At 37.4% G+C, this 72,089-nt stretch overlaps 1 non-coding gene across 1 annotated transcript; it reads right to left on the bottom strand.

The window, feature by feature from the left end:
- Positions 1 to 40,842: 40,842 nt before the first annotated feature.
- On the bottom strand, positions 40,843 to 40,950 carry LOC112616683. Its single transcript, XR_003117720.1, has one exon. It is a non-coding gene; the product is annotated as a U6 spliceosomal RNA (small nuclear RNA).
- Positions 40,951 to 72,089: the final 31,139 nt, after the last annotated feature.

Below are 72,089 nucleotides of genomic sequence, written 5' to 3'. Positions count from 1 at the left end.
GTTGTATTTATCTTTGTTTTCCCAGGATATAGCACATTATCTAGCACATAGTAGACCACACTTGTTGGTCAATGTTATTTATACTTTGTTTTATCAATTCATGACTGTAACATAATCATAATCTAAGAGGAAAGATGTTGAGAGACTAAAAGATGATATGAGGGTGGGTTGTGATAGGTTGCCTGTACTAAAGCAAAACAAAAACCAGTAACAACAATGAAATACATGCAAAAGGGGGAACAGCTAGCAACAGTAAGAATATGTAATGTTCTGCATGGAATCTAAGGATATTTGGGGAATGGTTAGCATACTATATAAAATTATTATTTTTAAATACAACACTATATCCCAGAGATAGCTTTATAAGAGTATATAGAGATCTACTTCACTGCTTTATACAGCTTCCTTATACTCCATTGTGTTGACTTACCACACCCTGTCTTTAACCTCCATCCTGCTGACAAATATTTGAGTCAGTGTTTCACTGGTACAAATTATGATTTAATGAATACCCTTCACATGGAAATTCAATTTTAGGTGTTTCTAAAAACAAACCTACTAACTGAGAAACAAATAATAACAAGATATATTGTATCTACATTTGACCAAATTAAATACTCTCATTTTGGAAAATATTTAACAATTGTTTAAGGCTATCTAAAGTACTTCTTTCAGTTGTTAACTCCATCATCCTATGCCTAGACTGAGAGATAAAGCTGGAGGATTTTTCCAAACCTGAATTAATGTGGAATATTTACATCAAATATAATTTGAAATATTTACATCAAAACAAGTTTTCAAAATACATAAATACAGGTAATTTAACGTTAGAGCCCAGTATCTTCTTTCAAAACATCTTGAATGAGAAAAATCTAAAACAAGCTAAAACAGGCTCTAACTATAATAGAACAGAAAAAAAGAACAATTTCATTACTTAAAACTCTGAAAATATGTCTATCTTACAGAAATATAGCAGTTCCATCAGGAAAATGGGACAATAGGTAGGTTCCCAACTTCATTGTAAAATCATTTTTCTTAAGAATAGATCATGAAAGACCTCAAAAATGCAAATAATTGGTCCAGGTAGCTTTAGAGACTCTCCATACTAATTGGCCCATGCATTTGGCTGGAGATTCTCTTCTGAGGATCTTGCCTTCATATTGGATCCTCTACTAAGGATCTTGCCTTAGTATTGGAAATGTCCTTCTGAGTGTTGTAAAATCTGGATGAAGGAGGTTATGCCAAGAAGGGAGCAGTAATAAATACATTTATGAAAACTAAAAATAGAACTCTCATTCTATCCAACAATCTCACTACTGGATATCTACCTCAAGGAAATCAATATGTCAAAGAAATACCAGAATTCAGGTATTTATTGCAGCACAATCTACAATAGCAAATATATGGAATTAATTTAAGTGCCTATCAGTGGATGAATAAAGAAAATGTGGCATATATACACAGTGGAATACTATTCAGCCATGAAAAAGAGTGAAACCATGTAATTTGCTACAATATGGATAGAATTGAAGGTCAATATCTTAAGTAAAATAAGCCAGGCACAAAAAGACAAATATCACATATTCTCACTGGAGATAGAGGGTGAAAAGATAGTGAACAGAGACTGGAAAGAATCAGTGGGCAGATAGTGAGAGAATGAATAGAAATGAGTTAAAGGGCAAAAACGTACAGTTAGATAGAAAAAGCAAATTCAATATTTGATAGCAGTGTAGGATGACTATAGTTAAAAAGGTATCGTACTCAGAAGATGGACACCTTAAATGTCCTGATTTGATCACGATGCATTACGTACATGTAACAAAATTTCACATGCACCACATAAATGTGAATAAATTTTTAAAAGTTGGGCTGGGTGGGGTGGGCCATGCTTACAATCCCCAGGCTTTGGGAGGCTGAGTTGGGAGGGTTGTTCAAGGCCAAAAGTTTGATAACAGCCTGGGCAAAATAGTAAGACTCCATTTCAACAAAAAATAATAAAAATACATTTAAAAATTAGCTGGATGTGGTGGGGTGCACCTGCAGGTAGTCCTAGCTACTTGGGAGGCTGAGGCTGGAGAATTACATGAGACCAGTTCAAGGCTGTGGTGAGCTTTGATCAGGACAGATCCTGTCTGTAAAAAAATAAAAAATTAAAAAATAAAGAAAAGAAAAGAAATAGATTTGTGAGCTGAGGCATTAAAAAGAAAAGCCTCATGTGTAGGTGCTAGAAAAGAATAAGTATAAGTTAATCTAGTATTTTTATACTTATTTCAGAAATCTTGGTAAATCACTACACTTATAGTTAACTATTTGCCTTAGGAATAATTGTGTGATTCTAATATTCTCTAGTTTACTAATGTTTCTGAATTCCTGAATACTTCATTGCTTATGAGCCCTTTCACTAAAAAACATAGTTTGCTGTTTGTTTCCCCCTTAACCCACATATATATAAAACCATATATATAACCCAAATATATATATATATATGTGTATATATATATATATGTGTGTGTGTGTGTGTGTGTATATATATATATATATATATATATATAGCTTTACAATGTTTCTTGGGGAAGGAAGGAAAACAATTTGCGAAAGAATACTTTCAGTATTGCCAGCATTGTCAGAGAATTTTACCTTTTGATAAGACCCAGGAAAGGAAGAGAAAGCCTAGAAGAGTGAAGGAGTGACAGAGAGAATAGAAGAAAAAAGAGGAAAAACAGGGCGTTTAAAGTAATGATGACATAAAAATTGAATTAGACTGTGAGACCATAACAAAAGAAGCTACATAGACTTTTGCTATATTAAAATTTACAAAAGTGTTGACACCCTTCAATGCTTCTTTCCTTCCCCAATACACATGAATAGCTCTGGAGCTTTCATTTAAAATACGCTAGCTCAGCCCTGGTTACACATTAGAAAGGTTACTTCTTCTAAGTTAGGTGTTCAGTAAAAGAAATGTCATTTAAGGCCTCTTTGCATTTAAATGTGGCATAGCTTTAATGCTAGTTCCATAATGGAATGTTTAAACATTATCTGAATAATGTAAAGACTATCTCTGGGGGAAAAATGTACACCTAGTTGCAACTAAAAATCATAAAAAATGGTAAATATTCGACCATCCAGAAAACCCCTTTCCACCTAGTTTCCTCTACCCCAGCTATACTGACTTTGCTCTTTCTCCAACATGCCAAATTTCTTGTTTCCTGTAAACCCAAATTTGCACTTACTGTTCTTTCTAGGTGGCACACTCTGTCCCGAGGTCACCTATGACTTGCTGCTTCCTTTCATTCAGGTACTTGCTCAAATATCCACTACTACTAAGATTCCTTTTCTGACTACCCTTTCAAAAAATGGCATTTGTAATATTCTCTAATCCTATTTTGCTTGGTTTTCCTCATAGCACATAACACTGCCTGTCATATTAAATTTATTTAGATACAATCTTTCTTCACGATACTGTATAATCCACTGGAAAGGGATTATATCTTTTTTTCTTCACTCCTGTCTTATCATTTTTCCAAACAGTGTTTAGCACATATTAAAATAAAATGTATCACTTATTGAGTGCTTACTGTGTGTCAGGTACTTTGCTAAACAGTTTGCCTTGATTAACTCATTTAATCCCTAAAACAGCCATTATTATTTCCACTTTAGAGGAAAAAGAAAGTAAAGTTTATATCTAGTAAATAAGCCAAAATTCAAACACAGACCACAATATTATATGGTTTTTCACTGTAATAGATGTTCAATACTTGTTAAACGAAGAACCTTTGGCTTACATTGACATGTTGACATTAATATCTCAAATAGTATCTTAGCTTCCAGTGGACGTCAATGTAATTCATAATTTTGTATTTACATTTACAGCACCAAATGAAATATATGAAAAGAACTTTCAAGGCAACAAGTTATTTGCCATGTTAAAGTGAGCTCCTACTTGCTGGCAGGCATTTTCCTTGTATTATGTGATTTAATCTTCATGACAACCATAAAAGGTTAAGTACTACCTGCTCTATTTCACAAATGATGAAACTCAGGCCAAGTTCAACGACGCATAAGGCCACATAGCAAAAACTGTTTCCATTGGTTCAAAGGCCTTTTTAAAAAACACTTCTTAACATCTTTGCAACTGGGGTGCATCTTTAAAGTCTTTGGCTTCTAACAAGTATAATTGCCCATTTTATTTTTGTATCTCTTAGTAGTACATAAAGAAATGATGAATCTTAAAATTAATTGGCATCTTATAATCATGGCATATGATAAAGGACAATGATAGTATGCAAATGCATGCAGAAGTGACCAAACTTAACCATTTTTCTATGCTGCTGACAGTTGTCTTGCTTGATTTCTAATTTTGACATCAGTTACCCTTCTCTTGTGGCAGGCAATATAATTAACCACTGTAGAGCTTCAGTAGTAGACAAATGCAGAAATACTCAAACTCTGCCTACCTCTTAAGGCCTACTGTTGAGGATCTGTGGTCTTAGTAACCTAGGATTCTTATACTTTTGGGTTTGACATTTATGTCTTTAATCCATCATGAGTTAATTTTTGTGTAAGATGTGAAAAGGGGGTTCAGTTTTCATTTTCAGCATATGGCTAACCAGTTCTCCCAGCACCCTTTGTTAAATAGGGAATCCTTTCCCCATTACTTGTTTTTGTCAGGTTTGTTGAAGATCAGATGGGTGTATATGTGCAGTATTATTTCTGAATTATTTATTCTGTTTCATTGGTCTATGTGTCTATTTTTATATCAATACCATGCTGTTTTGGTTACTGTAGCCTTGTAGTATAGTTTGAAGCCTGATGCCTCCAGCTTTGTTCTTTTTGTATAGTTTTCTTTTCTTTTTTTCTTTCTTTTTTTTTTTTTTTGCTGTACAAAAAGAACAAAGCTGTTCTTTGATTTTGGCTATACAGGCTCTTTCTTGGATCCATATGAATTTTAAAATAGTTTCTTCTAATTCTGTGAAGAATGCCAATGGTAGTTTAATGGGAAGAGCATTGAATCAATAAATTACTTTGTGCAGTATGGCCATTTTCTTTTTTCTTTCTTTCTTTTTTTTTTTTTTTTTTTGAGACGGAGTTTCACTCTTGTTGCTCAGGCTGGAGTGCAATGGCACGACCTCGGCTCCCTAGTAGCTAGGATTACAGGCGCCTACACCACACCCAGCTAACTTTTTGTATTTTAAGTAGAGATGGGGTTTCATTATATTGGCCAGACTGATCTCGAACTCCTGACCTCAAGTAATTTGCCTGCCTTGTCCTCCCAAAGTGCTGGGATTACAGGCATGAGCCACCACACCTAAATATGGCCATTTTCCCAACATTGATTTTTTTTCTATCCATGAGCATAGAATGTCTTTCCATTTGTGTCCTCTCTTATTTCCTTGAGAAGTGATTTGTAGTTCTCCTTGAAGAGGTTCTTCACTTCCCTTGTTAGCTGTATTCCTACATATTTTATTCTCTTTGTAGCAATTGTGAATTGCTCATTAATGATTTGGCTCTCTACTTGCCTGTTGTTGGTGTATAGGAATGCTTCTGACTTCTCTACATTGATTTTGTATCCTGAGACTTTGCTGAAGTTGCTTATCAGCTTGAGAAGCTTTTGGGCTGAGACAATGGGGTTTTCTTGATACAGGATTATGTCATCTGCAAACAAAGACAATTTGACCTCCTCTCTTTCTATTTAAATACCTTTATTTCTATCTCTTGCCTAATTGCCCTGCCCAGAACTTCCAATACTACATTGAATGGGAGTGGTGAGAGAAGGTATCTTTGTCTTATGCCTGTTTTCAAGGAGAATGCCTCCAGCTTTGCCCATTCAGTATGATATTGGCTGTGATTTGTCATAAATGGCTCTTATTATTTTGAGATATGTTCCTTCAGTAGCTAGTTTATTGAGAGTTTTTAACAAGAAGGAATGTTGAATTTTATTGAAGACCTTTTCTGCGTCTATTGAGATAATCATGTGGTTTTTGTCTTCCGTTCTGTTTATGTGATGAATTATGTTTATTGATTTGTGTATGCTGAACCAGCCTTGCATTCCAAAAATGAAGCCAACTTGATGGTGATGAATAAGTATTTCGATGTGCTGCTGTATTTGGTTTGCCAGTACTTTATTGAGAATTTTTGCATTGATGCTTATCAGGGATATTGGCCTGAGGTTTCTTTTCATTTTATTTTTTTTCTTTACCAGGTTTTGATATCAGGATGATGCTAGACTCATATAATATGTTAGGGAAGAGTCCCTTCTTTGTAATTGTTTAGAATAATTTCAGAAGTAAGGGAGTCCTACTTCTGTTAGAATTCAGCTGTAAATCCATCTTGTCCTGGGCATTTATTACTGCATCAATTTCAGAACTTGTTATTGATCTATTCAGAGATTCAGTTGTTTTCTGGTTCAGTTTTGGGAGAGTGTGCATGTCCAGAAATTTATCCATTTCTTCTAGATTTTCTAGTTTATTTGCATAGAGGTGCTTATAGTATTCACTGATGGTTGTTTGTATTTCTGTGGGGTCAGTGGTAATATTCCCATTAACATTTTTATTGTGTCTATTTGATTATTGTCTCTTTTCTTCTCTATTAGTCTAACTAGTGATATATCTATTTCATTATTTTTTTCAGAAAACCATCTTCTGGCTTAGTTGATTTTTTTGAAGGGGGTTTCTTAGGTCTCTATTTCATTCAGTCTCACTCTGAGCTTGGTCATTTCTTGTCTTCTTCTAGCTCTGTGGTTTGTTTCCTCTTGTTTCTCTAGTTATTTTAGTTGTGGTATTAGTGTCAATTTGAGATCTTTCTAGCTTTTTGATGTGGGCATTTAGTGCTATAAATCTCCCTCAACACTGCTTCATCTGCATCCCAGAGATTCTGGTATGCTGTCTCTTTGTTCTCATTAGTTTCAGAGAACTTCTTGATTTTACTTAAATTTAATTATTTATCCAGGAGTCATTCAGGAGCAAGTTGTTCCATTTCCATGTAGTTGGGTGGTTTTGAGACAGTTTCTTAATCTTGAGTTCAAATTTGATTGCACTGTGGTCTGAGAGACCGTTTGTTATGATTTCAGTTATTTTGCATTTGCTGAAGAATGACTTACTTTCAATTATGTGATCAATTTTAGAGTAAGTCCCAGGTAGCACCAAGAAGAATGCATATTCTGTTGTTTTGGGGTGGAGAGTTCTGTAGATATCTATCAGGACCACATTATCCAGAACTGAGGAGTTCAAGTCCTGAATATGTTTGTTAATTTTCTGTATCAGTGATCTGTCTAATATTGACAGTGAGGTTTTTAAGTCTTTCACTATTATTGTGTGAAAGTCTAGGTCTCTTTGTAGGTCTCTATGAACTTGTTTTATGAATCTGGGTGTTCCTATATTGACTGCATATATACCTACAAAAGTTAGCTCCTCTTCTTGAATTGACATCTTTACCATTATATAATGTCCTTTTTTGTCTTACTGATCTTTGTTTGTTTAATGTCTGTTTTGTCAGAAATTAAGATTGAAACCCCTGCTTTTTTCTGTTTTCCATTTGCTTGCTAACTTTTTCTCTTTTTATTTTGACTCCATGTGTGTTTTTGCATGTGAGATGGGTCTCTTGAATACAGCATATCAATGGATATTGACTCTATTCAGCTTCCCATTCTGTGTCTTTTAACAGGGCATTTAGACCATTTACATTTAAGGTTAATATTGTTATGCATGAATTTAATCCTGTAATCATAATGTTAACTGGTTATTTAGCAGACTTGTTTATGAATTTGCTTCATAGAATCACTGGCCTGTGTACATCAGTGTGTTTTTATAGTTGCTGTAATGATTTTTCCTTTCCACATTTAGCTCTTCCTTCTGGAGCTCTTCCAAGGTAGGCCTGGTAATGACGAATTTCCTCAGCATTTCCTGTCTGAAATAGACTTAATGTTTCCTTCACTTATGAAGTTTACTTTGGCAAGATATAAAATTCTAAGTTGGAAATACTCTAAGAATGTTGAGTATTGACCCCCAATCCCTTCTGGCTTATAGGGTTTCCACTGAGAGGTCTGCTGTTAGTTTCCTGGGCTTCCTTTTGTAGGTGACCTGGCCTTTCTCTTTGGATGTTCTTAACATTTTTCCCTTCATTTTGACCTTGGAGAATCTGATCGTTGTGTCTTTGGGTTGTTCTTCTCATGGAGTGTCTTACTGAGGTTTTCTGATTTTCTGAGTTTGAATGTTGTCCTCTCTTGTTAGGTTGGGGAACTTCTCCCGGATGATATCCTGAAATGTGTTTTCCAACTTGGTCCTGTTCTCCCCATCTCTTTCAGGTACCCCTATCAGTCATAGGTTTGGTCTTCTCACACAATTCCATAGCTCTCAGAGGTTTTGTTTGTTTCTTTTTATTCTTTTTTTTTCTAGTCTTGTTTGCTGTCTTATTTCAGCAAGATAGTGTTCAAACTCTAATATCCTTTCTTCTACTTGATGTATTTGGCTATTGATATTTGTATTTGCATTGTGAAGTTATCGTGTTGTGTTTTTCAGCTCCATCAGGTCATTTAGATTCCTCTGTAAACTGGTTGTTCTGGTTAACAGCTCCCATAATGTTTTAAAATGATATTTAGCTTTCTTGCAATGGGTTAGAACATACTCCTTTAGCTGAGCAAAGTTTATTATTATCCATCTTCTCCAGTCTACTTCTGTCAAGTCATGCATCTCAGCCTCAGCCCAGTTCTGTGTCTTTGATGGAGCCATGTTGCTATCATTTGGAGAGGGGTGGGCATTCTGTTTCCTTTTTTGAGTTTTCAGCATTTTTGCATTGATTATTTCTCATATTCATGGGTTTATCTTGTTTTGATCTTTGAGGCTGCTGACATTTGGATGGGGTTTTTATGGGATCTTTTTATTGATGTTGTTGTTGTTTTTTGTTTGTTTTTCTTTTAGTAGTCAGGCCCCTCTTCCACAGGACTGCTGCAGTTTGCTGGGGGTCCACTCCAGACCCTATTTTCCTGGGTCCTTCCACCCCTGAAGGTATCATCAGTACAGGTTGCAGAACAGCAAACATGGCAGCCTGCTCCTTCCTTTGGGAGTTCTGTCCCAAAGGGACACTGACCTGATGCTGGCTGGAACACTCATCTATGAGGTGTTTAAATACTCCTGTGGGAGGTCTTACCCAGTCAGGAGGAGTGGGATAAGAGACCCACTTAAATAAGCAATCTGGCTGCCTCTTAATGGAGCAGGTGTGCTGCACTTGGGGAAATCCCTCTTGTCTGGGCTGCCCTGACTCTTCAGAGCTAGCAGGCAGAAAAGACTAAGACCACTTATCCATGATACCGTAGCCACCTGTCCTCCTAGGGGCTCCTTTCAGGGATATCAGAGCTCTGTTCACAAACCCCAGGCTAAGGATGTGGAAATTCCTGATGTGAGGCCAGTGAGGATGAGTGAATTGGAGTCCTGCTTAAAGAAGCAGCCTGGCTATGAACTGTCCCAACTTCAGTGCTGCATTTTTGGGAATTGCTCCCAATCCAAACTGCCCAGTTTCACTGCCACCAGTGGCAGGGGAAAATGGCCGACTGGAGCTGCAGTGATGGCCACTGCCCCTCCCCACCCAAAACTCAGTCTTCTTAGGCAGTCTCCAGCTTGCTGCCCTGGCTAGGGGGGATTCCAAGTCAGTGGATTTTTGCTTGCAAAGTTCCATGGAAATAGGGCCTGCTGAGCGAGACTGCTTGGCTCTCTGGCTTCAGCCCCATTCCCACAGGAATGGATAGATCTCCTGCCTCACTAAAGTTTCCAGAGCCAGAGTATGCAAAAACTCCTGTGTCTCAGTGCCTGCTTGACAGACCACCCACCCTAGCAGCTGTCATTAGTTTGCACAGCTCTGTGCTTGGTACCCAAGGTCCTGATGGTATGGACTCATAAGGAGACCTCCTGATCCATGGGTTTCAGGGGGCCATGGTAAAAGTGTGGTTTACAGGGAGGGGTAGCACAATCTCTCACCACCTCTCCTGGCTGGGGGAGATGGCTACCTTTGCCCTGTACAGTTCCTGGGAGGTTCCTCACTCCACCCTGCTTTTCTTCACTCTCTGTGGGTGACACCAACCACCTAGTCAGTCCCAATTAGAAAACCTTGGTACTTCAATTTAAGATGTAAAATTCACTTGCTATTTTCATACTTCTCAGTGGGAGCCACAGAGCAGAGCTGTTTTTATTTGGTCATCTTGGCTCCTCCCCACTTTCTTTTTCTTTTTCTTAAACTAGAATATATCTTCACTTTTCAATTATTCCCATTATGTCAGTAAATGGTACACATTTATGCAATTAACTTTTGGCTAATAAAGTGCAGAATATTTTCATTAACCTTATTTTGCAAAAGTCAATTAATACTTATGGTAGAATTTGTGGTATATTTGGAGGTTGGCATTTGTCAAAGGGAATACACTGAGTTTTTATGTAAATATAAAGCATGATTAGAATATATTATTCAAAAAATACATGATTATGATAAATGGTGTTTATAGTTATCCACATAAAACAATTTTTTAACAGAATTAAGTAGATGATAGATAATATTGCTACATTTCTGATGCTCTGTAGTCTAACCAGTAGTGTGCTGGCAAATGATTAACAACTACCTCTTTGTGGGATGGGGAAACAAAGTACTGGTTGTAGTGTTTGTTGATTTCCTCCATTTAAGTATTCTCAACATGGACAATTTTAGAATACCAACATGGCATGAACTGACTCACAAAATTCCTGAAAATTTAAGTTATATCAAGCTGGTATAAGTTGGCTCCAGAACATCAGTGATTCTAACAAACTCAGGCACTACTAGATCTTAAATTCATCTGGGTCTTTCTAATTAATTAGCTTAATACTGGAGCTACCAAACAATACTCTACACTGCAGCTTGCTCTTCATTTCTGCGCTTTGATGCATAGTCTGTAAATATCTAGACAAAACTGATCAATTAGTATTAAGTAACAAGCTCCTCGGCTAATATTCTTTGTTAGCTGAGGAGGAGTCTGCCGTGTACACTGCAGGATGTTTGGCAACATCCCTGGTCTCTACTCACTCAATGCCAGTAGCATCTCTTAGGTATGATGATCAAAAACGTCTCCAGACATAGCTAAGTGTCCCCTGGGAGGGGTCACTTTCTGCTTTTCTGTGATAGATAGATAGATAGATAGATAGATAGATAGATAGATAGATAAATAGATAGATAGATAGATACAGAGATACAGAGATATATGCATAATATTAGTGAATTATAAGAAATGCTCAAAGGAAGGCTCACAGACTGTTTATATGGCACAAACCAATTGCAAGGAAACTAAAGAATGTAGTTAATCATTTGGATATTTCCAAATATCTTGATATGTATCACCAAATAGGCAAAACATCTGTGAGTCAGACTGAATTTTTCTCGTTTTCATCTGGAAGAGTATCATTCTGTAAATATGTTTCATATCTCATTGGTCAAATGACTATGTCTGTGCAATAGATAACACTAGTTCAGACAGAAATCTGTTGATATGGTATTTTAAGCTGTCTTACAGTCTAATTTGAATCAAAGCTCAGCTGCTCTGACTTAGTATGCAAATTGAAATGATGTACAATAAAAAATTCTGTATTGAGTTTTTAGTCACATTTTGATGCTACAGCTCAAGATCACTACTCTCACCAACTGTGTATTTTTTATCTTTCATTATTTGCCAAAAATGGAGCTTTAAAAATATAGGAAAGATGATATTAATTTAATGAGAAAAAGCTAAAAGTTGTAAATCTTAGACATTCAACTAATTTCTCTCTCTCTCTCTAATTTATTCCTTTATAGCAAGCTTATCTCCTCTCTCTTCACTGACTTACACACTTTGCCAAAGTAGAAACTTCCTTCCCTAGACATTTCCATTTTGAACATCATCACTGAAGCATATACCTTAACCTGGGGATATGAACATTATATATGGCTCCCTATAAGAATATCACTTTCATAATGGCCCAGTGGGGAACCTTCCCAAAGCTTTTGTGTGTATCTCATGGAGACAAATTTCAAAATATAGGAAGCGAATTCTAAGTCAGCACATAAAGCTCACCTTAGCAGCAATAGAAGGATCAACCTCAATTTACTTTTCTAATTTGTGTACCGGTAGTGGTAGTTATACTAGTTGCTACTATTTTAGTACAAGGGAATGGAAAAAAATAAGTCTTTATTTTTTTACTCTTACCTCATGTGAACAGACGTTTTCTTTGCCTAAGGAAAGTTTGACTCAAAATTAGCCTTATTTTCCTCACAGAATTGTAAAGTGGCTTTACATTATTGTAATCTTTGACACTTAATGATATCAGAAATAAACTGAGATCTAGAAAATAAAAGACGCTCTCTAACATATTCAATTTCTTAAGCACATTTACAGCTTTGATCATTAAAGATCTTAGCATAACCAAGTGAACCTGGATTTTGAGGGGAATATCCTATATTAATACAGGAAGAACTAAACAAATAATACAACCTAAATATGCAGAACTGTTTTCTTAATGTGACTATTAGATTTGATTCCAATAGAATTTATCTTATTTCAAATTATCATTTATTCCACAAAATTTAGTTAACGGTGGAGTGACAGAAAAACATTTTGTAACCCTAACTTCTACATTTTTTTATTTTGAAATTAACACATGTGACATATTCTTTAGAACAAAGTACAATCTATTGTATACTTATCTTTATTTCTGCACTTTTGAAATTTTCCCATCAATTATCTCACAGAACTTGGGAGAGCACCAAATTAATCATAATCTGTGTTGTGGGCTCTCTTATCTCTTTTGGGGACATCCTGTTTTACTCTTTTCCATGGGAGATTGCATTTTCTTTAATTCAGAAGACTTACAGATTTTATATTCAACTTGATGCTTCACAGTGACTCACTGTGTACACCATCTGAAATGCATGGCCAGAAATTTAATAAATAAAGAACAGAAATGTCAAGCTTAATTCTAAGTCATCATGTCTGACAAACATTTAACAAACTTTGCAAGATGATTATGCTTCATTGTGTTCTACGGAAACAGATGAATTTATGATTTAGTCTCTTTTGCATTTTAGATGCTTCTATAATAAACTTGGCAGACAAGTTAATTGCTACCTTTTGACAATGGATATAATGCACAGTTGAGTTGCGGTATAAGAATAATAAATACATAAAATAAACTCACCAGCTGAATAGTGTATTACTGAGTCCAATATAAATATGCCTCCTAGAAGAAAATTCCTTTTGGCATGAATATTCCTAAAGAGTATGGTCAATCACAGAAATTAAATGAGAATACTGAATTTCCAGATGTATAATTGAGTAATTTTCTCCCCCAAATTACTCTGTGCATCTTAACAAGATGCAATTAGTATATTCTCAACTCGTATTTTCAGATAAATTCACTGTTATAGTCCCTAAAAGTATAAGACAATTAACTATTTACTAGTCAATATTAAATATGTCCTTTTCTTAATGACACATTTTACAGGAAGAGAGAAATTCATTCATGCCTTTAACATACTTAAAAAATTATTATTATTATTATTATTATTATTATTATTTTTTTTTTTTTTGAGACGGAGTCTCGCGCTGTCGCCCGGGCTGGAGTGCAGTGGCCGGATCTCAGCTCACTGCAAGCTCCGCCTCCCGGGTTTGCGCCATTCTCCTGCCTCAGCCTCCCGAGTAGCTGGGACTACAGGCGCCCGCCACCTCGCCCGGCTAGTTTTTTGTATTTTTTAGTAGAGACGGGGTTTCACTGTGTTAGCCAAGATAAAAAATTATTTTTAAATAGCAACTTTTATTAGTTTAATATAAAAGTAAAAATATAAGATATAAATTATAGCTGCTGCAGAAGTTTTGAAAAATTATACATAATTACATCTTGAAAAGAAAAAGTTTTAAAAAATCATCCTTTTGAGCGAATAAGCAGGGTGCCACTTTATAGATAATTACACCTCGAAAAGAGAAAGTTTTAAAAAATCATCTTTTTGAGGGAATAAGCAGGGTGCCACTTTATAGATAATTGATTCATCTATGCAAAAGCATGTACCTTGAAGAGACTAGCCATCAGCCACAGTCAGCAGTCACTCATAAGAACTCCTAACAGATGTCTCTTCTCTTTCTTTTCAAATAGGAAGACAATCCTTCCAATCCTCCTTTTTCAACTCATATTTCTTCAACACCGTGCTATCTGCCAGACACTATAGTAGGCACTGAAAAACTTTTTTCTCTTCCTATTCTTTCTCCATGTCAGGTCCTACAGAGTGTGGCCATAAATGTGCTATTTACTGCTTACGACTGCATTGCAAGTTAAAACCGTTTCTTTGAATTCATGTTGTGTTATTTGGTAGAATTATAGACAAGTATATATGAAGGGAATGCATAGCACTATATTTCATTATGTGGTGTTACAGTTCTTAATGTTGTCATTACTCTGTATAACAATGCTTAAAGAAAGTATAAAACAAATGCTCATCTTACATTCCTAGACTTGCAAAACGGCTCTCTACAAGAGAAAATATTTATATTTGTTTTGTTCTCACCTCTGACATCATCCATGATTTTCTACTTGGTTGAAGGAATCTATTGGTCTTGTTTCTTACAACAGCACTGTCTTAGTCCTTTCAGGTTGCAATAACAGAATGCCACAGACTGGGTGACTTATAAACAGTAGTAATGTATTTCTCACTGTTGTGAAGGCTAGGAAGTCCAAGAAAAAGATGCTGCCATGGTTGGTGTCTGGTGAGGGTCTGCTTCCCAATTGATAGTCATCTTTTTTACTGTGTCCTCAGATAGTGGAATGGGTGAGGAAGCTCCCTGTAGTCTCATTTGTAACAGCACTAATCCAATTCATGAGGGCTCTGCTCTCAAGACCTATCACCTAACAAAGGCTCCGTCTCCTAATACCAGCACATTGGGGGTTAGGATTTCCATGTATTAATTTTAGAGGTCACATAGCAAGCACCACAAGTCAATCTATTTGATTCATCCCAAAGGGCTCCCCTGATTATCCTTTGAAAAACTATTCATTTGGCTTAAGAGAAGGTTCTTAGGCTGGGTTCAGAGACATTTTAATATGAGCATGCAAAGGCATAAAAATCATATAATGGATGTGTGGGACTCAGGGGAAAGTGTGGAAGGGGAACAAGGGATAAATGACTACACATTAGGTACAGTGTATACTGCTCCAGTGATGGGTGCACCAAAATCTCAGAAATCACTGCTAAATAACTTATCCATGGAACCAAAAAACAACTGTTCCCCAAAAAAACTGTTGAAATAAAATAAAATAAAAATCTAGGGTTGAACGGAGGTTGTAAACAGGAAGTAATGTCAGGACAGGAATAAATCAGTCAGATTTCTAACCAAGGTTTGGTTCTCTGAAAATCAGAATCAAAGCATTATTTTCAGTTTAGGGATATTACAAATAGTGCTGCTATGAACATTCTCATATGTGTCTTTTGGTGAACATATGTAATATGGTTTAGTTCTGTTTCCCCATCCAAATCTCATCTTGTAGCTCCCATAATTCCCATGTGTTGCGGGAGGGAACCGGTGAGACATGATGGAATCATGGAAGCGGGTCTTTCCCATGCTGTTCTAATGATAGTGAATGGGTCTCGTGAGATCTTATAGTTTCAGGAATGGGAGTTTCCCTGCACAAGCTCTCTCTGCCTGCTACCATCCATAAGTCCAATAAACTTCTTTCTTTTGTAATTGCACAGTCTTGGTTATGTCTTTATCAGCACTGTGAAATGGACTAATAAAATATGCAAGCATTTCTCATGCTATAATATGTACCTAGGAGAAGAATTGATACAGTATAGTGTATATGTATGTTCAGTTTTAGTACACACTTTTCAAAGTTATTGCACCAGTTTATACTCCCACAGATAAAGATGAAAAGTTCTGGTTGTTCTAAATCCTTACAAACAGTTAGTATGGTTTGTCTTTTTTATGGCTATTTTCACAGGTGTTTATTGATATCAAATTGTGATTTTGTTTTACATGATCTGTCTGTAGGTCTAATGAAATAGGGTATATATTTTTTTAACCTAGATATCCTATCTTTGAACTATCTATCCAACTACATATTTAATTTTTTACTTTTGAACTCTGCTTTTCCTTGATAGATTTTTAGGAGTTGTTTGTTGTTGTTGTTGTTATATACTGTATGTGAGTTCTTTTTTTTTAAATATACTATTGAAAATATCTTCTCCCACTTTGTAGCTAGTATTTTCACTGTATTAATAGTTCTTTTGGATAAAAAAACATTTTTTAATTTCTGTATAATCTGATTTATTATTTCCTTTATATCTGATGCTTCTTTAAAATTTATGTTATTTTTATTTTTATTTTAAGTTCCAGGGTACATGTGCAGGATGTGCAGGTTTGTTACAGAGGTAAACATGTGCCATGGTGGTTTGCTGCACATATCAACTCATCACCTGGGTATTAAGCCCAGCATGCATTAGCTATTCTTTCTAATGCTCTCTCTCCCCCAACCTCATCCCCTGACAGGCCCAGGTGTGTGTTGTTCCTCTCCCTGTGTCCATGTTTTCTTATAGTTCAGCTCCCACTTACAAGTGAGAACATGCGGTGTTCAGTTTTTCTGTTCCTGTGTTAGTTTGCTGAAGATAGTGGCTTCCAGCTCCATCCATGTCCTTGTGAAGGACGTGATCTCATTCCTTTTTTATGGCTGCATAGTATTCCATGGTGTGTATGCACCACATTTTCTTCATCCGGTCTATCATGGATGGGCATTTGGGTTGATTCCAGGTCTTTGCTATTGTGAAGAGTGCTTGTGCTTTTGATGTCTGAGAATAATAGTGAACAGCATCAGTTTAACTTCCTCTTTTATTTATTTATTTTGTCTGATTGCTCTGGTTAGGACTTCCAGTACTATATTGAATAGAAGCAGTGAAAGTGGGCATCCTTGTCTTGCTCCCCTTCTCACGGGAAACACTTTCAACTTTTCCTTGTTTAGTATAATGTTGACATGTTTTCTTCTTTTGACTTGGATATCCAGTAAAAAATGACTTTTAATACATAAGGTGTTTTCCTATGTGATCCCAGAAAATCTGAGACAGGTCTCAGTTAATTTAGAAAGTTTGTTTTGCCAAGGTGGAAGACGCACCCATGACACAGCCTCAGGAATTCCTGACAACATGTGCCCAAAGTGGTCAGGGCACAGCTTGGTTTTATACATTTTAGGGAGACATAAGACATCAATCAATATATACAAGATGTATATTGGTTCAGTCTGGAAAGTCGGGACAACTTTAAGCAAAGGCAGGAAGACACAAAGCTTGGAGGGAGTTTCCAGGTAACAAATGGTTACGTTCTTTTGAGTTTCTGATTAGCCTTCCCAAAGGAGGCAATCAGATATGCATTTATCTCAGTGAGCAGAGGGGTGACTTTAAATAGAATGAGAGGCAGGTTTGCCTTAAGCAGTTCCTACCTTTTGTTTTTCTTAGTGATTTGGGGTCGCAAGATATTTTCTTTTCACACCTTCTATTTCAATTTTGCTGAGAGTTTTAATGATAAAATGATGCTGGATTTTGTCAAATGCTTTTTCTGCATCTATTGAGATAATTATGTAATTTTTGTTTCTAATTCCATTTATGTGGTGTATCACATTTATTGACTTGCAGATGTTAAAACATCCCTGTATCTCTGGTATGAAACCCACTTGATTATGGTGGATTATCTTTTTGATATGCTATTGAATTCAGTTAACTAGTTTTTGTTGATAATTTTTGCATCTATGCTTATCAGGGATATTGGTCTGTAGATTTTTTTGTTGTTGTTATGTTCTTCCTTGTGTTGGTATTAGGATGATACTGGCTTCATAGAATAATTTAGGGAGGATTTCTTCTTTCTCTATTCTTTGGAATATTATCAATATATTTGGTGCCAATTATTCTTTGAAAGTCTGATAGAATTCAGCTGTGAATCTGTCTGGTCCTATACTTTTTTTGTTAGCAATGTTTTAAATAACCATTTCAAACTTGCTGCTTGCTATTGGTCTGTTCAGAGATTCTATATCTTCCTGGTTTAATCTATGAAAGTTGTATATTTCCCGAATTTTTCTATCTCCTCTAGGTTTTTTACTTTGTGCTTGTAAAGGTGTTCATAGTAGCCTTGCATAATCTCTTGTATTTCTGTGGTATTGCTTATAATATCTCCCATTTTTTTTTCTAATCGAGCTTATTTGGATTTTCTGTCTTCTCTTGGTTAATTTCAATAATCCTCTTTCAATTTTATTTATCTTTTCAAAGAAGCTGCTTTTTGTTTCATTTAGTTTTTTGTAAATTCTTTTTTTGTTTCAATTTCATTTAGTTCTTCTCTGATCTTGGTTATTTATTTTCTTCTGTTGGGTTTGGGTTTGGCTTGTTCTTCTCTTCTTCATTCCTGGAGTTTTTACCTCAGATCGTCTATTTGTGCTTCTTCAGACTTTTTGATATAGGCATTTAATACTATGAACTTTCCTCGTAGCACCTCTTTTGCCGTATCCCAGAGGTTTTGGTAGGTTGTGTTACTATTACCATTCAGTTCAAACGATTTTTAAATTTCCATCTTGATTTTCTTATTCACTCAATAATCATTAAAAAGCAGGTTATTTAATTTCCCTGTATTTGCATAGTTTTGAGGGTCCCTGTTGGTGTTGATTTCCTTGATTTCCAATTCTATTCCACTGTGATCTGAGAGAGTACTTGATATTATTTCTATTTTCTTGAATTTATTGAGACTTGTTTTGTGACCTATCATATAGTCTATTTTGAAGGATGTTCCATGTGCTGATGAATAGAATGTATATTCTGCAGTTAGTGGGTGGAATATTCTGTAAATATCTGTTAAATACATTTGTTTTAGGGTATAATTTAAGTCCACTGTTTCTTTGTTGATTTTCTGCTTTAAAGACCTATCCAGTGCTGTCATTAGAGTATTACAGTCCCCCCAATATTATTGTGTTGTTGTCTATCTCATTTTTTTAGTTCTAGGAGTAATTGTTTTATAAATTTGGGAGCTCCAGTGTTAGGTGTATATATATTTAGGATTGTGATATTTTCCTGTTGGACTAGTTATTTTATCATTATGTAATGTCCCATCCCTAGCGGAATGGGGAGAACACCACATCAAGGAAGCATTCCGTGGGACAAAAGAATCTGAACAGCAACCTTGAGCTTCAAATCTTCCCTCTGACATAGTCTACCTAAATGAGAAAAAAAACAGAAAAAGAGTTCTGGTAATATAACAAAACAATGTTCTTTAACACCCCTAAAACATCACATTGAGAATAGGAGCAGTATTATTTATTTCTTTTCATAGAACTTTATTTTTATCTCTTGCTTTACTGCTGATGAATATATGAAACATGCAATAAGAGATTCAGTAGAATTCATGTGTTAACAACGAATATCTTTATCTCTTTTTCAATTTCAGAGACAAATTTTTACTAATTCAATGTTAAATATAATACCTGCTGAAGAATTTGTATGGATTATTCCTGGGTTAAGAATGTTACCTTTTATTCCTTGTTTGCTAAGAGTTTTGTGCATAAATGACACATGAGTTTTAATTATTTTGATGCTTATATTGAAAATTGTCTCCTAACATAAATGTGTGTAGAAAAAGATGACTCTAAAAATGGAATACAGTATGTTAAAAATAACTGTTCTTATTATATTCAATTATGTTGTTTGACAATATTGATCCTGAGTCACAAATGATATAAAAGCTGGAAGATTAGATTACTTAAATGAAAATCACGGTCTAACTGAAAGATTTGTGGATACTAAAATATTATTAATTATTTTCTTAGACTTAACCATTCAGGAGAGATGGTTATCTCTTTGTATTCAATAAAGCTATCCCTGGAAGATTGCTGATCTTCCTTTGGTAACCTACAGTTGTAGAAATTTGTATAAAAATGGCTGAAATTATTTCCTTCCCTGCAACCATGCCCATTTGCAAGGTGACTTTGTGACTCTTTCCATCAGGAGAAGGAGTTTATTTCCCTGTCCCTTGAATGTGAACATTCCATTAAATTCTTCGACTTTGATCAATAGAATGTGGCTGAAATTATACTGTGTCACTTCACAGCCTTGATGTTGAGAGGTCTTGAACAATCTTACACTCTTTTAGAATTCTGCTCAGCTATCTGGTGAATAGTTTGACAGCTTTCTGGATGATGACAGGCATATAACCCAATTGCCTGTTTTCTTCCCTGAAAGCCAGTCAAATGCGAAAAGTAAACCTACCTACCTGATTTATAGTTGACTGCCAAGGGCAGAAGAACTGTCTAGTTTGAATTCAGTCAAAAAATTGCTAATCCATAAAATCATAAACTGAATAAATAGTTGTTATTTTAAACCACTAAATTTGGGGGTGGTTTAATATGCAGAATAAGCCATATGCTATATCTGTATGAAATATCAGTTTGTTTTTATCCCAGAATTTATTCATTCAGCCAGTCACTTATTTGACTACTATGAAAAAAGCATCTCTTATGTACTAGTCACATGTTTATGTACTGGGATTGAGCACTAAGCAAAATCGAAACAGTACCTTCATCATTCTGAGACTTGTGAACAGAGGCAGAAAATAAAGAACATAAAAAGTAAAATATTGGTATCTTAGATGGTTGTAGGTGCAATTATTGTATTAGGAGGTGAGGATATGTTTTTGTAAAATTAAAGAGAAAAAATAAACATAGAGTAAGAAGTGAGATCAGGAAAATGTTTCTTTCCTTTGAGAGAAATAGCAGCATGTTTAAATATTGGTTAGGAAGCTCTAGTAGAGAGACAAAAAATTGGTGACACAAAAAACATGACACTAATTTATCCTCGCTGTAGTAAGAATGCAAGAGGAGCCTGTTTTCCACGGAATACTAATAGGAGAAGTGCACTTCTGGCCTGGTCAAAATGGCCAACAGCTATTTCGTTTGTATTTCAACTGTGCTCATGTAGAAAGAGAGAATAAAGTTTTTAAAAAAGAGGTGGAAAAGAGTAGAAGAAAATCCCTCACACACTTGCTTTTCATACTACTTGGCAGTTGCAAAATATGTGCTCAGTCCATATGCTACATTCAGAGCCTGTGTGCTCAGAGGGGCTCTAATGACATGGCAAATAATTATATGACTATGCAGCTGTCTGACTTCATCCGTACTCTCCCTTCAGCTAGCTTTCAGTCTTACTAATCTGTGATTATGATCAGCAAATACTTTGAGACAGAATGGGCTCGTTGGAGCTGCAGAGTAATACTATAATAGTAACAATATCACCTTACCCAATCTGCCCCAGCAGTGCCAGGGACACAAGATGAATCCATAAGCTTGGGAAATAAGATGTCAGCCTGCTAATTAGGAAGACAGGAATTGGTTTCTTACTTATCCACCGACTCACTCTGCCCTCAGCAAGTCACATTGTCTCCCGTGGCATTATCATCATTACAAAGAATAAGATGGTTTCTGCCTTCTTAGATACATTGACAATTTACACATATTCAGAAGCTCTAAAAATGTGACAGAAAAATACTTTATACTTTAAGGTAATAAAGTCAGTGTTTTTTGTTTGTTTTGTTTTGTTTTGTAATAGCAGTTTGTTTTCATGTTAGGCAGATGACAAGTGGATAAAACTCCCCGTTTTCTGGAATGACTTCAAGCCTTTGAAACATAAAAGTCTCAGGGGTGGGGCCAAGATGGCCAACTAGAAACAGCAGCAATCAGAGGCTCCCATTGAAAAGAACCGTAACAGCATGCAAATCCTGCACCGGCAACCAAGGTATCCAGGTTCTGTCATCAGAACTGACTAGGTGATTGGCGTGAACCACGGACAGGAAGGAAGAGCAGTGAGGTGTGATGGCCCACCTGAGAGCCACATGTGGCAGAGGAGCCCCCATATCCCAGCCAAGAGAGATGGTGAGTGAGCGTGCTATCCAGCCTGGGATAATGTGCTTTTTTCACGGAACTGTGTAACCCATGCATTGGAAGATTCTACTCGTGAGTCCATGCCACCAGGGCCTAGGGTCCCAACTGTGGAGTGATGAAGATTCTCAACAGCCACTAAGCTAGAATCTGCTTAAGTCTGCCGAGCTCCCAGGGGGAAGAGTGGCCAGCACCACAGCTGTGGCTGTCTGCTGTCTAAGTTGTTTGAGCTTCTTGGAAGAGAGATGACAGCCAACCCTGGGACTGACAGCCACCCAACACTCTAATCTCCCAGGGCACGGGCAGGGCAGCAGCCATCTCCATAGCTCCAGGCTGCGCTTTTCCTCTGCTGGAGCAGGGGATGCTGGATGGCTTGGTCCCAAGGGGTATCCCCCACAGTCTAAAACACCTGCTGTGGCAGACTGCAGACAGAGTGCCTCTTCAGGTCCGACCTTGACCCATCTCTCCTCACTGGGTGGGGCCTCTTTGCAGGAACTCCAACAACTCCAGCCAGGGGATCAGGGACAGAACTCTGATCTCTATGGGCCTGAGCCCATAGGAGGAGAGGTGGCCGCAGTCGCCACAAACCAGCAGACTTAGCCTTTCCTCCAGCTAGTTCTGAGGAATCCAGGGAACCCAGACAAGTGGGTTTCCTGCAGTGAAGCACACCTCCAACAAGGGACAGTCAAAGTGCTTTGTTAAATGTGTCCTCTTCCCCGTGCCACCTAACTGCGTGAGACCCTCCAACAGAGGTTGCCAGACACCCTATACAGAAGCATACCTACTGGTATCATGTCTGTGCCCCTCGATGTCAGAGATCCCAGAAGAAGGAGCAGGCGCTCATCTTGACTGTTCTCCAGCCCCCTTGAATGACATCTCCAGGCACAGGAGTGAACCAGATGAATAGGGCCTGAAGTAAACCCCTAGAAAACCGCAGCAGCCCTACAGAAGAGGGACCTGACCATTGAAATAAATAAATAAATAAATAAATAACAGAAAACAACAAAATAGCACCAACAAAAAAGTCCCCATAAAAACCCAGTCCAAGGGTCAGCTGCCTCAAAGATTGATACTGCACAAACTCATGAAGATGAGAAAGTATCAATGAAAAAAATGCTGAAAATCCAAAAGTCCAGAGTCCCTCTGATCCTGCAAATGATTGCAATGCCTCTCCAGCAAGGGTGCAGAGCTGGACAAAGGATGAGGTGGATGAATTGACAGAAGTGAGCTTCAGAAGGTAGGTGATAGCAAACTCTGCTGCGCTAAAGGAACGTGTTCTAACCCAGTGCAAAGAAGCTACGAACCTTGATAAAATGTTACAGGAGCTGCTAACTAGAATAACCAGTTTAGAAAGAAACATAAATGACCTGATGAAGCTGAAAAACACAGCATGATAACTTTGTGAAGCATACACAAGTATCAAGAGATGAATCGACCAAGTGGAAGAAAGGATATCAGAGCCTGAAGACCATTTTTCTGAAATAAGGCATGCAGAAAAGATTAGAGAAAAAAGAATAAAAAGGAATGAACAAAACTCCTGAGAAATATGGGACTCTGTAAAAAGACAAAACCTACAATTGATTGGACTACCTGAAAGAGATGGGGAGAATGGAAGCAAGTTGGAAAATACACTTCAGGATATTATCCAGGAGAACTTCCCCAACCTAGCAAGATGGGCCAACATTCAAATTCAGGAAATAAAGAGAAAACTACTAAGATACTCCACGAACAGAATAACCCCAAGACACATAATCATCAGATTCTCCAAGTCAAAATAAAGGATAAAAATGTTAAGGGCAGCCAGAGAGAAAGGCCAGTTCATCTACAAAGGAAGCCCATCAGATCACCAGCAGACCTCTGAGAAGAAACCCTACAAGCCAGAAGAGAGTGGAGGCCAATATTCAACATTCTTAAAGAAAATTATTTTCAAAGCAGAATTACGTATCCAGCCAAACTAAGCTTCATAAGTGAAAGAGAAATATAATCTTTTTCCAGACAATCAAATGCTGAGGGATTTTGTGATCACCAGGCCTGCCTTGCAAGAGCTCCTGAAGAAAGCACTAAATATACAAAGGAAAAAAATGGTACTGGCAACTGCAAAAACATACCAAAATATAAAGACCAATGACTCCATGAAAAAACTGCATTAACTAGTGTGTAAAATAACCAGATAGCATCATGATGACAGGATCAAATTCACACATAACAATACTAACTTTAAACGCAAATGGGCTAAATGACACAATTAAAAGACACAGACTGGCAAATTGGATAAAGGGTCAAGAACCATCTGGATACTATATTTAGGAGACTCATCTCACGTGCAAAGACACACATAGGCTCAAAATGAAAGGAAGGAGGAAAACTTACCAAGCAAGTAGAAAAGAAAAAAAGGAAAAACAAAAACCAAATGCCAGGGTTGCAATCCTAGTCTGTGACAAAACAGACTTTAAACCAACAAAAATCAAAAAAGACAAAGAAAGGCATTACATAATGGTAAAGGGATCAATTCAAAAAGAAGAGCTAACTATCTTAAATGTATATGCACCCAATACAGGAGCACACAGACTCATAAAACAGATACTTAAGAGACCTACAAAGAGACTTAGTCTCCCACACAATAACAGTGGGATATTTTAACACCCCACTGTCAATATTAGACAGATCAACAAGACAGAAAATTAACAAGGATATTCAGGATTTGAACTCAGCTCTAGATCAAGTGGACCTGACAGACATCTAGAGAAGTTTCTAACCCAAATCAACAGATTATACATTATTCTCAGTGCTACATGGTGCTTATTCTAAAATTGACCAAATAATTGAAAGTAAAACATTTCTCAGCAAATGCAAAAGAACTGAACTCATAACAATCTCTCAGACCACAGTGCAATCAAATTAGAACTCAGGATTAAGAAACTCACTCAAAACTGTACAACTACATGGAAATTGAATAGCCTGCTCCTGAATCACTCCTGGGTAAATAATAAAATTAATACAACTATCAAGGAATTCTTTGAAACCAATGAGAACAAAGAGAAAATGTACCAGAATCTCTGGGACACAGCTAAAGTAGTGTAACAGTCTCAGGATACAAAATAAATGTCCAAAAATCACAAGCATTTATATATACCAACAATAGATAAGCAGAGAGCCAAATCATGAATGAATTCAAATTCACAATTGCTTAAAGAGAAGAAAATAACTAGGAATATAGCTAACAAGGGATGTGAAAGACCTCTTCAAGGAGAACTATAAACCACTGCTCAAGGAAATAAGAGAGGACACAGACAAATGGAAAAACTTTTCATCCTAATGGATAGCAAAAATCAATATCATAGAAATGGCCATACTGCCCAAAGTAATTTATAGACTCAATGCTATTCCCATCAAACTACCATTGACATTCTGTATAGAATTATAAAAAAACTACTTTAAATTTCATATGGAACCCAAAAGGAGCCTGTATAGCAAAGTCAATCTGAGGCAAAAAGAACAAAGTTGGAGGCATCATGCTATCTGACTTCAAACTATACTACAATGCTACAGTAAGCAAAACAGCATGGTACTGGTACCTAAAAAGATATATAGACCAATGGAACAGAACAGAGACCTCAGAAATAACATCACACATCTACAACCAACTGATGTTTAACAAACTGGACAAAAACAAGCAATGGGGAAATAATTATCTATTTTAAAATGGTGCTGGGAAAACTGGTTAGCCATATGCAGAAAACTGAAGCTGGACCCCTTCTTTACATTTTATACAAAAATTAACTCAAGATGGATTAAAGACTTAAATGTAAAACCCAAAATCATAAAAACCCTAGAAGAAAATCTAGGCAAAACCATTCAGGACATAAGCATGGGCAAAGACTTCACGATGAAAATGCCAAAAGCAATTGCAACAAAAGCAAAAATTGACAAATAGTATCTAATTAAACTAAAGAGCTTCAGCACAACAAAAGAAACTGTCATCAGAGTGAAAAGGCAACCTACAGAATGGGGGAAAAGTTTTGCAATATACCCATCTGACAAAGGTCTAATATCCAAAATCTACGAGGAATTTAAACAAATTTACAAGAAAAAAAAATGAAAAAAAGTGGGCGAAGGATATAAACAGACACTTCTCAAAAAAAGACATGTATGTGGCCAACAAACATATGAAAACAAGCTCAGCATCACTGATCATTAGAGAAATGCAAATCAAAACCACAATGAGATATTATCTTACACCAGTTAGAATGCCGACTATTAAAAACTCAAGAAACGATAGATGCTGTCAAGGCTGTGGAGAAATAGGAACGCTTTTACACTGTTGGTGGGAATGTAAATTTGTTCAGCCATTGTGAAAGACAGTGTGGCAATTCCTCAAAAATCTAGAACCAGAAATACCATTTGACCCAGCAATGCTATTACTACGTATATACCCAAAGGCATATAAATCATTTTACTATAAAGGCACATGCACATGTATATTTATTGCAGCACTGTTTACAATAGCAAAGACATGGAACCAATGCGAATGCCCATCAATGATAGACTGGATAAAAAAGATGTGGTACATATACACCATGGAATATTATGCAGCCATAAAAAGTAATGAGACCATGTCCTTTGCAGGAACAAGGATGAAGCTGGAAGCCATCATCTTCAGCAAACTAACACAGAAACAGAAAAGCAAACACCATGTTCTCATTCATACGTGGGAGTTGAACAATGAGAGCACATGGACACAGGGAGAGGAACGACACACATCCAAACCAGTTGGGGGGTGAGGGATGAGAGAAGGGAGAACATTAGGACAAATAGCTAATGCATGTGGGGCTTAAAACCTAGAGGAGGGTTGATGGGTGCAGCAAACCACCATGGCACATGTATACCTATGTAACAAATCTAAATGTTCTGAACTTGTACCCTATAACTTAAAGTAAATTAAATTTTAAAAAAAGTTGCTTCCTTAAAAAGATAATTGTAAGGTATGGAGGAAATACACAGAGCAGGAACTGGAAATGAGGAAAGAGGCTAGAAAGTATTGATAAGAATAGAGTATCAATGGATAAATGGAAATGCAGAGTAACTTTCTTATTTAAGTTCATTGATGTTCTATCAGGGATATAGTTATAGTTCTGAGATTGTTTATCAATAGAATCATATAGAAACATTTTATTTCCATTAAAAATATAATTACAAGTGTTTATAAGTTAAAAAAAAAAAGGAAATATAAAACTCTCAAGTGTTACCTTCAAAATTCTCTTTTGGTGGGTTGGTACTAAAGTATAATGTGGGAGGCGTTGGCCTAGAAAGTTTTTCCCTCCTGGTTCTGTCATCTCCACCAACTCTAAATACCACTAGAAACAAGAAGTTTTATTTTAATCTGATTGATTTCTCCTCAGTTCAACAGAACACAGCCATGTCAACTCAAAGCAAAACCAACCACTTTCCAGGAGGCTCAGGTTGTTCAATTTACTTCTGAGCCCTGCTATAGCTTTATAGAACCTTCCATCAATTCGAAGTTCCTCTATTTATACCTTTCCAAACAAAAAGGAAATATGCTGTGCATGTAGCATATTTATGTTTATTTCTTCATTCATTAATGAAACAATATTTCTGAGCAACTACTATGTTTAAAGCATGATGCCAAGGACAACATAGTAAGACACACATTGCCTTATCTTCTTAGAGCATATTAAGCTAGCAAAGTGAAGACTCAAACTAGATTTATTAGTATTTTTTGCATGTGGAAGAAAGGAAAATAAACATTCAGAGGAGTGTATATGCCCTCTCATTTCCATATGACTTTCAATACCTTTCTGTGAAGAAGGTACACTTCCTTGCCCTATTGACATCACTTTAGGCTATGTGATTTGCTGTGGCTGAAGAAATATGTGTAGTACGGACAGTTTGCCAAATTTTAAATAAAAGCTCTAAAAGCCAGCATGTGGTTTCATCAGTTCTCTTGCTTTTCCCTTCCGCCATAAGAGTAGTAGGTCCTGGTTGGGGCCGCTCCTTAGCCTGGATCCAGAAAGGAAGAAATCATGTGGAACAGAAGCAGAATTGCAGCCAGCCTGCAGCCAACAGGTAAGGCAAGTGAGAAGTAAATGCTTGTAATCTCCATGAGTCTATAAAAGATATTTGTTTTCATTCATTTGTTTTCTAATTCAAGAATTTCTTTATGCTTTTGAAGTGAAATAACCTAATTTACAATAAAGAGAAAAGGACATTGAACTATGAGTGGTGAATTTTGATGTGTGCCTCTTTATGATACAAATTGTCATAAGACAAAATTTATCATGTTTTGTAACCAATGAGAAATTTCAGAAGGGTGGTATAACCTGCAATGAGAATAAAGATATTAAGGGAGCAATATTAGCAATAGATTTTATGGGAGTCATAATAAAACTTTTTTCACAGTACTCCTTATTAGGTAAAGTTTGGCCTAGAATTTAAAACTATTTATTAATAATATTTTTCTGAATTTGCCCTTATTGTGGAATATTGTAGACATTATTCAATGTTAGAGCTGAAAGAAATACTAGAGATTACTTAGTTCCAGCCTTTCATCTGATGATTAAAGGAACTGGTGGAGGGTAGTAGAATAAGTTACTTAACTAAAATTCCACAGTCATTTATGACAAAGCTACGATTCTAGACCTACTGACTCCAAGTCTAATTTTCTTCTAACTACACGTACTGCCTTCATCAGAGAGTGTCATAGTTGGGAGCATATGAAAATAAGAGTACTATATGCCAGTATTGTACTAAACATTCTACATACACGATCCCATTGAATCTTTAAAATAACTCATTTTACCAAGGAGTGGAGAGATTAATGAGGTTAATTACCAAGCCCAATAACTGATAATTGGTCGATGTCTGAGTAGAGATAGAAAGCTTGGCAATCTAACTCTTGAATCAGTTTTCTAAACCACAGGGAAAGAAAAGAACATAATAATATTGAGATGAGGGAAAGACTGGGTACAGAATTGGCAATCAAAACAGTTATTATTTTTTAAAATGAGCACTTGTATAAAAGCATCCACAGTCCTAAGTTCACCTGTAAAATATCACACATAATATATTAGACTCCTTTGAGGCCCTGGCACTCAGTGTACAAGAGCCAAGCCTATTTTAGACCCATGAGGTACTGAGCTGACAATGGCAAATTATGTGAAACTCTGAAAGGTAAATTTCTCTTAGAGCCCCCAGCTCCCTATCCCAGGAAGAGCTGCACTATAAGCATATTCTGAGTGTTGCTATCCTCTCAATACTTTTACTAAATGAAACAAACATCTAGCAAGGATTTATAGGAAAGCAGAATTACTAGGTCGCAGTAATTTTGTGGAAATTTTGTGAATATTTTCAGTATACTCTCCGCCCCTTAGGCTGTGATAGAAGGTGGAACCCAGCTGAAGGGCGTGCTGAAGGCTTAGTCTCAGTTGATATTATTATCACAGTTTCCACTTCTCAGGGCTCTTTTGCCCAGAGGACTCTGCCTAAACACTCTCATCATGGCTTGGCATGAAACTTCAATAAATATTTATTAATGAAAGGACTCTGTACCTTAGGCAGTTGGAAATGTTTTATTTCACTTGGCCTAAGTATCGTTAGTACAATTGTGCAGAGTAAGTGTTCATTGTTTATGTATAAAAATGCTAATGATTTTTGTATGTTGATTTTGTATCCTGCAACTTTCCTGAGTTTATCACTTATTACAGTTTTTGTGTAGTCTTTATTTTTTTTTCAAAAAACAAAGATCGTAACATCTGCAAACAAAAATAATCTGACTTATTATTTTCTCATTTCCATGCCTTTTGTTTATTTTTCTTGTCTGATTGTTGTAGCTACGACTTCCAGTACTACGTTGAAAAACAGCTTTGAAGGTAGGCATCCTTGTCACATTCCAGATCTTAGGGGAGAGTCTTTTAGTTTTTCCAGATTGAGTATGATACCTGACTGTGGATTTGTGGTATATGGCTTTTATTATATTGAGGTCTGTTCCTTCCATATGTAGTTTTTTTGAGAGTTTTTATCTAATGTTCAATTGTATTAAACATTTTCTTTTTTCTTTTTTTTTTTTTTTTTAGACGGAGTCTCGCGCTGTGTCACCCAGGCTGGAGTGCAGTGGCGCGATCTCGGCTCACTGCAAGCTCCGCCTCCCAGGTTCACGCCATTCTCCTGCCTCAGCCTCCGAGTAGCTGGGACTACAGGCGCCCGCCACCTCGCCCGGCTAGTTTTTTTTTGTATTTTTAGTAGAGACGGGGTTTCACCATGTTAGCCAGGATGGTCTCGATCTCCTGACCTCGTGATCCACCCGCCTCGGCCTCCCAAAGTGCTGGGATTACAGGCGTGAGCCACCGCGCCCGGCTGTATTAAACATTTTCTCAGCATCAGTTGAAATGATCATATGATTTTTATTCTTCATTCTGTTGATATGATGTATCATATTGATTGATTTGTGTATGTTGACCTTCCTTGCATCCAAGGGATAAATCCTGCTTGGTAATGATGAACAATCTTTCTAATACATTGTATTAGTTAGGGTTCTCTAGAGGGACAGAACTAATAGAATATATGTATATATGAAAGTGATTTTATTAAGGATATTGATTTGCATGATCAAAAGGTGAAGTCCCATGATAGGCTGTCTGCAATTTGAGAAACAAGGAAACCAGTAGTGGCTCAGTTGGGTCCCCAAACCTCAAAAGTAGGAAAGCTGACGGTGCAGTCTTCGGCGTGTGGCCAAAGGCCTGAGAGCTCCTGAAAAATACCTGATGTGACTCCAAGAATCCAAAAGCAGAAGAAAGTAGAGTCTGATGTTCCAGGGCAGGAAGCATCCAGCACCAGGATGGGAGAAAGATGAAGGCCAGACTCAGAATCTGCTCATCCCACTTTCTTCTGCCTGCTTTATTCCAGCTGCCCTTGCTGCTGATTAGATGGTGCCCACCCAGGTTGAGGGTGGTCTGCCTCTCCCAGTCCACTGACTCAAATGTTAATCTCCTTTGGCAACACCCTCACAGACACACCCATTAACAATACTTCGCATTCTTCAATCCAATCCAGTTGACACTTAATAGTAGTCATCACATGTATTATTAAATTCAGTTTGCTAATATTTTCTTGAGGATTTCTGCTTCAGTTTTCATCGGATATATTGGCCTGTAGTGTTCTTTTTTGACGTGTCTTTGTCTGGTTTTGGATTTGGGTAATACTGGCCTCATAGAATAAGTTTGGAAATATTTCATCTATTTTTTTGGAACAGTTTGAGTAATATTAGTACTAGTTTTTCAAATGTGTGACAGAATTCAGCTGTGAAGTCATCAGGTCCTGGGCTTTTCTTTACTAAGAGACTTAATTACAGTGTCAACATTATTCCTTGTTATTGGTCTATTCGGGTTTTGGATTTCTTCCTAGTTCAACCTTGGTAGGTTGTATGTCTCTAAGAATTCATGAATTTCTTCTAGATTTTCCAATTTATTGGCATATAGTTGCTCATAGTAGCCACTAATGACCCTTTGAATTTCTGCAACATCAGTTGTAATGTCTTCTTTTTTATCTATTATTTTATTTATTTGAAATTTCTCCCCCGCCTTTTATTTTTTAGTCTGGCTAAAGGTTTGTCAATTTTGTTTATCTTCAAAGAACCAACTTTCTGTTTCCTTCACCTTTTTTATTGCTTTCTCCATTTTAAATTTATTTATTTTTGCTCTGATCTTTATTTTTTTCTTCTTCTTCTAAATTTGGGTTCAGATTGCTCTAAATTTTCTAGTTCCTTAACATGCATAATTAGGTTATTTATCTGAAGTTTTTTCTCTCTCATTTGATGTAAGCACTTATAACGATAAAATTTCCTTTTAGTACTGCTTTGGCTGTATCCCATAGGTTTTGGTATGTTGTGTTTTTATTATCACATGTTTCAAGAAATTTTTCACTTTTCTTCTTAATTTCATGATTGACTCACTGGTCATTTAGGAGCATATTGCTTAATTTCCACATGCTCACATAGTTTTAAAAATTCCTCTTATTTATTTGTAGCTTTATTCCATTGTGGAGAGAAAATATGCTCAATAATAGTCCAAATGCTTTGAATGTTTTACAACTTGTTTTGGTATCTAACATATGGTCTATTCTTGAGAATGATCCATGTGCTAAAGAGAAAAATGTATATTCAGCAGCTGTTAAATGAAATGTCTTGTAAATATATACTAGGTCCATTTGTTCTTTAGCGCAGATTAAGTCTGATGTTTCTTTGTTGATTGTTTGTCTGGAAGATCTGTCCAGCGCTAAAAGTGTGATTTTAAAGTCTCTAGCTGTTATTTTATTGAGGTCCATCTTTCTCTTTAGGTCTAACATTTGCTTTATATATCTGAGTCTTCCAGTGTTTTGTGTATATACATTAAAACTGTTTTATCCTCTTGCTGAATTGACATATTTATCATTATGTAATGACTGCTTTTGGTCTCTTATTACAATTTTTGTCTTGAAGTCTATTTTGTGTGATGTAAGTAGCTACTCCTATTTTCTGGTTCACATTGGCGTGAAATATTCTTTGCATCCCTTTCTTTTCAGTCTATGTGTGTCTGTATGCAAACTGTTTTTCTTGTAGGCAACAGATAATTAGGTTTTGTTCTTTCATTCATTCAACCTATGTCTTCTTATTGAAAAGTGTGATTTATAGTCAATGTTATAATTGATAAGTAGGGACTTACTCGTATCACGTTGTTATTTGTTTTCTCATTGTTTTATTATCTGTCTTTCTTCTTTTCTTCCTTCTTGTTTTCTTTGTAGTGAAGATGATTTTTTCTGGTGGTATGCTTTAATTACTTTGTTTTTTAGTTTTTTATGCATTTTTTATTGTGTGTTTTTCAATTTGAGGTTACCATGAGGAGAACAAATACTTTCATATAACCCATTATTTAAAAGTGATGATTACACTCACTGCAGAAACAAATATACAAAAAAAAACCCTAAATTAAAATTCTCCAATTTATTTTTTGCCACTATTTAACTTTTTGTTGTTTCTTGTTATAACCTATTCTATTGTCTATTATTTAAAAAGTTGTTGTAGTTATTATTTTTGATTGGCTCATCATTTCATCTTTCTACTAAGAGATGTTTACACACCACAATTACAGTGTTATACTATAATGTGTGTTTCTCTCTGTGCTTATTATTACCAGTGACTTTTGTACCTTCAGATAATTTCTTATAATTCATTCTCATCCTTTTATTACAGATTTAAGATTTCCTTTTAGTATTTCTCATAGGTCAGGGCTGGAGTTGGTGAGATCTCTCAGCTTTTATTTTCCTGGAACTGCCTTTAGTTCTCTTTCATGCTTAAAAGATATTTTTACTGGATAAACTAGTCTAGGGTAAAGAGTTCTTTTTGTTGTTGTTCTTATTATTTTGTGTATTTTTTTAAGTTCAGGGGTACATGTACAGGTTTGTTACATAGGTAAACTTGTGTCATGGGAGTTCATTGTACAGATTATTTTATCACCCAGGTATTAAGCCTAGTACCCACTGATTATTTTTTCTGAGCCTCTCCCTCCTCCCACTCTCCACCATCCAATAGGCCCTCGTGTGTATTGTTCCTCTTTATGTGTCCGTGTGTTCTCACCATTTGGCTCCCACTTATAAATGAGACCATGTGGTATTTGGGTTTTTGTTCCTGTGTTAGTTGCTAAGGAAAATGGCCTCCAGTTCCATCCATATCCCTGCAAAAAACATGATCTTGCTCTTTTCTTATGGCTATGTGGTATTCCATGGTGTATTTGCACCATATATCCTTTATTTAGTCTATCATCGATGGGCATTTCGGCTGTTTCCATGTCTTTGCTATTGTGAATAGCGCTGCAATGAACATGTGTGTGCACATGTCTCTATGATAGAACGATGTATATTTCTCTGGGTACATACCCAGTCATATAAATACTTGGTTGAATGGTATTTCTACTTTCAGGTCTTTAAGGAATTGCCATGCTGTTTTCCACAATGGTAAAATTTTACACTACCACCAACAGTGTATAAGCATTCCTTTTTCTCCACAACCTCACCAGTATCTGTTATTTTTTGACTTAATAATAGCCATTCTGACTGGCATGAGATAGTGTCTCATTGTGGTTTTGATTTGTATTTCTCTAATGATCAGTGCTGTTGAGCTTTTTTCATATACTTGTTGACTGCATGTATGTCTTCTTTTGAAGTGCCTGTTCATATCCTTTACCCACTTTTTTTTGTTTGTTTTTGGTTTTGTTTTGTTTTTGTAAATTGGTTAAGTTCATTATGGATGCTGGACACTAGACCTTTGTTGAATGCATACATTGCAAAAGTTTCTCTCATTTTGTAGTTTGTCTGTTTACTCTGTTAGGAGTTTCTTTTGCTGTGCAGAAGATTTTTAGCTTAATTAAATCACATATATCAATTTTTGCTTTTGTTGCAATTGTTTTTAGCATCTTTATTATAAAACCTATTCTTGTGTCTATATCCTGAATTGTATTGCCTAGGTAGTCTTCCAGGGTTTTTATAGTTTGGGGTTTTACACTTAAGTCTTTAATCAATCTTGAGTTAATTTTTACATATAGTGTAAGGAAGGGGGCTAATTTTAATCTTCTGCATATGGCTAGCCAGTTTTCTCAGCACCCTACTGAAAAGGAAATCCTTTCCCCATTGCTTATTTTCATTAGGTTTGTCAAAGATCAGATAGTGATTGGTGTGCAGCCTTATTTCTGGATTCTCTATTATGTTCCATTGGTCTATGTGCTTGTTTTTGTAACACTACCAATTCGATTTTGGTTACTGTAGTTCCGTAGTATAGTTTGAAGTTGGGTAGTGTGATTCTTCCAGATGTGTTCTTTTTAATTAGGATTACTTTGGCTATTCTGGCTCTTTTTTTATTCCACATGAATTTTAAAATTATCTTTTTCTAGTACCGTGAAGAAAGTCAATTGTGGTTTAACAGGCATAGCATCGGATCTATAAATTGCTTTGGACATTTTAATGATATTGATTCTTCCTATTCATGAGCATGAAACGTTTTCTATTTGTTTATGTCTTCTCTGATACCTTTGAGCAGTGGTTTGTAGTTCTTGTAGCAATCTTTCACCTCTCCAGTTGATTTTTGTATCAACTTTGATTTTGTATCCTGAGACTTTGCTGGTGTTGTTGATCAGCTTAAGAGGCTTTTGGGCTGACAGTATGGGGTTTTCCAGGTATAGGATTATATCATCTTCACACAGGGATACTTTGAATTTCTCTCTTCCTATTTGGATGTACTTTAGTTCGTTATCTCGCCTGATTGCATTGGCCAGAACTTCTAGTACTATGTTGAATAAGAGTGGTGAGAGAAGACATCCTTGTCTTGCACTGATTTTCAATGGGGATGCTTTTAGCCTTTGTCCATTCAGTATGATGTTTACTGTAGGTTTGTCATTGATGGGTCTTATTATTTTTAGGTATGTTTCTTCAACACCTAGTTTTTCACATAAATGCATGTTGAATTTTCTTGAAAATCTTTTCTGCATCTATTGAGATAATCATCCTTTTATTTGTCCTGAGTTTGTTTTATGTGATGAATCGCATTTATTGATTTGCATATGGTGAAATTACCTTGCATCCCAGAAATAAAGCCTACTTTATCTTGGTGGATACATTTTCTGTTGTGCTTCTGGATTTGGTTTACCAGTATTTTGTTGAGAATTTTGGCATCGATGTTCATCATAAGTATGAAGCTAAAGTTTCCTGTTTGTTTTTCATTGTTTTTTTGTTTGTTTTTTTGGTTGTTGTTGTTGCTGTTGTTTTTTATCTCTTCCAGGTTTTGGTACCAGGATGACACTGGCCTCGTAGAATGAGTTAGGAAAGAGTCTCTCCTTCTCAATTTTTGGAATAGTTTCAGCAGAAATGGTACCAGCTGTTCTTTGTACCTCTGATAGACTTCAACTGTGAATCTATCTGGTCCTTGGCTTTTTTTGTTTGGTAGGCCATTTATTACTGCCTCAATTTTAGAGTTTGTTATTGGTCTGTTTAAGGATTCAATTTCTTTCTGGTTCAGTCTTAGGAGGGTTTGTGTGTCCGGAAATTTACCCATTTCTCCTAGATTTTCTAGTTTAGGTGCATAGAGTTGTTCATAATATTCTCTGATGGTTGTTTGTATTTCTATAATGTCAGTGGTAATATTCCTCTTGTTGATTCTGATTGTATTTATTTGAATCTACTATTTTTTTTTCATTAGTCTAACTAGTGATTTATCTATTGTATTAATTTTTCTCAAAAACTAGCTCCTGGATTCACTGATCTTTTAAAGGACTTTTAGTGTCTATTTCCTTCAGTTAAGCTTTTATTTTCGCTATTTATTGTCTTTTGCTAGCTTTGGAATGTGTTTGGTCTTACTTAGTTCTTTAGTTATTTTTGTTGTGATGTTAGGTTGTTAATTTGAAATCTTTCAAAATTTTTAATATGGGGATTTAGTGCTATAAATTTCTCTGTTAACACTTCTTTAGCAGTGTCCCAAAGATTCTGCTATGTTGTATCTTTGTCCTCATAAGTGTCAAAGAATTTCTTGATTTCTTTTTAAATTTCATTATTTTTCCAAAAGTCACTCAGGAGCATGTTATTTAATTTCCGTGGTTTTGAGTGAATTTCTTAGTCTTTATTTATTTATTTTATTTTATTTTATTTTGTTTTGAGACAGAGTCTTGCCCTGTCGCGCAGGCTGGAGTGCAGTGGCGCGATCTCCGCTCACTGCAAGCTCCGCGCCTTCCCTCCCTTCCCCCACGCCCCGGTTCATGTCATTCTCCTGCCTCTAATTTTGTTACCCTCTGGTCTGTGAAACTGTTGGATATGATTTCAGTTCCACTGCATTTGTAGAGGAGTGTTTTACTTCTCATTATGTCGTTGATTTTAGAGTAAGTGCCATGTAGCAATGAGAAGAATATATATCTTGCTGTTTTTGAATGGAGAGTTCTATAGATATCAGATTCATTTGAGTTAGTGCTGAGTTCAGATCCTGATTATTTTTGTTACTTTTCTGTCTCAATAATTCATCTAATACAGTCAGTGGCATGTTAAAATCCCCTACTATTATTGTGTGGGAGCTTAAGTCTCTTTGAAGGTCTCTAACTTGCTTTATGAATCTGGTTTCTCCTGTGTTGGGTGCATATACATTTAGGATTGTTAGATCGTCTTGTTGAATTGAACGCTTTACCATTATTCAATATTCTTTTTGTCTTTTTAGATCTTTCTTGGTTTAAAGTCTATTTTGTCAGAAAGTAGAATCGCAACTCCTGCTTTTATCTGTTTTTCATTTGCTTTGTAGGTATTTCTTTGTCCTTTTATTTAAGCCTGTGTATGTCATTGCATGTGAGATGAGTCTCTTAAAGATAGCACAGCAATTGTTCTTGGTTCTTTATCCATCTTGGCATCTGGTGTCTTTTAATTGAGGCATTTAACCTATTTACATTCAAAGTTATTGATATGTGTGAATTTTATTCTGTCATCATGGTGTTAGTTATTTTGCAAACTTATGTGGTTGCTTTATATTGTTAATAATCTGTGCACTTCAGTGTGTTTTTGTAGTGGCTGGTAACAGTTATTTTTCCTCCTATTTATTGCTTCCTTCAGAAGCCCTTATAAGGCAGGTCTGGTGGTAACAAATTTACTCAGCATTTGTTTGTCTGAAAAGAATAATTTTTCTCTTTTACTTATGAAGCTTAGTTTGACCAGATATAAAATTCTGGGTTGGATTTTTTTGTTGTTGTTTAAGAATGTTTAATATTGGCCCCCAATCTATTCTGGTTTGTAGAGTTTCTGCTGAGAAGTCTGCTGTTAGACTGGTGGGCTTTCCTTTTGTAGTGACCTCGCCTTTCTCTCTCCTGCTTTTAGCAGCTTTTTCTTTCATTTTGGCCTTGGAGTACCTGATAATTATGTGTCTTGAAGATGATCTCGTGGAGTATCTTACTAGGGTTTTCTGCAATTTCTGAATTTTAATGTTGGCCTCTATAGCTAGCTTGGGGAAGTTCTTAAGGATGATATCCTGAAATATGTTTTCAAAGTTGGTTTCATTCTCCCTTCTTTCCAAGTTGGTTTCATATTATGACTTTGAATAATCTTTCTACCTCTATCTCTTTCTCTACCTTCTCTTTAAGGCCAATAACCCTTACCTTTGCATTTTGAGGCTATTTTGTACACCTTGGAAGCATGTTTCCATGCTTTTTTTCCGTTTTTAAAATTTTCTGACTGTATATTTTCAAATACCCTGTCCTCAAACTCACTAATTGTTTTTTCTGCTTTATTTATTCTGCTTCTAAGAGATTCTGATGCATTTTTCAGTATGACAGTTGCAGTTTTTAAGTAAAAAAAAAATCTGCTTGGTTTTTAGAAGTTATTTTAGTCTCTTCGTTAAAGTTATCTGATAGAACTAGGAATTCCTTCTCTATGTTCTATTCTTTTTATTCCATAGTTTTCTTTCATTTTCTGTCTGAAGGGTCACACATCTCTCTATCTCTCTGCAGGACTAATCCTTTGTGCCTTATGCAGTTCATTTGGTGAGGCCATATTTTCCTGGATGATATTGATGCCTGTAGGTATTCATCAATGTACAGGAATTGAAGAGTTAGGTATTTATTGTAGTCTTTATAGTCTTTATAATCTGGGCTTCTTTATGCCAGTCATTTTTGGGAAGGCTTCCCAAGCATTTGAAGGGACTTGGGCCCCAAGCCCAACAATGCTGTGGTTTCTGCATACGTGTAGAGGAGCTACCTTGATGACTTTGTTTAAGATACAGAAGAACTATCTGCATTACCAGAGACTCTTGTCCTTTATCATGACTTTCTCCCAAAAACATGGAGTCTCTCACTTTGCTGACCTACCTGAAAATGGAGGTGTGGTGATGCGAGCATGCTTTTGGCCACCACCCTGGGATCTTGCTGAGTCAGACCTGAAGCCATCACAACACTGGACCTTGCCGAAGGATGTTTCCTTCAGGCTGGCAAGTTTCCCGAGGCCTTGGGCGTGTCCAGAGGTGCTGTCTTAGATTCAAAATCCTTAACAATTTACCTCATATTGTATTCTACTTCATCTAAGCTGGCACACAAATCACAATACAAAGTCCTTCCCACTCTTTCCTCCAATTACCACAGGCATGGGTGCCTCTCCCTGTGGCCACCACAACACTGGTCCTCAGGGGGGTCTGCCAGGCCACCACAGATGTTCACTTAAAGCTAAAGTGCTGTTTTGACACCTTATGGTGCATGCTACCAGTCCTGGGACTCACCCTTCAGGGCAGTGGGTTCCCCTTTGGCCTAGAGCAGGTCAAGAAATGCCATCCTAGAGTCAAGTCATAGAATTCGATACCCCGGGAGCATTCTTGCTGCTCTGCCCCACTGTGGTTGAGCTGTGGTTGGTTGTGGTTGTGGTTGATTTTTGTGGCTGATTTTTGTTTTTCGTGATGGTGCTTTATTTTGTGCGCAGATGGTTGCTAAAAGTTGGTGTTCCATCGGGGGGTGAACGATGAAATCTTCTCTTCCACTATTTTGCTCCAGCCCATCTAGTTGATTACTTTTAATTTCACAAGCAATTTTAAAGAAATAAATAAGACTACTATAAGCTCACACACAAATCCCTGCTCTAGGTTTGTTAGTGTTTCTTACACAGAAGATTAAAACTTGATTTTATTGGTTTTGTTTTGATTTTAATTTTGCAAACAGACAGTACTTCTGTTTATAAGTTCAAAAACCAAATTATGTAAAAGTATGGCCACATAAAGAAGTCTTGCTTTCCCTTTCTTCTTATCCATTCTCCCCACATTATAGCTCAGGTGTTGGCAAAATATTTCTATAAAGGGCAAGAAGTAAATATACTAGACTTTCAGGTCATATGTTCTCTCTTGTGGTTATTCAGTTTTGCTGTTGTAGTGAAAAAGCAGCCATAGACAATACAAAATCAAATGGGTATGGCTGTGTTCCAATAAAACTTTATAAAAACAGGCATTAGAGTCATGAATGTGGAAAAAATAACAAAGAAAACAAGCAATAGGCCTGCTGGCCATAGTTTTCTATCTTTGATGTTGGTAATAGATTTTATTAGTTTATGTCTTATTTCAGGCTGATGTAGTAAATTACTATAGACTGGGTGGCTTAAACAACAAATATTTATTTCTCATAGTTCTGGAGGCTGAAAGTTCAAGATCAGAGTGCCAGCATAATTGGGTTCTGATGAAGGCTCTCTTCCAGGTGGTGGGCAGCTGACTTTTCTTTCTACTATATCCTCCCATGAGGAAAAGAGAGCCAGATAGGTCTCTGGTTCTCTGGTCTCATATAAAGATACTAATCCCACTTATGAGGACTCTACCCTCATGATCTAATTATCCCCGACAAAGGCCCCATTTGCAATTACCCTCTAGGATTAGATCTCAACATACGATTTTTTGGAAGTCACGAACGTTCAGTACATAACGGTTTATTTATATGCAAATACAAGAATATGACTATACATTCTCATGCCACATTTCTTATTCAAAAGTTAAGATGTACCACTGCTCTATACCCTTAAACAGTATATATTATATTGTATATTTTGGATACCTTTCTATACAATACATAGAGAGCATTCTCTTTTTTTTTTTTTCAGTCTGTATTCTATTCCATTGTATGAATACAAAACAGTTGATTTAACCAATCTTCTGTTGATAGATTTTTAAAGTTTTCTAACACTTTACAATTAAAAACAACACCTGGTGAAAACCTTGGAAATACATTATTCATATGTGTGTAGGTGTATCTGATGGACAGAATTCTGAACTTGAGATTGCTGAATCAAGGGGTAAACACATTTGCAATTTTGGAAGCTATTGCTAGATTAACTTTTGTAGAGTTTTACCATTTTCACTTTCAGTATAATATATGAAAGTACCTGTTTCTAATTTATAAAATATATCCAAGAATCATTGTGTCATCTTTGTGCAGAGGCCATGGTAATCTTCTCTAAATTATTCCAATTATAGTATATATGCTGCTGAAGTGAGCACCATGAAGTAATTTTTAATTTAATAATGGATGAATGCTTTTGAGTGGCATGCAGTCAAAGACAGCACATACTGTAAGACTCCTTCTTTCCGTTAAACCTGGAGCAGACACAGAGAAATGGTTTTGCTGGAGAGCTGTAGCCTTTTTTTTTTTTTTTCCCAGAGTGTTAATTGAAGGGAAGCCACTTCACCTTAAGCTCCAGCAACACATGTATCTGTGCACTATCTAATAGGAACAGAAGCGGTCAGAGAGTTGGAAAAATTTCATGAAGGTCTAACATTTGAGCAATTGCGCACAAAGATAGAGTTCTCTGCTGATTGTATATCAGCCTTAACATAAGAAAGTGGCTTGTCCACTATGAACCAACATGGACTGTGGTAAAATTCAGCAGAGGACAAGCAATGATGCAATTGATAAAAGAGAAATTTGGGAAGTTATTTGATAAAAGACAAAAATTTGATGGAATAATAATAATAAAGACAATGTTTATTTATTTTTATTTTTTTTATTATACTTTAAGTTCTAGGGTACATGTGCACAACATGCAGGTTTGTTACATATGTATACATGTGCCATGTTGGTGTGCTGCACCCATCAACTCGTCATTTACATCAGGTATAACTCCCAATGCCACCCCTCCCCCCTCCCCCCTCCTCATAATAGGTCCCGGGGTGTGATGTCCCCCTTCCAGAGTCCAAGTGATCTCGTTGTTCAGTTCCCACCTATGAGTGAGAACATGCGGTGTTTGGTTTTCTGTTCTTGTGATAGTTGCTAAGAATGATGATTTCCAGCTGCATCCATGTCCCTACAAAGGACACGAATTCACCCTTTTTTATGGCTGCATAGTATTCCATGGTGTATAGGTGCCACATTTTCTTAATCTAGTCTGTCACTGATGGACATTTGGGTTGATTCCAAGTCTTTGCTATTGTAAATAGTGCTGCAATAAACATACGTGTGCATGTGTCTTTATAGCAGCATGATTTATAATCCTTTGGGTATATACCCAGTAATGGGATGGCTGAGTCATGTGGTATTTCTAGTTCTAAATCCTTGAGGAATCACCATACTGTTTTCCACAATGGTTGAACCAGTTTACAATCCCACCAACAGTGTAAAAGTGTTCCTATTTCTCCACATCCTCTCCAGCACCTGTTGTTTCCTGACTTTTTAATGACTGCCATTTTAACTGGTGTGAGATGGTATCTCATTGTGGTTTTGATTTGCATTTCTCTGATGGCCAGTGATGACGAACATTTTTTCATGTGTCTGTTGGCTGCATAAATGTCTTCTTTTGAGAAGTGTATGTTCTTATCCTTTGCCCACTTTTTGATGGGGTTGTTTGTTTTTTCTTGTCAATTTGTTTGAGTTCTCTGTAGGTTCTGGATATTAGCCCTTTGTTAGATGGGTAGATTGCAAAAACTTTCTCCCATTCTGTAGGTTGCCTATTCACTCTGATGGTAGTTTCTTTTGCTGTGCAGAAGCTCTTTAGTTTAATTAGATCCCATTTGTCAATTTTCACTTTTGTTGCCATTGTTTTTGGTGTTTCAGACATGAAGTCCTTGCCCATGCCTATGTCCTGAATGGTATTGCCTAGGTTTTCTTCTAGGGTTTTTACAGTTTTAGGTCTAACATTTAAGTCTCTAATCCATCTTGAATTAATTTTTGTATAAGGAATAAGGAAAGGATCCAGTTTCAGCTTTCTACTTATGACTAGCCAGTTTTCCCAGCACCATTTATTAAATAGGGAATCTTTTCCCCATTTCTCGTTTTTGTCAGATTTGTCAAAGATCAGATGGTTGTAGATGTGTGGTCTTATTTCTGAGGACTCTGTTCTGTTCCATTGGTCTATATCTCTGTTTTGGTACCAGTACCATGCTGTTTTGGTTATTGTAACCTTGTAGTATAGTTTGAAGTCAGGTAGTGTGATGCCTCCAGGTTTGTTCTTTTGGCTTAGGATTTTCTTGGCAATGCGGGCTCCTTTTTGGTTTCATGTGAACTTTAAAGTAGTTTTTTCCAATTCTGTGAGGAAAGTCATTGGTAGCTTAATAAGGATGGCATTGAATCTATAAATTACCTTGGGCAGTATGGGCATTTTCACGATACTCATTCTTCCTATCCATGAGCATGGAATGTTCTTCCATTTGTTTGTGTCCTCTTTTATTTCATTGAGCAGTGGTTTGTAGTTCTCCTTGAAGAGGTCCTTCACATCCCTTGTAAGTTGGATTCTTAGGTATTTTATTCTCTTTGAAGCAATTGTGAATGGGAGTTAACTCATGATTTGACTCTCTGTTTGTCTGTTACTGGTGTATAAGAATGCTTGTGATTTTTACACATTGATTTTGTATTCTGAGACTTTGCCGAAGTTGCTTATCAGCTTAAGGAGATTTCAGGCTGAGACAATGGGGTTTTCTAAATATACAATCATGTCATCTGCAAATAGGGACAATTTGACTTCCTCTTTTTCTAATTGAATACCCTTTATTTCTTTCTCTTGCCTGATTGCCCTGGCCAGAACTTCCAACACTATGTTGAATAGGAGTGGTGAGAGAGGGCATCCCTGTCTTGTGCCAATTTTCAAAGGGAATGCTTCCAGTTTTTGCCCATTCAGTATGATATTGGCTGTGGGTTTTCATAAATAGCTCTTATTATTTTGAGATACATTCCATCAATACGGAATTTATTGAGAGTTTTTATAGCATGAAGGGCTGTTGAATTTTGTCAAAGGCCTTTTTTGCATCTATTGAGATGATCATGTGGTTTTTGTCTTTGGTTCTGTTTATATGCTGGATTACATTTATTGATTTGTGTGTGTTGAACTAGCCTTGCATCCCAGGGATGAAGCCCACTTGATCATGGTGGATAAGCTTTTTGATGTGCTGCTGGATTTGGTTTGCCAGTATTTTATTGAGGATTTTTGCATCGATGTCCATCAGGGATAATGGTCTAAAATTCTCTTTTTTTGTTGTGTCTCTGCCAGGCTTTGGTATCAGGATGATATTGGCCTCATAAAATGAGTTAGGGAGGATTCTCTCTTTTTCTATTGATTGGAATAATTTCAGAAGGAATGGTACCAGCTCCTCCTTGTACCTCTTGTAGAATTTGGCTGTGAATCTGTCTGGTCCTGGCTGTTTTTTGGTGGGTAAGCTATTAATTGTTGCCCAATTTCAGAGTCTGTTATTGGTCTATTCAGGGATTCAACTTCTTCCTGGTTTAGTCTTGAGAGAGTGTATGTGCCCAGGAATTTATCCATTTCTTCTAGGTTTTCTAGTTTATTTGCATAGAGGTGTTTATAGTATTTTTTGATGGTAGTTTGTAAGTTTGTATTTCTGTGGGGTCGGTGGTGATATCTCCTGAATCATTTTTATTGTGTCTATTTGTTTCTTCTCTCTTTTTTTCTTCATTAGTCTTATTAGCAGTCTATCAATTTTGTTGATCTTTTCAAAAAACCAGTTCCTGGATTCACTGACTTTTTGAAGGGTTTTTTTGTGTCTCTATCTCCTTCAGTTATGCTCTTAGTTACTTCTTGCTATCTGCTAGCTTTTGAATGTGTTTGCTCTTGATTCTCTTGTTCTTTTAAGTGTGATGTTAGGGTATCAATTTTAGATCTTTCCTGTTTTCTCTTGTGGGCATTTAGTGCTATAAATTTCCCTCTACACACTGCTTTAAGTGTGTCCCAGAGATTCTGGTGTGCTGTATCTTTGTTTTCATTGGTTTCAAAGAACATCTTTATTTCTGCCTTCATTTCATTGTGTACCCAGTAGTCATTCAGGAGCAGGTTGTGCAGTTTCCATGTAGTTGAGTGGTTTTGATTGAGTTTCTTAATCCTGAGTTCTAGTTTGATTGCATTGTGGTCTGAGAGAAAGTTTGTTACAATTTCTGTTCTTTTACATTTGCTGAAGAGTGCTTTACTTCTAACCATGTGGTCAATTTTGGAATAAGTGCAATGTCATGCTGAGAAGAATGTATATTCCATTGATTTGTGGTGGAGAGTTCTGTAGATGTCAATTAGGTCTGCTCGGTGCAGAGTTGAGTTCAATTCCTGGATATCCTTGTTAACTTTCTGTCTCATTGATCTGTCTAATGTTGACAGTGGGATGTTAAAGTCTCCCATTATTATTGTGTGGGAGTCTAAGTCTCTTTGTAAGTCTCTAAGGACTTGCTTTATGAATCTGGGTGCTCCTGTATTGGGTGCATATATATTTAGGATAGTTAGCTCTTCTTGTTGTATTGATCCCTTTACCATTATGTAATGGCCTTCTTTGTCTCTTTTGATCTTTGTTGGTTTAAAGTCTGTTTTATCAGAGACCAGGACTGCAACCCCTGTCTTTTTTTGTTTTCCATTTGCTTGGTAGATCTTCCTCCATCCCTTTATTTTGAGCCTATGTGTGTCTCTGCATGTGAAGTGGGTCTCCTGAATACAGCAAACTGATGGGTCTTGACTCTTTATCCAATTTGCCAGTCTGTGTCTTTTAATTGGAGCATTTAGCCCATTTACATTTAAGATTAATATTGTTATGTGTGAACTTGATCCTGTCATTATGATGTCAGCTGGTTATTTTGCTCGTTAGTTGATGCAGTTTCTTCCTAGCGTCGATGGTCTTTACATTTTGGCATGTTTTTGCAGTGGCTGGTACCGGTTGTTCCTTTCCATGTTTAGTGCTTCCTTCAGGAGCTCTTGTAGGGCAGACTTGGTGGTGACAAAATCTCTCAGCTTTTGCTTGTCTGTAAAGGACTTTATTTCTCCTTCACTTATGAAACTTAGTTTGGCTGGATATGAAATTCTGGGTTGAAAATTCTTTTCTTTAAGAATGTTGAATATGGGCCCCCACTCTCTTCTGACTTGTAGAGTTTCTCAGTTGGAAATGCAGAAATCACCCGTCTTCTGTGTCACTCACGCTGGGAGCTGGAGGCTGGAGCTGTTCCTATTCGGCCATCTTGGCATCACCTGGCTTTTGATTTCTACCACAGATAACTTTCCACATAAAATTAATGCGTTTTAGCTAAGGTTATAACTTAACCATGGACACATAAGGTGTTTCAAAGCAATGGTAAGCAGTTTCTCTCTCTTTTTTTTTTTCCTTTTTCTTTTTTTACAAGATTTAGAATCTCCCCAAGGTAGTTTAGAGAAAGGAAAATCCAAGGCAACAAATCAGAAGCTATCCATGGGGGAAAACAAATCCTTCATAAATGACAAAGTTACACAAATAACAAACCAGAAAGGAATTATTCCACAAGCCAAGAATTAAATGTGGGCTACCATTGTGAAAAGACAAAACCTTAGCAACTGACCTGCATACCATTTAGCAATTTCTCCTGCTTTTCCCAGAAAAAGTCTAGAACAACCAATTTCAAGCTTGCAAAAGCTCTTTACTGCTCAAAATAATTTTTAGGGCTAACTCTGATATGAACCCCAACTTTTCTGTCCTCTGGTTGGTAGAAACCAATAAAAAGTATTCTCACACGGTCACAAGGTTAAGCTTTTAAGGACACAAACCAAGACAGATGAATTTAATCCTGTATTGGTTTCAGGGACCCATAGCAAAGGTTGTAACTGGACTGGCTGGACTGGCTTGAAAAACAGGCTTATAGGAGTCCTAAACCTAAGTTCTATCCTGTGATACACGTCTCTCCATTACAAAACAACACAGAAATACAAATTCTTAGCACAAAGTACGCCATATTTGCTACAGCCTAAGATTAGTATCATATATCCTTTTTTTTTCTTCTAATTAAACCCTTGCAGGGAAGACAAATAGTGATGTTTTCCATTTACACAGATGCATGCACACACATGCACACACACACACACACAGATTGAGAGAAAGAGAGAAACCAGAAACTTGGCTTGTAAGAATTTTGTACCCTTCTGGCTGACATACCAGTTTTCTGGGTTCTCTTTCTCTTCAGCTTCCAGAAGAATCAAGCAGATTTTGATGACCCTGTTCACTCTGCCAAAGCTGTGGGGTTCAAACCACTTTACAAAAGAAAATTAACCTTTTCTGTTTTATGGAACCATAGGCAAAAGATTCTCAATTTTGCAAGATGTTGCCTAATGGGCTGCATAAGGAACAGAATTAACATTTTCCATCCCAGAAAAATACACATAACAAAACAGACACTAGTCACCTCAATCAGCACCCAATATCAACCTAGCAAGGCAAACAGTTTCTCCTGTTAGTTCATGTTGTATTTGATCCACTCCAGGTTTGGAGGAAAGACCTTCCAATGGTAATTCACATTGGGGTCTCTAGGCAAGGCGAAGAGAAGATAATCACCCTGAGATAGGCCTGTTGAGTTTTCTTTAGGACTCACTGAATGTGACCAGACAAATAAAGAGGGTTCTCTGAATGAGGCCTGCTTGACTTCTATCAGCAGTTCTTTCTGAGATCCCCTCCACATTTGCAAACTCACACAAAGATAAGACGGACAGAAGGCCTTCCAAATTAGATTCCTAACCAAGAACTTCAAGAATATCCCTTCCAAACTATCCTATTCTCTATCTGAGAAATCTCCCCAAAATCTTCCTGATTGAAAAATCTCCTGCACCAAGACTCTTCCTATTAGTTAGGGAGAGCCAACCAAGACCCCCAGGACCCAAACCTAGAGAGACACCCCACAGTGGGGCTACAGACAAACAGATTTCCAAAGGAGCTGAACTGAGACAGACACCCCATGGCGGAACTGCAAACAAATACCCCACAATGGGGCCACAGACTCACCCTACCATGGGACTACAGACAGACATCCTACCATGGGGCTATAGAACCAGTCGGGAGAAGGAAGGAGGTATTGGCAGTGCCTAGGATACCCACCAGTCCAGACAGCCTGCAATGGGGCTACAGACAGACACCCTATGATAAGGTTCCAGTTACAGGACATCTCCCCAGGACTATTTCTCTATTGCAATTAAATCCCTGCACATTGGGTCTGCAGCACCCCCTTAGTAGAGAGAGTACCAGAATCAGCCCCTAGTCCAAGATAACTAGGCAGCCACTTGGGCTAGCCTCTGGATTTATCACTGGAGGGGGTCTAATGAACCATGGACAGGTAGCCACAAGGGCAGTCCTGGATGAGACCCCAAATTTGTAACTGACCAATGGATTCACTTTGCCCCCTGCCTAGACAGAGCTGATTTCTCAAGACAGGGGAATTGCAATAGAGAAAGAGTAATTCACACAGAGATGGCTGTGCAGGAGACCAGACCTTTACTATGACTCAAATCAAGTCTCCTTGAGCATTTAGGGATCAGAGTTCTTAAGAATAACTTGGTGGGGGGTGGGCAGGGGAAGCTAGTGAGCCAGGAGTGCTGGTTGATTAGGTAGGAAATGAAATCATAAAGAATAGAAGCTGTCTTCTTGCACTGAGTTCATTCCTGGGTAGGGGCCACAAGATCAGATAAGCCAGTTAATCAATCTGGGTGGTTCCAGCTGATCCATCAAGTGCAGGGTCTGCAAAATATTTCAAGCAGTGATCTTAGGAGCAGTTTACGGAGGGTCAGAATCTTGTAACCAACAGTTGCATGGCTTCTAAACCATAATTTCCAATCTTGTGGCTAATTGGTTAGCCCTACAAATGCAGTCTAGTCTCCAGGCAAGAAGGAGGGTTGTTTTGGAAAAGGGTTGTTATCATCTCTCTCTCTTTTTTTTTTAAGATGGATTCCCACTCTGTCACCCAGGCTGGAGTGCAGTGGTGCAATCTCAACTCACTGCAACCTCTACCTCCTGTTTTCAAACAATTCTCCTGCCTCAGTTTCCTGAGTAGCTGGGATTACAGGCGCACACCACAAAACCCAGATAATTTTTGCGTCTTTAGTAGAGACAAGGTTTCACCATGTTGGCCAAGCTGCTCTCAAACTCCTGACCTTAAGAGATCTGCCTGCCTCGGCCTACAAAAGTGCTGGGATTACAGGTGTGAACCACCATGCATGAGCATGGCTTCACCTTTGTTTTAACAGGTTACAGGGATGATTACCCTTATCTTGTCTCCTGCTAAGTCATGGAGTTTTGGGGAGTTCCTTTAGACCCCCCAAAAAAACTTGTTGTAGAGGTCCTGGGAGTTTCTTCAGACCTCCAATAAAATTTGTTCAATCCCAGCCAGGCACAGTGGCTCACGCTTGTATTCCCATCACTTTGGGAGGCCGAGGCAGGTGGATCACCTGAGGTCAGGTGTTCGAGACCAGCTTGATTAACACGGAGAAACCTCGCCTCTACTAAAAATACAAAATTATCCAGGCATGGTGGCACATGCCTTTAATCTCAGCTACTTGGGAGGCTGAGGCAGGAGAATTGCTTGAACTCAGGAGATGGAGGTTGCAGTGAGCCAAGATGGCGCCATTGCAATCCAGCCTGGACAAGAAGAATGAAACTCCACCTCAAACAACAAAAACAAAACAAAACAAAACTTATTCAATCCTAAATAAGTCCTGTTAAGAATTCCTTTGTTATCTTCATGGCCCAGGAAATGCCTAGGGAAGACTCTTGGTGGGCTTTTGTTATTCCAGCCTCTGTATAAGGGCCCTGGCTCTTTCAGGTTTTTGTTTTTTGGTTTTTTGTTTCGTTTTGTTTTGCTCTTATTGCCCAGGCTGGAGTGCAATGGCACGATCTGGGCTCATCGCAACCTCTGCCTCCCGGGTTCAAGTGATTATCCTGACTCAGCCTCCCGAGTAACTGGGATTACAAGTGTGTGCCACCACACCTGGCTAATTTTGTATTTTTACTAGAGATGGAGTTTCTCCATGTTGGTCAGGCTGGTCTCAAACTCCCCACCTCAGGTGATCCACCCACCTCGGCCTCTCAAACTACCAAGATTACAGGCGTGAACCACTGTGCCCAGCCTCAGGTTTTAATATTTAATCTAATCACTCAGTGCTTAAGCAGTTGTCATAGAGTCCTGCCTGCTCATTTGTTAGTGGAACCTGGCCTGCCACAATCCCCATTGTCAATTTGTGAATGGTTTTCATTATGCTTGTATATATATTTATCATGAGAACTGTAGGGAGATGGGGTGTCTTAAACTTTCTGGTCACTTCCTGCTGAGAGGGGTCATCATTATGAGGCCCAAAACGCAGCATTGTAGTGGAAGAGGTCAGTTTGTTCCTGGTAGTACTCTCTGTTTTGGGGGTTTAGAGACAGTGCCCGCTGAAACATAATAGTATGAGCTCAAGGGATGTTTTGAAACAATATGCAGCAGCAATACATTCCACAACATAAAATTATGCCCATGCCTACGAGGATGGTCAGGACTGGGAGGATTTTCTACCACCAGGAAAGCCTTCCACTAAACCATGATGCGATCCAGTCATTAAGTGATAACCTAGGCCTGGAGATTGCCTGAATCTGTTGATGCACATCCTTTAATGCCAGAGTCACTCCCAGAATCTTCAGGTATATACACACAACATTGGGTTTTGACAAGGGTGCAGGATCCTCCCTGGGCTGCTGTTAGAATGTCTAGGCTCATTTGATTTTGCAAGATACCTTTCTGCATATGATACATTTTAGCATAAGGGAAATACTTTGGAGACTGTTCTTCAATGTTCAGTGCATGAAATTAGTTCGTGCCTCTGTGTGTCATATGACAGTTTCTAAGCCTATTGAGGGAATAAAGGTTGTGGCCAGATGATTATACCAGTGAAAGACTGACCTGGTCTACCTGTTAAGCGCATGCATGAGGTTAGCTGGGTTCTGGATGGTTTTTATCCAGTGTCCGTGTGCTCATTGGACACCTAGAGTACAGGGTCCTAACCAGTCCAAGGGCAGCCATGGTCATAAATTGGTACCACAAAGCCATTGGATTCCCATAGGGGCATACCAATTTAGGCCAGGTAGTTGGGACCAGTGGTGGCAAACAAATCTATTTGTTGTAGCCCCATAATATGTCAACATTGTTCATGTGGAATTCATCCCATGACTTGAGTTATGTCAAGGGAGTGGTTGCCTTGCTTCCAGCATGAAGGGACTAGTTTATTGATGTGGAAGCAGTCAGCCAAACAAATTTATCCTAAATTTGAAGAAAGCCATTTTTATACTGGACATTTTGTGGTATAGTCTAGGTGTACGCCTTCACACTCAGCAAGGGAGTAGCTAAAGCTTTTATGTCATCCCTTGTTTTGTTTACGTAGAATGGCTTTTTGTGCCCTGGGCCTTCTAAAGTTTTGTTTATGGGCCACTCTGAGACATTTGCCCTGGTTACTCCTGTCATATGTGACCCAGTCCAAAATTTGAGATTTCCCAGAAAAGTTTGCTGGTAAATCCAGTCCTTCCCTTGGATGGGTGACAAACACCAAGCCAATCCTGTGGTTCTACAAAGGAGTTATAGGCCACAGACCCAGCAGGAGCCTTGTTTAGGTTATCTGCATAGTTCTGTGCTCATTGTCAAAAATGATTAGAGGTAAAAGCAGAAGCAATGAGAGGCACAGCGAGAAGGAGCAGTCATTATAAGAGAAAGTCATTGTTTTCTGAAGAGAAACTTCAGGTCTTCTAAGGGTTCTATATCCCATCTGCTGGCCTGGAACCCTCCTCTGCCACAGGGTTCTCTGCTGGCAGGAATCTTTTTGCTTACATGTTATGGACCTAAGGCTTGATGCCTGCCAATTTCAGTGCTGTGCTTGTGGTCATTAGCACACCGTAAGGACCCTTTCATTTCTCCCGCAGTAGTTGGGCAGGACTGGCGTCCTTCCATTCCTTCAGTAGCACTTGATTGCCAGGTTGGAAAGGTTGGGGGGCTTCTGCAGAATTCACAGTGTTCCTGTTGGAAGCAAACTTATGCAAAATGTTAAGAGTTTGCCCTAACTGAGCAACATAATTCTTAATATCTGACTCCCTATCTAGGGGCACTTCAGTACCAGAGACAGATTAGCTGCAAAGGGTCCTCCGAAGACAATTTCATAGGGACTTATTTTAATTCCATTTCTGGGGACTATCCTGACCCAGAGCAGTGCAATAATAAGTACCTGCATCCACTTCAACTGAGTATCTTGATACAGCTTGGCAATTATTGTTTTTAGGATGTGGTTCATTCTCTCAGTTTGTCCAGGAGATTGAGGTCTCCATGCTGAGTGCAGTCTCCATTTTATTCCCAATGCTTTGTTTCCTTGCTGAGTTATCTCAGAGGTGAATGAAGGTCAATTATCACTTTGGATTACACCAGAGAGTCCATATTGTAGTATGATTTTTTTTTTTTTTCTGTAAAACTTTAACCATATTGGTTGCTTATTGGATGTGACCTGAGTATGCTTCAGAGAAAGTGTCCACTAGAACTAGGAGGTATTTGTATCTCCCAGGGGCTGGTGGCCTTTGTGTAAAATCTATTTGCCAGTTTTCTAGGGGGTGCCTTCCTCGTTTTTGTTGCCTAGGCTGCCTTTGGCTGTGATTATTAGGCTCATTCCTGGCACACAGATGACAATGCTGAATTATATCCTCTAAGTGGGCTTTTAGTCCTTTCCCTTTCAAATAATTTTGTACAAAGGACAGTGAAGTGTCTCACCCAAAATGCGTACTATTTTGAACGCACTTTAACAGTGGGTAGACAAGATGCACTGGTTCCTAGACTGGGCCTGCTCTGCTTACTCTCTACCCTTCCTTGTTTAGTTTGAATCCCTTATCTTCTGTGGCTTTCTTATCTTCAGAAGTGTACTGGGGCTTGGAGGCTGTTAAGTTTATTTGTGGAATTAAGGGGCCCTGGATTTCAATGCTGGCACTAGCTAAATACCTTGTGGTGAGGTCTGCAAAAGCATTGTTCCTTGCCATTTCAGAATTATTGCATTGATGGCCAGGGAAATGCATTACAGTTATTTCCCGTGTGACCTTTATCTCTTCTAACAATTCTAACACTTGTTTAGCGTATCAAACTTTGATGTTATCCACCTTTAGCAGCCCTCTTTCCCTCCAGATAACTCCGTGTGCATGAACTATCATGAATGCTTGGTACTTGGAGTCAATGTATATGTTGGCACTCTTACCCTGGGACAGTTGCAAGGCTCTCCTGAGGGCGTTTAACTCTGCCTTCTCTGCCAAGGTTCCTGCCAGCGAAGTTATTGCCTCTATTACTTCTGAGGAGGTCACCACAGCACATATGTAGCATTTCTCTTCGTGTCAGGGACCAGGCTGCTCCCGTCTACAAACAAGGTCCGGTCTGAGCATGGGAGGGCTACCTCTTTTAGATCCAGGTGGCTGAAAAACACTTGGTCTATGACCTCTAGACAATTATGTGTGGGTTCTTCTAGCTCCTTAGTGGTAGGTAATAGTATTGCAAGGTTTCAAGTTCCTGTAGTTTGCAGCTTTACTGTGGGGTCATCTAAAACTGTGGCTTGATCATCTGCTTAATTGGCCTGCTGTCTGCCAGTAGCCTCTTTTTTTGTTGCAGTAACACCAACAGTTGATCGGGCACATATATTGTGACAGACTGCCCCAAGGTCAGCTTTTCACCTTCTTCAAGTAGCAGTCAAGTAGTAGCAGACTGCTCTAGACAAGGGGGCCAGCCCTTGGCTACTATGTCAAGCTGCTTTGAAACATATGCTATGAGTTGTGGTACTTCACCTAACCTTTGCATTAGAACTCCAATGCTAAACCCAGTGTCTAGTGCACATTACATTGGAAAGGCTTATGAGAATTTGGAAGCCCTAAGGCAGGGGAGGAGATTAACCTATACTTCAGTTGCTCCAATGAATGTTGGTGCCTTGCTTCCCACTCAGAAAAATTACAGTTGGCTCTTTTTAACAGTTCATATAAGGGCTTTTCTATTAGTCTGTAGATAGGGATCCAAATCTAACAAAATCGAGGCCCTTATCTGCTTTCTGGTGGTGGACGTGGCAATAGAAGCAACTGCATTTCACCTTCCCATGGTCAGGGCTCTGGTTTCTTTCTGTACAAGAACCTCTAAATATTTCACAGTTTGCCTGCATCCTCGAGATTTTTTGCTTGAGACCTTGTACCCACAAGTTGCCCGATGATTTAAGGTTTTAATGGTGTTATCCTGGTACTGTTGCTCAGAGGAGCTAGAGATTAGCAAATTATCCACATATTGCAACAATACCCCATTTTTTAATTGTAGGTTTTTTAAGTTCTGAACCAAAGCCTCTTCAAATATAGTTGGTGAGTTCTGAAGCCCTTGAGAGAGTACGGCCAAGCGATACTGAAACTGTGCAGTGGTCTCAGGGTCTGTCCATTCAAAAGCAAACAATAGCTGACTCTCTATATTCACTTGTATCTAAAAGAAGGCAGTTTTTCAAGTCTAGCACCATAAACCATTCATGATTCTCAGGCAGTGAGGAAAACATGGTGTATGGGTTAGCTACAGTGGGGTGAATGTCCTCCACAATATCATTAATTGTGGTTAGATCTTCCACAAATCTATACTCATGTGAGTGAGGCTTCTTTACCAGCAAGATGAGAGTTATTGTAAGAAGACTGAAAAGGCTTTATGAGGCCATACAGTAAGAACTAGACTAAATCCGGCTGGATGCCTTCCAAGGCTTCCCTTTTTAAGGAGTATTTTTTTTTTTTTTTTCAGACAGATTGAACTCCTTCCTTCAATTTGACTTTTACCAAACTCATATTAATTGCCCTCCCATTCCCTCCCATGTTAATTGCCCTCCTCAGACCTCTGGTTTTACCTTGTCAAAGACTTCCTGAGGGAACTGCCACTACCTTAGGACATGAGCTCTCAGCATTCATCAGAGGTGCTTGCACTTGCAGTCCATGTTCTGGAGGCACTTGGAGATGCATCTGATGTTTCTCAGCAATGAAGATGATTTGAGCCTGTAACTTGCATAGCAGATGTCTGCCGAGTAAAGAAATTGAGCAGCTGGCACATAAAGGAATTGGTGAGTTGTTACATTATTGTCCACTTTACATGAGAGGGGACACAGAAACTGCTCTGATCTGTTTCCTGCTCATTCCAACTATATTAACAACCGTGTTGGAAAGTTCAGTGATCAGTGTGTTAACTACCAAATAAGTAGCACCAGTGTTGATTAAGAAGTCCAATTGCTGTTTCCCCTCTGTTAACTTTACCTGAGGCTTCTGTGGGGAAATTTTGATGTTAGATAGAATTGGAGCTGCTGGAAGTCTTGGGCACCCCCAGTCTTCTTCAGATTCATCCTCAGGCTTAATTGCCATAGTTGGCCTTGGTTCTTTTTGGCTTAACTTTGGGTAATCCTTTTTCCAAAGCCCCATTTCTTCACATTATGCACACTGATTCTTTTCTATTTTTCCTTTCCTCTTTTCAGGTCCCTTTCCTCTTGAGTTTTTTCTTGCTGTGGCCATGAGTATTGCTGCCTGCCACAGGGCTTTAGTTTTCTTCGCCTCCTTAGTCTAGTAAACTTTAAATGCAATGTCTCAGTTGAGAGGCATTTATCCTAATGGTCCCTTCTACTTTCTGCAGCTTCTTCCCAATGTCAGGGAAACTTTGCCTTATAAAAGTCAGGTTCACCATCCTGACATTTTCAGGGGCCTGTGGGTCCATATCTGTATACTTCCCAGAGGTCTGTCAAATACATTCCATAAACTCGGATGGATCTTCATTAGGCCTTTGCTGGAGCTCCTACACTTTGTTTAAGCTTTTAGATTTGGGTACCGCTGACTTAATGCCCTTCGAGCTGCACCTCCGGTAATGCTGCAGGTGGGTCATTTAACCCACATTAGCCTCATTTGGATCCCAGTTAGGGTCAGTATAGAGTACCGCTCCATCAGGGTCTGGAGTATTGTCTGGGTTTTCATTATGAAGGGGTTCTGCATTGCTTCTCTGCCTTTTGGCTAAGATCAAGTGAAGGTGTTCTGCCTCCTCCTTTCCCTTATCCAGTACTAGCCAGCTCTCGTCTGCAGTGAGCATAATGTCTATGAGGGCTTGTATATCTGCCCATGTAGGGTGATGAGTAGCAAACATTGTGCTAAACAGCTCATTCATTTTCTGGATGTCTTCCCTACAGGGCAAGTTAGAATTCTCCCAGTTTAACAGGTCAGATGTAATAAAAGGACTGTAGGCTCAATAATATCCTGCCATAGCCCCTGCTGTGTAACTCCTATAGGGTATTGTGAAAATAGAAATTGCCCTGCTCCTGGTTCCATAGTTCTCGGGCCAAAAGTAGTGCCTTGTCTGGTCCAAGAGGGAAAGACCAGCTTTGCTGCTTCCCCATCCTCTGGGGGTACCAATTCCCTGTACTCTGAGGGTGGTGATTCTCCCCTTTCCTGGCTGGGTGGTTGGGTATTAGCTCTCACCGGATTAGGTGGGCTGCTAGCTCCCACCAAGTTAAGTACATTTATCAATTATTGGCTTCCTAAGTCCCTATCTTCTCTCTTAGAGTCAGATAAAGCCTTGATTCAGCACTGCACCATTAGCTTATCTCCCTTCTCTTTGACATCCTTATTATATAATAACACACATGTCTCAAGATAGGGTATTTATTCGCATCTTCCCAAACACTTATAGAACGACTCTAACTCATAAATAATAGAATAGTTTAGAGTCCCAAAAATCGGCTATCTCCCGTCAGATTCTAAAATGTACATTTGCCAAATCCTATTACAATAGTCAACTAATTTCCTTTTAGTCATGGAAGGATACCCAAATAGTTTTCAATCCATCAGGATTCTTCCCAGAGGGCTCCCAGCAAGAATGGACTCAACACCTCCGATTTTCAAGCTTATGTGGTATCAAAAGGGACAAGACAGATACACAAACGAGTGGAGACAGATTTTGGACAAACACAGCGGGACATGCACTCAGGCAGGAAAGACCCAAAACCAACTCAAAACCTGATTTTAACCAAAGGCAAAGCGGGTATATAAGCGAGTCTTACTGTTGCCCCGGTGGTACCAGGCAAATGACTTTAAAAAACCAGATAGAAAAAGAATAGGCTTCCTGCATATCATACAATTTTATCTATCCCTTGAGCATGTCTGATCCTTATCTCTGTTCTTCCCCAGTAGTGAGGGGGACAAGCGGTTTCATGCAAGGGACAGCCCTCAGGAGATTCCCCTGGAAAATTTCACCCAGCAGCCGCTGGGAATTTCCTGAAAACTGTCTCATTACAAGCCACTGGCCGCTGAATGCAGCACCATCCCAGCGGCTCCTAGCTGGCTCACCCGAATTTTTTCACGGACTTAACTGAGGGTCAGGCTGATTACTCTTGCTTCCCAATAATGAGATGCAGATACACCGGGAAATAAGAGGGTTTATTTCTGTAACCAGGTACAGGGAGAAAATCAGGGAAACATTGCCAGACCAACTAAAAATTACAAAGTTTTACAGAGCTTATATACCGTCTAAGCTATGTGTCTACGTGTAAATGTGCATTCATCTAAAGATGTAAGTGATTAGCTTCTTCTAATCTTTAACAAAGGTCTAAGTCCTGAAGACCTTCCTCTGGAGTTTCAGTAAATTTACTTAATCCAGATGGGTCCAGGTGCTGGGGATAATTACCCTTATTTTGTCTCCTACTAAGTCATGGAAGTTTGGGGAGTTTCTTTAAACCCCCCTAATAAAACATGTTTGTAGAGGTCTAGGGAGTCTCTTCAGACCCTCCAATAAATTTGCTCATTCCTAAATGGGTCTTGTTAAGAATTCCTTCATTATCTTGTCAAGCTTTAAGGCCCAGGAAAGGCCTAAGCAAGACTCTTGGTGGACTTCTGTTACATTCCAGCCTTGGTATAAGGGCACTGGCTCTATCAGCTTTCAATAACGAACCTAACTACTCAGGCAGTGCTAAACAGTTGTCATGGACGTCAGCCTGTACAGCTGTGAGTTAGATCTAGCCTGCCACAGTTAGCCTTTGTGTCCGCATCCAAGTCTCATCTTAAATTGTAATCCCCATTATCTCCATAATCTCCACAAGTCAAGGGAGAGGCCAGGTGGAGGTGATTGAATCATGGAGACACTTTCCCCCATGCTGTTTTCATGATAGTCAGTGAATTTTCACGAGAGCTGATGTATGTATAAGGGACTCTTCCCCCCTTCCCTCGGCAGTTTTCCTTCCTGCTGCCTTTTGAAGAAGTTGTCTTTCTTCCTCTTCACCTTCTGCCGTGATTGTAAGTTTCCCAAGGCCTCCCCAGACGTGGCGAACAGTGAGTCAATTAAACTTCTTCCCTTTGTAAATTACTCAATCTTGGGCAGTTCTTTATTGTCGTATGAAAATGGACTAGTACAGTCTGCCTGTTTAAATCATGCTCAAAACATTTACATTAGCCTGCAGTTGGGCAAAATGATATAACACAAAGCATATTTCATAAGAAAGTATAGAATATCTCTAAATACTGTATTGAAAGTTAAAAACAGAATGCTTTCATACTGTTGTAAAGTTAAAAATTATAAATTGAGCTATTGTGATTCAAGCACTATCTGTATATATATTCAGTCATTTAAATTGTCAAAAGAAACCTATGAAGTACTTGGTGTTATTATATTTACGTTAAGGATTACCAAACCAAGCCCATTTGGCCAATGTTGTGTAAGTACAGACTTAGGAATCTGATCTTTGCAGCATGGAAACTTTTCCACTGGTCTATACTGACTATACCCTTATCTGGGTAGGGAGATAATTCCAGAATCGAGTGCGAAAAGTGGATCTTAACAAGATCCAAACCCAGGCAAATACAATTTTGCTTATCTTTATGAAGAAGTTGTTCAGATATTAATAAAGGCTTTTCTAAAATAATAATTGCATTTAATATCCTGACACCCAATGTGTTTAGTAGGCCTTTGTCATTCCTTGACTGAAGCCATTGTCAACTTCATGTGCCTCAGGCCAAGCCTGCCCTAAACATTCTAGAACAGACATTTGGAAATGTTTTTAAGGCAAACTTCCCAGAGCTCAAAGGGTTTTTAACTGAGCTGGCTTAGAGATTGACAACCTGGACTGCTATGCAGAAAACTTCATGTTTTGTCCTGTGTTTCCCATATTGGTTTGCTTTCATTTGGCTGCTGAGCAATTGGCTTAGGCTCCTAGAATCTGCTCCACCTTTGCTGAAGATGACACGTTGCTGAAATTCTGACCCTTACCATTCTGCAGCTACTTTAGCGGCTGGACAAGAAACATTGGTTTTTAGCTGTGGCAGGTCCAAGTGAAGAGGCTTCAGCTATAGTTATATCCATTTTATATTTTCAAGGCCAATTGGTAGGGGTGTATTTTTTAAAATCTTACAAAGTCAATTTATAAACTGTGATATATAATCCATTAGGACTTATGCTAAATTTTTCTCCTCTGCACAGAGAAAATATTGTTCCCTGAATGTAATTTGAGGGTGGAATGACTCTCCTCTGTTCTGTCATTCACTGACTACCTAAACTGACTGTATAACCACTAGGACTAAAGACTCCCCAATTAGTTGGCAGGTAGAAGTGTTAGCCAAAGGCAGATTCACTGAGCCTCTTCATAGGGAATTTAAAGCAAGGTATTTTCTCTGCTTTTTCTCATTCCAAATTTGAGGGCTTCCTATTTTAAGGTCCTGGTATCCAGGTTCTATCTCATGATTAGGCAATTATGCTAAAAGAATAAAAAATGCTTCCTTTAAGAGGCTTTAAATTTACTGTTGAGTATTTATTACATGCCTGTGTGAACTAAATGTATTTTACATGCATTATCTCATTTAATCATCCTAATAATTCTATGAGGTAGGTTCAGTTCTTACCCCTGCTTTGCAGATGGGAACAGCGTGACTCAGAAATTTCTTCAAAATTTGAACCTGTCAGACTCCAAAGTTTGTAGTGATAGTGGCTAAGCTGTATAATATTTATGGAGACCACAGTCTTTTTGTACAATTTCTACAATAAAGCAGAGGAACAATTTATATTCTCTAGAATAAAGCAAAGATCATGGAAAATATATCCTAAATTCACAAAGTTAAGGTTTTGTAGTGTTCCCCGCAAAATGACTAAAAGAAATAATTTTTCTGGCATAATATAAAATTGAATACCCTTTCCTCCCATTCTTTTACCTTGCATGATGCCTACATAGATAAGTGATTAGTGAAAGCAAAGTGTAGAATTCCAACATGTTATTTTAAATGTCATACTTTGGAAGAAGATATAAAAATGACATATTAGGGTTGTACATGGAGTTCATTCATGATGTCAATTCATGTCTCATTTGCAACACTTGCAATATGGGCAGCTGAAGGACAAGGCATTTGTCTTGGATAGTCAAAAAAGTAGTTCAGTATATAAACATGGAAGAACTGGGGATTTTCTAACATAGTAGGTTGAACAATGTGAAATTATTATTTTCATTCAACAAAAATGGTTGAATATCAACAATTTCACTTGGTTTAATAGAAAGGAATGAGATGAAAGTGATCAGAGATCAATAGAGAGGGACAGACAAGGTGAGAAGTCTGAATAGGTGGTCAAGGGCTGCTGTCCAGAGAACTGTACTAGAGCAGAATGTACATGGTCTAAAAATCATGGCAACCTCTCTGTTGATTACAGGATAGAGACTTTGAATCCTCTGCCTTTTTGAAAACACACTTTGTGATTGTCATGTGTACTCTGCTCTCTAGCCTCTAAGAGAGACCATAAGAGCTTGGGATTGATTGACTATAGAACATATTATGCATTTCTTGAAACAAATTTAAATATTCCACGTAGCTGAATCCTTGACATAGTCCTACTTCAGAGAAGTTAAGCCCTACACACAAATAAATACGGATCTAGGTCATCCTGTTAACCTCTCCCAGCTACTTATTTCCATCAAGTTCTTATTGTGAGTTACATTCATTTGTCTGCTTTTTTGTTTAATTTCCTTTCTATATAGAATGTGGTCATATGAGATTGAATATATAGTTTGTTGTGTACACAACTGTATGCCCAGCAACTAGTAAAATGCCTGCCATTCAATAAGTATATGATAAATGAATGATCAAATAAATGAATTACTTTCAATAGCTATATAGTATTGCATTGCAAGGATGTGCCATAATTTGTTTAACTAATCCCAGTGGACAGATAGTAGGTCATTTTAAGTTATATGTTCTTATAAACAGTGCTGGAATGAACATTGTTGTATACGTATTTTCAAATATTAATCTGATTATTTTCTTATGATAGATTATTGAATGGGGAATTTTTTTTGGATGAAAAGGTATGCATTTTAAGGCCTTTGATTCGTACTGTCAAAATAAGTTCTCATAGTATACTGTTTTGCACTTCCATCAACCACATATATATGAGATAAGCCATTTTCCCCATAATGATCAATGCTTGGCATTATTATATGTTTTTAATCTTTGTCAGTCTGCTTCAAATAAATAGCATTTTGTTTTATTTTGCATAATGTCACTATTAAAAGTACAATAATTTATTCATATGTATTTGGCCATTTGTACTTTTTTTGTACATATAATTTTATAGCTTTATTTATAATAGCCCAAATCTGGAAATAACTCAACTGTCCATCAACAGGTGATTGAATAAATAAATTTTGTTATATAGTATACAAGAGATATGAGTAAAATGATAATGCAATAAAAATGAATGACTTAAAGTTTAATAAACTTTTTTATTTTCCATTTTTCATTCATACATGATAGTTGTACACATTTATGCCATATATATGATATTTTCATACATGCTTGCAATGTGTGTGTTATCAAACAGTAGAAACTATTCCTTCTGTCTAAATGTATTTTTTTAACCTATTAACCAGCCTTTCTTCATCCCCAAACACCGCACTTCCCAGACTCTGGTAACCACCATCTTATTTACTACCTCTAGGAGATCAGCTTTTTAAGGTCCCACATATGAGTGAGAATATGAAATATTTGTCTTTCTGTGTCTGGCTTGTTTAACTTAGTACTTCTCTTATAAAGTAGTTATTAATATCCTGTGTTCATTTTTCCATTATGGAATTAGATATTTCCTAGTGATGTTTGAGGTTTTTTACATATTTAGGTCATTAATTGTTTCATTAAAATTTTTGTTTTAATTCTTTCAGTTGTAGGTAAGTTGTCTCTAATGCAGTCATATTTATTTATATTTTCATTTATGGTTTCTAGTTTTGTGTTTTGTTTAGAATGTTCATCTCTACTTCAAAGTTACATATGTATTCACTTATGTTTTTACGCAATGTTTGCATTTAAGTTGTTTATTCAACAATAATTTATTCTAAAGACTGAGTATTGGTCTCATTTTTTCCCCCATGGTTAGCCAGTTGTTCCAGATGGTTTTTCCCCCATCATTTAAATTGACAAATTGATCGATTACATAAGCACTCCAAGCTTCAGTTCTAGGGTGACCAATCATCCTAGTTTGCCAGGAGTATCCAGGGATTCTTTACAGTTTGGACATTAAGTGTCAAAACTGGGACAGTCATGAACAAACTAGGATGGATGGTCACAATACGTTTCTCCTTTGTAAAAATGGAAATAATAGTAGTATCTATCTGAAGTAGTTGTGATAATTAAAAAAATAATGAATATAAAGGAGTTAGTACAGTATCTGGTTGATAGCAAGTGCATACAAAAAATGAAATGTTATTAATGCATTATAGATTCTCAGTCTCTTCTGATACTTGCATTGCATTGTATTAATAGTTGTAGCTTTTCAATAGTCTTTAACCCTCATGCACTGTTGGTGGGAATGTAAGTTAATACTGCCATTACAGAGAGCAGTTATAAAGGTTCCTCAAAAACTAAAAATAGAATTATCATTGGATACATAAATTCCACCACCGGGTATATATCCAAAAGACAGAAACTCAATATATAAAAGAGATATCTGCATTTCCATATTTATTGCAACACTGTTCGCAATAACCAAACTATGGAATGAACCTAGGTGCCCATTGATAGATGGATGAATAAAGAAAATGTGATATATAACACAGTGGAATATTATTCAGCCATGAAAGTGTGAAATACTGTCATTTGCAGCAACGTGAATGGAACTGGAGGCATTATGTGAAAGGAAATAAGACAAGCACAGAAAGACAAATACTGCATGGCCGCACTCATATATGGGGACCTAAAAAGTATCTCGTGAAGATAGAAAGTAAATTGGTGGTTAGCAGAGTCCTGGAAGGAGAGTGGGGAGGGCAGGGAAAATAAATAACATACGTGCATTTATTACCACTGAACTGTACACTTAAAATGTTGAAGATGGTAAACTATATATTGACCTCAATAAAATTATTTTTAATAATCAATAAAAATATCTATATTGTGAGACAAGAGTATTTTCATTATTAATTTTTCCAAGATTTCAATGGTAGGCAAATTTAATAATCATTCCTCAAAAAAAGTTTAGAGTCATTTTTGTTTAGTTCAAAAACTGTGTTGAGGTCGTAATTGAGATTGCATTAAGTTGGTAGAGTAATTTGAAGAGCATGCTATATATTTTCATTAATGCAATATTTTTAAAAACTTCACTTAGGAGAGCATACAAATTTCTTCATATAGTTCACGTAGTTTCTCTATATATGTATATATCTCATTAAGTTTATTTCCAGGAATGTCATATACTAGTTAACCTATTAATATAATGATATTAATTCATGCTTTTCTCATGAATGGTGTTGTGAAGATAAGGTATCAATTTGTAAAATTTTATTTAGTTTTGTACATTAAAATTTTTATGAAAATATTTGAGGTTTCAGAAATATACAACTAAACAGAATAATATTAACGATACCTAATAAACTTACGTACATGGTATTAATGATATTAGTACTTATAACAGAAAGTAATAAAATATTAGTAATGTTAATAATAAAAACATTCCTATTCTACTCCTATAGCTCTGGGAGTAGGACATTATCAATAACTTTGGAATTCCTACTGTGTCCATTCTGGATTGCATCTAGTTCCTATCCCTGGGGAAATCACTATCCTTGGGGTCAGTTCTTTTATATATATTTAGCAAATATATGTATATCACTTAACAATATATCATTTTTTGAACTTTTTGTAAGTGAGCTCAAACTGTATGTATTCTGTGGCTTGCTCTTTTTGCTCAACCTTTTATTTCTGATGCTAAAACATTGTAATAGAAAAAGTGGCAACCTCTCAAAGAGTCTTTCAAGCCTCTTTCCCAAAAAACTGGCTGATATAAAAACAAGATGATTTATTGTAAGTTCACCTGCAAGAATAAAGATGTATAAATAATGAGGAAAAAAATCTCAAAAATCAAACGTAATGGGAGAAGTTGCTCTTCAACGAGATAAAATGTACTATAGCATTACAATAACTAAATGATATAGTCCTAGTACTGGAACGATTTACTAGAAAAGGGAAACCAGGCAAATAACTGAAAGCTTGAAGAATTTACACATGATAAAGAAGACATTTTAAGCTAATGAGAGGGTAAGAATTCTTTTATAAGTAGGCATTGAGATTGTATAATTTTGGAAAAATAAATGGAACCCTACTTCCCACCACTTACAGAAACAAATTCCAGATACATTACTAGTTAGTGGCAATAAATTAAACCATAAAGATAGCTTGAAATGAGAAAGAATATTTATCTGATGGCAGGTTAAACTGAAAAACGAAAGAAAAAACATAAAGGAAAATACTAATATATTTAACATAATGAAAGTTAAAACTTCTATAATTTTTTTAAGTTTGAATAGAATTAAAAGTGAAATGAAAAAAGTGGTAAAATAATTGACAGACAAGTTTTTAAATGACAGAACAATAGTGAATAGCTTGATATATTTTAATGTATGAAGAGTTCTTATAAATTATTCATAATAAGGAAGCATGGAAATATGGAAAATTGAATACATAAAAAGGTTTAACAACAATAACTAATAATAAAATTGAACAATTATAACAATATGCGCTAATGAAAGTTGAATGTGGTCCCTCTCTCTCTCTCAAAATATCTTATTGTACTGTATTCTTCACTCTTCTTCATGTCTTGGACAGGTAGGAGTGGGATTGTGTGAGATGTCATCACACTACTCAGAAACGCACACAATTTAAAATGTTGCCATTAAAGGTAATGGCAAAAATTGCAATTACTTTTGCACCAATCTAATACATTGTTTTTCTTTTTTTCAGGACTTTTCCATTTAAAATTTTCTGGGCACAGCTGACAGCATGTAACTGAAATTGCAGAAAGCAGAATCTCAAAAGAAGTGACTTCTGAATTCATCAAATGATGGAAAAAATATACACAAAATATTAACATCGACTATCTCTGGGTTGTGGTAACACAGGTGACTTTTCCTCATTGTGTTTTTCTGTATTAAAAAATATAACATAGTCAGAAAATAGTATTCAAAATATATTAAAACCTATGTTGTTTATTTTTCTTTGTCTTAGAATGAATCAGTTTTCAAACTGTGTACAAACCTTCATATTTTACTACACATCATATTTTATTGCAATTGTTTCTTTTCTTGACTTGTCCCACCCCACTGGATTTTGGATTTTTTAAAACTTCCCTTAGTAGAGCATACAAATATTGTTGTGTAAATATTAAGGTCAATTTTAATATTGAGCTCTATTTTTATTATTAGATTACAACAAATCTCCAAATAACATTTATTTCCTCTTTTAACATATAATGCAGGGCTGATATAGGAAACTGTGCCTGGTTTTACTGATGAGTTTAATTTTCTATAATTGTTTCACAGCATTTTAACCTAACATTAAAGCTATCAATACATATTTTCTCTCTAAAATCTTATTTTTTTTAGGTAAAAACTGGCTGACTTAACATTTGCTGGAAGAGTCCTCAGATCATCCCAGTAAGTTTCAATATCTTATTTTTCTACAGGCCATGGTTTTTTTCTCTTTATGTTCATGTATATAATGGAAAGCGAATTTGTACTTTTTTGTATTAAAGATGCATTCCAGTTTAGTAGAGTTTTTATGTCTAGATGTTTCTGTCCAGATGATTTCCTTCAAAAGGGTTTCTTTCAGAGTAGTTTGGTAAACTGCTCTAAAAAAAAAATGTGTGCATGCATGTGCGTGTGTGTGCATGTGTGTGCATGTGTATGTGTGTGTGTAGGTAGGTAGGAAGAGAAGAAATAGGGGAAAATCCTCTAGGTAATTATTTAAACCATGTGATACACAATTAAATCAACAATGGAGTGAGGTTCTTATTCAAATTCTAACTAATCATTATTAAATGACAATTTAATTTATCTTTTTGATACTGGGTCTGATATTTCTTCATTGTGAAATACGTGTATAAATCAAAATGACCACATCTTATTTTTATACCTTGAAGGTATCCTTTAACATTTTGTTCCTAGGGGAGATATTATTATTTTAAAATATATTGCTAATTGCAAGACATGTATCTTTATAAAATGCATTAAAAAGCTGGTGTTTTCTGGCAAGAAATGTGGTATAAAAACAAGCAAATTTTATTACAGCAACTAATTACCTTTTCTTTTTTTGTACTTCAAAGTGTAAACTATTTTATTTATTTATTTATTTAATTTATTTTGAGACAAGTCTTGCTCTGTCGCCAGACTGGAGTGCAGTAGTGCCATCTCAGCTCACTGCAACCTCTGCCTCCTGGGTTCCAGCGATTCTCGTGCCTCAGCCTCTCGAGTAGCTGGGATTATAGGCACGTGCCACCATTCCCAGCTAATTTTGGTATTTTTAGTAGAGACGGGGTTTCACCACGTCGGCCAGGATGGTCTCCATTTCCTGACCTTGTGATCCGACCGGCTCAGCCTCCCAAAGTGCTGGCATTACAGGTATGAGCCACCGCGCCTGGTCTAAACTATTTAGTTTTAATCTGTAATAAGAGTGAATGTTTCATTTTTATTTTGTTATGAATGTAGGTCATAAAAGATAAGACTTAAAATAGCAACATTATTAAAAACAGCAATAGCCTGCAAAATACATGTATTTGGTGTTGATTGTTAAAATTATTTTGTTTTTCTCAATGCACTTTACTAATTTTGATTTTGGTATTTTACTCTTAACCTGAGCTTTTATAGTCTATGTTTGGAATCCTATAAATAAATTTGGCAGTATTGTACCTATATCATCTGTACTTGATAAAAAGTTACTTGTTAATTGGAACTAAAAATAAGCAAAACAAAATAAAATACAGTCTGAGCATCACTTATCTCAAATGCCTGGGACCAGAAGTGTTTTGGATTTTGGATGTTTCTGGATTTTGGAACATTTACATTTTAATTACCAGATAAACATCCCAAATCTGGTCATCTGAAATCTGAAATGCTCCAATGAGCATTTCCTTTGAGTGTCATCTTGACACTCAGAACGTTCTGCATTTTGGGTTTCAGATTTTCAAGTTTCCTTTGCTCAACCTGTATAACAAGGGAATATTTAAAAATGCTTTCTTCAACAACCCTACCTCCTGTTGATTAGCATCTAGGTTAGAAAATACACACCGAGGCCTCCAAATCTGACTCAGTCAGTACCTCTCTTATCTTTGGTAACTGCCAAGATCTGGCTCTACAATTCCTGTTTATTTTCTGGTGAGATTTTCCAACATTACACTTTAGCAATAGGGTTACAATCTGAACACTGCCATTTTCTAAATTTCCTTCAACTTAAAAACATCCTTTTTTAAGGCTGGGCTCAGTGGCTCACGTTTGTAATCCCAGCACTTTGGGAGGCCAAGGCGGACAGATCACGAGGTCAGGGGTTCGAGACCAGCCTAGCCAACACAGTGAAACCCTGTCTCTACTGAAAATACAAAAATTAGCAGGACGTGGTGGCGGGCGGCTGTAATCCCAGCTACTCGGGAGGCAGAGGCAGGAGAATCACTTGAACCCGGGAGGCGGAAGTTGTAGTGAGCTGAGATTGCACCACTGCACTCCAGCCTAGGTGACAGAGCTAGACTCTATCTCCAAAAAAAAAAAAAAAAAAAAAAAAATTTGTATCAATGATATCAGAGAATAACTTATGTATAGTAAACTGCATCCATTTAAAATGTACAATTTAATAACTTTTGAAAATTGTATAAAGTTATGAAACTACCACCAAAATCAAGATAGAGAGCATTTCTAATATCCCCTCCCCACATTCCTGCTAACTCTCTTTAATCTATCCCTCCTTCATCTCACATTTGTTTCCTTTTTTCAAACTCTAAATTCCAACTCTTGGGTCACAACATACTGTCTTTGCAATCCTTTACTTACAGCATACCGTCTCACAATTCTCCTGATCGTTAGCTTCCTCCTTGCTCTACTTCTTTCACTAACTAGTGAAAATGGTCAAACACTTCAACTCTATTGCTTCCAGCTGTCTTAATCTTCTGCTGAACTTGCCCTCCCAATCACCAGCTCTGCAACATTCATTTTTTTTTTTTTCTCTCTACTTCTGCTTCAGGGAAGTAGAGTTCTATTGGAGAGAAAGCACATATCCTTTTAGATTGGATCTATTACAAATTCATGATCTCCAACCTCAGCTGTCAGCACAGCTCAACCATTTGTTACTGATCCCTAATTGTATCCCTTTCTTATACCCCACAGTAGCTGTTCTAAACTTTAAAATCTCATTAAAATCTCTCTCCTTCCAGGCTTTCCTCTCAGCAGTGTTTAACCTCCTGCCTCAGTGATATTCTTCAAATGTCCCTTCCCTCAGCCTTCAGGTACATCTGTATTTTTACTTATTTTTGCCTTATTTAATTATGCCTCAGAGGAAAATGTGTCCCTGCTCCATCCCAAAGGTAACCTCTCCATGGTGCTCTTGAGCTCATGCCCTCCCATTCCCATTAAGACTTTATTTCGTCAACTGTCCTCTTCTCCCCTATATTTGATCTTGATCTCTTTTTTTCTTTCTTTCTTTCTCTCTATTCATTTCTTTCCAAATCAACCTGTGTATGCCCTCATCTGCAATGACAGTAACAATCACGATTTATAAATAAACCTTTAATCCTAGCTTCTCTAATTAGCTGTTAGGCATCTTTTGCAGTCCATTTATTGAAAAGGAGCTCTACACCCAGGACTCTACTTCCTTACCCCCCCTCCACTCCTCATCTTATTATGTCATAGTTTCTGCTCATATTACTCCATCAAAAATGCCCTTGAAGTAAGGCATTTCTTTAACATTTTTTTATACTTTTAGGCGCTATTGAGATACTGGGGTTAGAGCTATGAATGAGACAAAGTCCTTATTCTCATTGAGTTTACATTCTGGAGGAGGGAGACCAACAATAAAGAAGCAAAAAAATAAACGCATGACAATTTGTGTGACACAGCCAAGTCCTATAAGGAAAATAACATATGACGTGACAGAGAATGACTGAGAAAGGGCTAGTTAGATGGAATGATCAGAGAAGGTTTCTTTGAGAAGGTGGAATTTGAGTTGAACCCTGACTGATGAAAAGGAGCTAAGCCATCTGAAATCTTGGAAAAAAGTATTCTGAAAGGAGAAACAGCGCGGGGAATAGACAGTGTGATCATGGTATTAAAAAGCCAGGGTGTAATCCCAACACTTTGGGAAGCCAAGGCAAGAGGATCGCTTGAGCCCGGAAGTTTGAGACCAGCGTAGAGAAATAGGGGTAACCCGTCTCTACAGAAAATACAAATAAATATTATTAAAAATTAGCTGGGCATAGTGGCACATGCCTGTGGTTCCAGCTCCTCAGGAGGCTGAGGTGGGAAGATCGCTTGAGCTAGGAGATTGAGGCTGAAGTGAGCTGTGATTTTGCCACTGCACTCCAGCCTGAATCTGTATGACAGAGTGAAAGTGACAGGAAAAAAAAAAAAAAAAAAAGAAGCAAAAGAAAAAAAGAAAAGAAAAGAAAAAAGCCAGAGTGAGAAAGACAGGAAGTGATGGTTAAAATGTAGGGAGAGGTTAGATCAAGTAGGACTTGTGGGTCTGGTAAACGCTTTGTAATTTTCTAAATATGATGAGAAGCTTTTGGAAGATGGAGAACAACCAAAATTTATGATCCAACTTACCTTTTTGAAAGAGATGATTTTGGCTGCTGGTGGATATTTGGCCATAGGAGAGTAAGGAGGAAAGCAAGGAGACCAGTTTGCAGACTGTTGCAATAGTATGGATGAGGGGTGGTGGTATACTAAGTACCTTCTTGCTTCTGTGCCTTAGCTCATGCAGTTCTTTCTTTCTGGTGAACTGTGATTCATAACTTAAAACTCAACACAACCATTACATCTTTGGAAAGCCTTCTTCAATTCCCAGCCACTGTGTACCAGACAGAATTAATTCCTCCTTTTTATGGGTTCATATGGTGTTTTTCATGAAATGTATCACAGCACATACCTAGCAGAACGGTTAAATGTGCAAACCCCGGAGCTAGATTGTTTGAAATAAAATCTTGTCTTTACCCCTGCTGGGGGTTGAATTGTGTCTCCCCAAAATTCATATGTTGAAGCTCCAACTCTCAGGACCTGATAATGTGACCTTATTTGGAAACAAGGTCATTGCAGATATAATCACTTAAAATGAGGTCATACTAAAGTTGGGTAGACCTCTAATCCAATGTGATCAATGTCCTTATAGAAAAGAGAAATTTGGACACAGGCATGCATGCAGGAAGAACACTACTTAAAGATGAAGGCAGAGATCGAGGTGATCTTTTGTAAGCCAAGTACTGCCAAAGACTGCCCGCAAACCACCAGAAGCTAAAAGCAAGGCAGTGGATCAGTTTTCTTCCTCACATTCCTCAGACGAAACCAAGCCTGGAAACTCCTTAATCTTGGACTTCTAGCCTCCAGAACTGTGAGAGACTAGATTTCTGTTGTAAGCCATCGGATTTTTAGTACTGTATTATCGCAGCTCTACAAACTAATATAAACTCATACTAGCTGCACAGCTTCAGGAAGATTGCATAAGCCCTCTGTGCTTAAGTTTCTTCATCTGAAAAAAAAAATGATTTGTTCCTGCAACATGAGGTTGTTATTATTATTACATGAGTTAATACACTTAAGCATTTTTAAATAGTGTCTGGCACATAGAAAGCATTCACTGAGTATCAGCTATTATTCTTCAACCAATCATGAGTGCTCCGAGGGCAGGGATTATCTTTTATTTATCTTCATAAGCTAAGGGTTTAACAAACTGCCAGGCACAGACTGGAGGCTCAATATTTGTTTTTTTTTTTTTTTTTTTAACGAATTCAGAATTCCCAGATTTTTTTTTCTAGAAATGAATCGTTTTACAATTCTGTGGTTTAGAGATCCTGAACACTTACTTCAAGCTCCTTGTCAAAAAACATTATCAGTACTAATAAGATTGTGCTGAATAATTTGGTATCTTGTCTGCAGTTTAGCTAGCACCTTGTCTCTCCAAATCTCAGTTTGTTCATCTATTGGATTAGATCACTGAGCCAGATAATCTTTTTTTTTTTTTTTTTTTTTTTTTTTTTTGAGACAGAGTCTCGCTCTGCCGCCCAGGTTGGAGTGCAGTGGCCGGATCTCAGCTCACTGCAAGCTCCACCTCCCGGGTTCACGCCATTCTCCTGCCTCAGCCTCCCGAGTAGCTGGGACTACAGGCGCCCGCCATCTCGCCCGGCTAGTTTTTTGTATTTTTTAGTAGAGACGGGGTTTCACCGTGTTCGCCAGGATGGTCTTGATCTCCTGACCTCGTGATCCACCCGTCTCGGCCTCCCAAAGTGCTGGGATTACAGGCTTGAGCCACCGCGCCCGGCCGAGCCAGATAATCTTTAAGGTCCCTTCTAATTTCAAAATTCTGCAAGCCTTGGTCCCTGAGTATAGTTTAGAAGGGCAGTGCATTTGAAGAATAAATTATATTTGATCATTAAAGAAACAACAGAGTATCTCACAAATGAACAAGAAGGCACTCTCAGGCAATGAGAACTCTATTTGGCAGGGCTCATAGTGCACTTTTTCTAGGCCATTAAAATGAATGAAACCTTATGTGCACATCTCAGTAATTTAATGGTTCCACTTTTCCAAAAACCATTCAAAGAATTGTAAGTCTCTCCCTCTGTAACGAGCTTCCCAAAGCTGTTCCTTTTTTCATCTCTCAAGTGAGTATTAACTATTTCAAGCTTCACACTTTCTATCTATAAACAGAACTCTCTGCTTTACATTTTGTATGCTGCTTCAATTGTGAAGATGTTTTCTAGTCAAAACAACTGCAACTGCATGCCACATAGGCTGAAGTCAGGAAATAGTTGGATTCATTAATACTGATCTGAACAATAAAAGGAAGATTAAAACAGTGATTTTCAAACTATAGTTTACATAAAAAATGTTGGACGCTTTCTTAAAAATGTAGTTTTC

The sequence above is a fragment of the Theropithecus gelada genome, chromosome X (genome assembly GCF_003255815.1).
Source record: "Theropithecus gelada isolate Dixy chromosome X, Tgel_1.0, whole genome shotgun sequence".
In the NCBI taxonomy this organism is placed as follows: domain Eukaryota; kingdom Metazoa; phylum Chordata; class Mammalia; order Primates; family Cercopithecidae; genus Theropithecus; species Theropithecus gelada.
This window is presented reverse-complemented; position numbering and strand designations above follow the sequence as displayed.